The sequence below is a fragment of the Carex rostrata genome, chromosome 7, assembly GCF_964058835.1.
Source record: "Carex rostrata chromosome 7, lpCarRost1.2, whole genome shotgun sequence".
NCBI lineage: Eukaryota > Viridiplantae > Streptophyta > Magnoliopsida > Poales > Cyperaceae > Carex > Carex rostrata.
In genome coordinates, this window is record NC_135924.1 from 6,306,954 (window position 1) to 6,360,239 (window position 53,286).

Below are 53,286 nucleotides of genomic sequence, written 5' to 3' on the forward strand. Positions count from 1 at the left end.
TAACGGATCTGGATCCACGCGGACCCAATTTCGTCTGGGTGTAGAGAGCAGCAGGAGCAGAATCGACAGAAAAAGAGGAAGAGCCGCCGCTGAGTTGAGAGAGGAGAAGAGCCTCATGGCTAAGTAGCATGGCCTGTAGGTCGGCGAACCCTAAGTGCTCCTTGGCGTTAGCAGCAGCAACGATAGTATTGAAGTCGGAGCCTAGACCGGTGAGGATCTGAATCACCAACTCATCATCAAAAATAGGAAATCTGATGAAGGCTAGCTCGTCAGCGATGGCACGCATCCGTTGACAGAACTCCAAACAACTGGATCCACCCTTTGTGGTGGTTTGCAAAGCCCGACGAAGTTCAGTAAGACGGGCTCGAGAAGTAGCAGAGAAGGATTGCCGGAGAAGTGACCAGAGCTGAGCAGAGGTTGTGCAAGACACAGTTTGATTGAGAATCGTCTCAGTCAGAGAAGATCGGAGCCAGGTGAGAATGAGTTGATCCTGCTGATACCAATGGGAGGAAACAGGATTGCTCGATTGAACTCCATCAGTAGAGAGAAGCTGAGACGGAGGATCATCCGTGAGAAATTTGTACAAACCGTGGCCATGTAAAGCAGGTTCAATCTGACAACGCCAAGTCAAGAAATTGCCTCTGCTGAGCTTAACCGAGATAGGGATGTTGAGAACAATAAGCCGATCAGGTGCCGACATGGAAGAAGACGGAGATGCAGTAGGAGCAGAAGAAGGGTGGGAGGAGGGATTAATTTGAGAAGAGGAAGAAGGATCAGATGTCATTAGTGCTCTGATACCATGAAACTATAACTGAGAAGATAGTGAATGCAAGAATCTTTATTATTTCTTGATTAATTGTTTACAGTGGCTCTAATACTCCTTTTATAATGAGAGTAATACAACAACTACTGGCTAGATACAATGCATCTACATAGTTTGTTAGTCTAACTATTTTTCTTAACAAACTAATCTAACTAATCTCCTTGCTAACTAATTCGGTTGACTGAGGCTCAGCCTTTGACTTCTCTGGAGCTGTTGCTTGAGATAGTCTATTACAAAGGCAAAGAAGAGAGTTTCTCTTCCACGATCTCTTCCGTGTTTCTGAATTGAGCTGGTCAGCAGTAGACAAATCTAAATTCAGAGGTAGGCAGAGACCCCTCTTTCCACTGGGTTCCTATTAACTTTTTTTTTTCCAGGCGACTGTGTTTGATGCTAGCTTCACCTATGGCTATTTGAATTCTCATGAGTTGTTTGCTGTCTTGCGGAGGCCGCCTTAGCAGCCATCTCTTGATAGGGGCGAAATCATAGAATTAAGATTGAAGAAACTTGATTATATAGTATATAATAGTTTTCTTTTTATAATAATAGATGAAGAATATTAATTAATGCACTTGAAAATTACAAAGTTCCTGTAAATAATTTTCTTATCAATGAAAAAAAACGTAAAATGACACATTGCCATTTTACCCTAAAAAAAAGAAAATTACAAAGTTTAATAAATAATATTATATATTTACAATAGGTCATTATGTCCATAGAAGCCTTTGCCTATTTTTTGAGTGATGCTTCTATGGACATAAGTGTTAGTTTGTAATAATCTAGAAGTCAATAATACGATAAATTAATCATAAAACTTTGTTCATGAATTGAATGTTTATTTATATATCATTTTGTTGCCTTGAGTATTATTGAAATTATGGATCATTTCGAGTTCATGACTGAAATTGTGAAACTCCATAATATAGATAATATATACTCTTAAAAGTCACTGACCAAGGTAATTAGCAGGAACACTAATTACCGCGATAAGGTTAGCATGTGGATTAAAATATGGTTAAGTTTTACAAACCACCTGACACGAGATGTCATTTTAATCACATGGATACATGTTCTAGGAACATGGTATTTGACAGACCCCGAATGAAACATTAAATAGAATTGTGTTCGTGTCATTTATATTTTTATTCAGTGTCAAAGTTCTACAGTATGAGGTATTTATCGTTCCCACTAAGAAATATATATGAGTAAGTGTTATCTAACGCTGTCCGTAAAAAGCAGCCATAACGATAGCATTTCCATATATATAACTTAGCTGAGGAAGTGATAGTCTGCCAAGAATACTACTTGTCCCTCGTATCTCTATACGAGCTATAGCATCACTGGGCCCCTTGGTAGAGTTAGATTATCTGCATGCGGTATAATTACAAGAGTAATTATATTTGATAATCTACTCAAGATCAAGAAAAAGATACAGTTACCAAGGATGACACACATCTACCTTGAAACTGATCTGATAGCTATGAGACAGAAGAACTGACACAAGTAAATTGTTTACTGGATCGTGATATTGTACAGTACAACATCATCTGTGTAATTGGATGGTCATGATGTGTTTCCAGATGCCGCTCATGATTACAGAAGTTAAAACAGTTTTAACTATGTTTACCAACATAACACAGATCCTATTGGGTCACACCATATAGGAGCTACTCGGAGAATCTTATTGATTAATTATAAATTGATTATAATTAATATTAAGATGGTTATAATTAATTATACGTGATATAATTAAACTATAAATGTCATATAAAATTGACAAGCAGAAATAACGGTTAATTTATAAACGTACACGTTACGTTGTATAAAAGTTACCGAACAACAACCGAAACCGAACCGTGAGAAATATAATTGTTTAGAACAATTATATATATATTTGATTTAGATTTTAAATATTAATTATGGTTTTGAATTTTGAGCTAATAATCATTAGCAAAATTAAAACCTTAATTAAAAATTAAATCCAAAAATCAAAATATATATACAAATCAATATGCATGTCGGCCATTTATGAGAATCAAAATAATATACATATGCATGTCGGCCATGAGTTGGCAAAATCAAATATATATATATATATATATATATATATATATATAGAGAGAGAGATGGGCTATGGTGCATTGCAATGCATAGGTTATAGTGTGCATTGGACCATAAATCACCGATTCAAAGTCCAAATGACCAATCCAAACCGTTCATCTTGTTCTCCATATTAATATGTGCTTGGAGACCAAATTTTATATTTTTTGGAATTTTTTTACTATTTATTAAGCCACTTTGAAAATCGCTGATCCAACGGTGGCTTCTGATTTTACTGTTCCAAACAGTCACCGTTGGATCAGTAATTTTCAAAGTGGCTTAATAAATAGTAAAAAAATTCCAAAAAATATAAAATTTGGTCTCCAAGCACATATTAATATGGAGAACAAGATGAACGGTTTGGATTGGTCATTTGGACTTTGAATCGGTGATTTATGGTCCAATGCACACCATGGCCTATGCATTGCAATGCACCATAGCTCATCTCTCTCTCTATATATATATATATATATTCAAGATATATATGTTCAATGTCGGCCATGAGATGAAAATCAAGTTGATTTTCTCAATTGCCGAACCGCCATATAATGACATTTTGGTAATTTTGCCAACCGACTCTAATAGGTGTCATGCAAGGTGTTGAGGGCATTTTGGTAATTTCATGCATATTGATGCCTATAAATAGAAGGGTAGGGGTAGAGAGAAAATCACTAATTCACATATATCGTATCTGATCTGTCTGATCGATTCGAGTTTCTATTTTCTCTCTTTCTCGGTTTTGGTGAATAGTGTTTTTGCAGAATTCCGTGGTTTACGGTATTTCTAGCAGAAGAAATAAATCGCTCTCCGGTTAGTCCTGGTGGATAACCAATAGAGGTATCACACGTGTGATACTGCGAGTCGATTCCATCCCTGGTGAGGCTCTACTCGCTCGGTCTGCATTCCAACTGAGATTTGGAATCAAGGTATAAATTGTTATATTAATCTATTTAATTTGTAAATAGATTTAATGCTTTAGAAAATCAATTATGGAGTAGATCTGTAAATGAATTAAATGAGGTTTTGATGCCGAAGGAATACTGAAGGTGGACCGCCTTGGAAGGTTTCCTGACATACCTCGTTTAATTTTTAGCTTAACTTAACCGTAAAATTTTGTTTTACACACTTCTGCTGTTAAGCTAAACTAATGGGTTTGAACCGTTCCACAAAACCCAACAATAAGGACCTATTTGTAAAATGAACATATTTTTATTTTCAAAGTTCAAACAGTCGAACCGAACCGTTCATCTTGTTCTCCATATTAATATGTGCTTGGAGACCTAATTTTACATTTTTCTAAATTTTTTTACTATTTATTAAGATGGGTACAAAATTCAATGGTCTGAATTTGATATTTTTTGTACCCATCTTAATAAATAGTAAAAAAATTTAGAAAAATGTAAAATTTGGTCTCCAAGCACATATTAATATGGAGAACAAGATGAACAGTTCGGATCGACTGTTTGAACTTTGAAAATAAAAATATGTTCATTTTACAAATAGGTTCTTATGTCCATAGAAGCCTTTACCTATTTTTTTTAGTAAAATATGAGTCTAGTCCACATTCCATTAAAATGAAGTCAGTTACAAGATTGATAACTAACTCAAAATAAAAAAATAAAACACAAAGACTCAAAACATTTGAGCCAAATTAAAGTAAAAAGAGAAATAAAAACTGGTGTATAACTATACCATTAAAGTAAACAATAACGTAAAAAATAAGGGTGTTATACTAGTACCGGATCCCTTTGCTGACCGATATCAGTTTTGATATGTTTAGTTGTATCTTATTTGTTGTATAATTTCTTCAATTAGCTCCGCAGTGCTTTTTTCTGATTACGATTCTTTGAAGATTTGCCCGCACCTTTCTTGCCAAATGATGAATTGAGTCATCAGCATTACACTCCTGGTGTATCTTGTATGGTTGCGCAATATAATTTCTTCAGTTGGTACCAGCATTGTGTGAATTGCCGTACCAGTGGTATGTGCCACCTGACTGTAGACCCCTTTGGAGAATGAGCATTCATTGAAGAGATGTTTTGATGACTCTGAGTTTGCTTTGCACATGATGCACCAATTTACTATACACCATCCTCTTCTCATTAAGTTGTTGACCGTCAGAATTTTGTTGAGATGCATCATCCAACCGAAGACCTTGATCCGAGGTGCCACCTTGAGCTTCCACACTTCATGTACTGTTGCATTGGTTCTTGAACCTCTTTTCATCTCCACATATGCTGATTTCACCGTGAAGATTCCTTTGCTGTCCCATTTCCACTCGGCCTCATCCTTTTGATTTGTCAAAAGCATCGTAGCTGACAGCAAGCATTGCACCTGCTGTAGTTCTTCTTGGGTTGTTACTGTCATAGGTTGCATGAATATGGCTAGGGGTAATTCCGTCTCTTTTGCCCATTTGAGTGTTATTGCTGACTCTCTTTGTGTGCGAGCATAAGTAATTACATTATCTGTGTTTTAGTATTCCATGTCCCTAGTCTTGCTCCCAAAAAGTAATCGTAGACCCGTTACCCGGTATATGTAGAACCGAGTTTAAAATAATTTTTTTTTTAATTTGTTTGAACAAAGGTGAATTCGGTCATGGATAAATTGTAGCAGATGTTATGCTAAATATTGGTTTCCAAAATATATTTTCTGGTTTTGACCAATACCATGCCCATTTTTGAAGTAACGCTTGATTGAAGACTTTGAGATCCAGCACTCCAAATCCTTCCAGTTCCTTGGACTGACATACCAGCTGCCAATTCGCAAGATTCATTTTCCATTTTTCTTGCGTTACCCCGTCCCAAATGAATGTTCTCCTTGTTTTATCTATCTCCTTAATAACCCAATTCGGGAATTTGAGCACCGATATGTAAATTATCGGTATAGCTGTTAGAACCGCATTCAATAGGACTAGCCTACCTGCAATTGAGAGAAACTTGGCGCCCCACCACTCCAATCTAGCATTTTGTTTATGTATCAGTGGTATATAGGCAGATTTGGACAGTTTGCGGTTTGAAAGTGGCAACCCAAGTATTAAAATTATAATTTTCTAATTTATGTAGTTTCTAGGGTAAATTTCACTGGAGGTCACTAAACTTTGTTATTTGTCACGAATTGGTCACTCAACTTTGATTTGTCCCTTTTGAGTCACTCAACTTTGTTATTTGTTCCAATCAAGTCACTCAACGTTTTTCATTCAAATTTTTAACGGAATATGCTAATTCCGTTAGTTTTTTGGATGTAATATGCTAATTCCGTTAAAATTTTGGAAGGAATTGGTATATTCCGTTAATTTTTTAGACGGAATAGGAATATTCCGTTAAAAATTTGGATGGAAAACGTTGAGTGACTTGATTGGGACAAATAACAAAGTTGAGTGACTCAAAATGGACAAATCAAAGTTGAGTGACCAATTCGTGACAAATAATAAAGTTTAGTGACCTCCAGCGAAATTTACCCTAGTTTCTATTTTTCCTCACTTCTCTCCGTCCCCGACAGGTCACAGGTGTCGTTCCTGAGTTATCTACACTGTTATGAATAGCAGCCGTTTTTTTTTTAATGCTTAATTAGGACTCTCAGAAGTTGTATAAGGTAGCTATATGGATTTATCTACAATGTGTTCTCAAAATTGTTATCTTTGTTAAAAGGGTGGCTTCAGCATCCGAACGACAGAGGGTAATTGTAAAGTTTTATCAATTTAGCTGAAAAATTGAGAAAAGAGAACTAATTAAGATCTCCTAATTTGACTTCATCTATACAACACTTCTTGTTGTGCTGTCTTGCCTGGACTCCAATAAAAACACTGGGTTTAGAAATATATCATTTAAGGCTTGATTTTGTGTGGCTACAATTTTAAGGCCCTAATAAAACTACAAATTTTTTAGTGAATTAAAGGGCCTATTGGGCTCAGAATCACTTTATTCGAACTTTGAAAATTCAAAAAGAATAATAAAATTAAATTGAAAAAGAAAGAGACCTTTTGAGCAGCTTCCAGACTCTAGAGTAATTAGTTTGGGGAGACAGCGTCGGGACTCGGGAGTTCTCTAGCAGTTCCCACACTATTCTGGAACACTCCGGAGCCATGATTAACCCAAGCCATCATTTTCGTATAAATATGTACCAAATAAAAAAGCATCACCATCTATTCATAACAAAGCAAAGCGAAGCAAATCACACGAACTTCCAATCCAATCCAATCCAAGCCTACTTGGAGACTCTTCTTATACTAAAATGTCGATCATCAGGAGCAACATTTTCGATCCCTTCTCTCTCGACGTTTGGGATCCGTTCCAGGGTTTCCCTTTCAACAGCAACCGCTCTCTCACCTCTTTTGATAACGAGACCTCTGCCTTTGCCAATGCTCGCATTGACTGGAAGGAGACTCCGGAAGCGCATATTATCAAGGCCGACATTCCAGGAGTCAAGAAAGAGGAGGTGAAGGTGGAAGTGGAAGAAGGTAATGTGCTCAAAATAAGCGGAGAGCGTAATAAGGAGAAGGAAGAAAAGAAAGACACGTGGCACCGTGCGGAGCGCAGCAGCGGTAAGTTCATGAGAACGTTCAGGTTGCCGGAGAATGCAAAGGTTGATCAGGTCAAGGCGGCCATGGAGAACGGCGTGCTCACTGTGACTGTGCCAAAGGAGGAGGTGAAGAAGCCTGAGGTCAAAACCATCGAAATCTCTGGTTAATTTTTTCGATCGATCGATGATATGAGATGTGATCTGTGGTTCATCCGGTTGTTTCCGTTGTTGATCTCTACTGGCTAGTATGTTTTGTCTTTGAGATTCGTGCAAGTTTGATGATTACTTGTTTCTCTTGCTGGGGTGTACTATGATTATGAATATTATGTCATCTCTTTTTAGATAAGTAAAATTTGTTTTCTCTAATTTTCAGATTTACTTTTTTTTAATATGGATTGACAAAGTAGTCATAAAGCTATTATTTTTGTAATAAAAAAATGACACACATGAAATTTAATTCAAAATAACAATTGTCAAGCGATTCCTCTTCTTAATTGTTATAATTTAGTCATCATGAATTTCACATATTTGTAATCCTACTATAATTAATTATTTTGAAAATTTAAAAATATCGACTATTATTAATTATTTTACATCTTTACGAGGAAATTTAGTGGCATTTATTAATTATTTTATATCATGGCAAATTCCAATTAAATGACTAAATAAAAAAAAATAGATTGAATTATTGCACACCCCCAAAATTATCTCAATCTATCACTGATGACAATGCATAAAGAGCAGTTTCTCTAGAGCAATCAAAGACAACCTACAACATAGTCTCTACAAATAAAAATGTCGATCATCCCGAGCAAGATTTTACGATCCGTTTGAAATCAGGTTCAGATCAATTTCTGGTTGTCAAGATAATTGATTTTAGGGACCAGTTAATTTTTGGTTCTGCTGTTTTGATAAAAAATCTGGGATCTACTGTCATTGAAAAAGAAGCTATTTTATTATATAGAGAACTTAGTGTGCCGATTTTTTTTTTTTATCATCTCTGAAATTATGAGAATTTTCATATTTTACCAGGTTCACAAATTATGAAAATTTTGATATTTAATTAAATGGTAGCATGTTACCTTGATTGGGCTTAATTCGATGAACATGTAATTTTCTGGCTCAAGTGCATGTTTTAGCTCATACCAGAAACATTGCTTAAGTGCTTAATTAGCTCACAGACCCACAATTTTTATTTTTTTTTCTTCGAACCAGCATTCCAATCAACATTATGCACTAAAAATAATCTGTTAATTTTGAAAATAAAAACCAGTTTAATAATGTAGGTAACCGTTATTTTTTGTATTTGGACCAAGCTTTCTTTCTATATATTGATGAAAATTGTATATGCTGTTAATTGACTGTTGAAAATTTTGCACCGACCTCTGCCAAGTTATTTTCTTTTTAGTCTTAACTTGAATAAAATTAAGACAACCTTTCTCAATTTATGCTTAATGTATTTTCTTAATTTTTAATTAAGATTGGCTTGATTCAAAATCTCTTCTTCAATTATAAAACTTGCTTCCTTTGTAAAAGTTGTACGCAGTAAAATGATCAATTGAATTAAAAACTTGATCCAGTTAAACCAGGATTTATTTAAAAAAGTTTTCATTGTTATTTTTTATATAATAAAATGTTTAATTCTTTTTGTAAGTTAAAAAAAAGTTTTCATTGTGCTTTTTAATTTGTTAATAGTAGCGGACGGAATATTAAAAAAAAAAAACTAGTCACTATAAAACTAATTAAAGAAGAAATATGAACTCTTCAGTAAGAAAAAAAATTATTACTATGGTCCATTTATAGGTTAAGATCTTGTTTCTAAAATCAATGTATATCTCACAGAATATTTTTAAATCATATAAGATATTACTTTTCTTGTCTAACAAAGAAAGAAATATAATCACATATAAACAAAGAAAAACAACCATCTGCCAAAATTAATGGTTGTTTAATGTAGAAGAAAAACAACCATCTGTCAAAATTAATGGTTGTTTAATGTAGAAGACAATTGAATGACAGTTTCATATAATCTTCTATGTATGCATTTTTTATGAGGGTTCCAATGCCTCCATTTTTTGTACCTCTATCATGCCTCCATTTTTAAAAACTTTAATAACTCAAAATTTAAATCTTAAAATTCAAAATAAAACCGTTGAATATGAACTACATTATTTTATCTATGCATATGTAAAAAATTATGGCATTTCAACTTTGTTTTGGTTGTCATCTTGAGCTTGTAAAAATTTATACTAATGTGCATAATTTCTAGACGTTGATTTTTCAACTTATTGATTCATATAAAAACAAAATCAAAATGTGATAATTTTTTATGGACACATAGAGAAAATAACATAGATCACATCTAACGGTTTTATTTTAACGTTTAAGTTTTAAACTTTGAGTTATTTAAGTTTTTAAAAATGGAGACATGATGGATGCACAAAAAATGGAGGCATTTGAACTCTCCTCTTTTTTTATATTAAAAAATAATGTAAACTGATGTTCTCTTTTGCCCAATAGATTGTGACGTTTTTTTATAGGCCGAATATAATTGAAGCATAATACACGTACAAAAACCAGTGTAATAGAGCGAAATTAAGAGCGAAACCAAGGCGATTTTTGGGCCTAGCCCATTTGGAGGGTTACGAAATTGTCATAGCAGGCTCAGATACGCTCGTCGCATTTGAGTCAGCGATGCAACGGTTTACTGCTTTCGTGTAGCATCTCACGAAAGGGGATCACTATATCCTCCCTCACGCATCCTGGGTATGCTCAGGCGGATCTTATCCAAAAAAAGTATAACTTCCTTCTCCAGTCCAGTGTCATTCCACTATAGAACAGGAGTGGTTTGTCTGCTGCTTGCCCATTCTCTCACAGCCGTCTCCAGTAGCGCCTCAACTGAATCGTCTCGCGGAAGTACTGACGCAGAGTTGCCACCAACCATTACCCACGTTGAACCCTGCGCCTGTTCTCTCTGACAATGGGGTCAGTCTCGTGAGTCTCATCGTGGATGAGATTTTATCTATTTTTTTTTTAATAATATCATCTTCCTCAACTCGTACCTCATGCATGAGATTTTATCTAATATATTTTGTATAATTTAGTTCGACACAAATATTACCGATAGTCCAATATTGAAGACTATCGTATAATCAACTTCTCAATTTAACTATTATTAATAATTTATTATTTAAAATGTTATTACTTTGTTTTATGGTATTTTTATTATTTAATAATTTAATATAGAAATGTAAAAAACGACTCGTTTTGATTAAATATGTCATCGTACAATACTGAACTGTCATAGCACAATACAGCATGTTTATCATGATTCACGTGTCACGCACTGTGCTCATTCATATGTTATAATTATTCTATACAAATTAACATAACACAATACAACACATGAATCAGTTTCATCACGGTATGAAATAGTACGCACGGCATGTAGAATTTCATGTATACGCCTTAAAATCATTAAAATTGCATATTTCTTAAAAATTCATAATATTATATTTACTTTTCTAAATTTCAAAAACTCTCAAATTTACCCATTTTAATGAATATTCTACTAAAACGTGTTAAATTTATGAAATACTCATTTTATCATTTATTAACAAAAGAAAAAAATATATAAAATGTTTTAAAAAATATGTAATTTCTCTACTTGTGACATTAAGTATATATCTAGATTGTTACTATGTAAAAAATAAGACATAATTTTTAAAACAATAGCATATTGTCCTTGATTTTAATCGTTTCACCTTCTTTCTCTTAGACAAAATTGGTTGAATTTAAACGAACAGGCGCCTCAAAAAAAGTCTATGATTAAATTCCTTTCGATATTTTCCAATAAATAGAGGAGATAAACCGTCCTTAATTAAAATCCACTGTCTTATTCTTTATCATTTTCAAAGAGTAACAATATTCATTGTTAGCTCCATAACTCGCTTTATTGTATATTTCTTATTATTTTCATAACTCGCTTTATTATTTCTTATTTTCAAAGCGAGATAAACCGTCCTTAATTAAAATCCACTGTCTTTAACTCGCTTTATTGTATATTTCTTATTTTTGGTTTCTGACCTTGCTCAAGTAACAAATTTTTAACATAAACGGTATATATCGAATCCGGTTGTTTTCTCCAATAAAAAAACTGCCAATAAAGTTGGCTTTACTTTCCTTCACTAAAAACATTTCATTTTTTTTCAGACACCTTTGGTTTGGATAATGCAAGATAAATTAAGAACCATCACATAATTTTTTTGGGTCCCACCCATCAGCGTCACTTTCTATTTATGGAACTTTTAGGGGTAAGCACGCTAAATTTCTTTGCTTAATTGTTAACAGCAACGAGTCAAAAGTCAAAACCTACTCTCAAAATTTTTTCCTTAATTTGAACAGTGTTCAAATTTAATTCACAAAAATTAGAGAGCAGCTAAGGCATCTTGTTAATTATTAAAAAAAAAAAAAATGGGAGTACCGAGTAACAAGTTGAGAACGAATGAGAAAGCTATTTAATTTACGGAACTTGTGGGGTAAGCAAGCAAAATTTGCATTGCTCAATAGTTAAACACACAACAACAATGACTCTCAAGTCTCAAGTCTCAATAGTCAATCCAACCGTTGACAATTTTATCCTTAAATAAATATAATCTAGCATTCACTAAGTACCTACTTAGGCACTGTGATGTCATTAACTTGCTTCATTTTTTTATTAGAGATTAGCCAAGGAATGGTGTTAAAGAGATTCTCTTCTTCATTGCTTCTTTTGGTTTTCTCTTGTTTGATTTTATCTGATTTTGTTAAAGAGATTGAATGAATGAAGGCTGATGTGGTGTTGCGAGGCTATGCTGGATGGAATTCAAGGCAAGCGCTTCAGGTTCTTTCCACTGTCTTTCCCAAGGTAAAAAAAAAAAATGTGCTTCTAGGATTTAATTGATTCTTTTTATGTATAATTTTTCATGCATTGCTTTATTTTTGTTTTAGTGCTTCAATCTAAGTCTTATGGTATGTGGTTTTCTACTAAAATCAGGATTCACCGGTACAGCCTTCTCTAGTGATAGTTTATTTTGGTGGAAATGATTCATGTAGACAGCATCCCTACGGCCAGAGTCCACGTGTGCCTCTGTTAGAATACAAGGAGAACATGCGACAAATCGGGATTTACATCAGGGTACTTCTCATTTGGTCTATCTATTCTCAATTTTCATTCACTTGTTATCAAATTTTTAAATATCTTGTTTTTACATCTCAGGCATGGAAGGAAGAGGAAGAGTTTTATAAGCACATTTTTTTCTTGTTTCTCAAAATAGAATTTAAATTTTTTGTTATTGTCATTTTGATGACTTCTTTTAATGTATTAACTTTCTACCTAATCATGTCATTCCTTCTTAACCCCACTTTCTAGCAACTTTTGAAATACTATTTGTTATAAATTGTGATGAAATTGAAAGAAAGATTCCATTGATTAATGTTCATGATTTTACAATACATCTCTAAATTCTATTTATAATGCATACAAGACTAAGGAGCAGTTACTGTTTTTTCTTTCCGTATCTGGTAACCTTGCTTTTTTTTTCATTTTTGCTGATGCAGAAGAATAGGGTGAATTGGTAAAAGTTGCATTTAATAAGCTTTGATTTGGATTCTCCTAGTTCTAAGAAGTTTCGTACTATTTAAAGTTTGAGTGAGGCTGATCGTACTATGAATTAATATTTTTATTTTTAAAGTTATAATGGTCAACCTAACTCGGTCAATATGATCTCTATATGAAAATGTACTTGTTGATTAAATTTTATATTTTTTAAAATTTGTTTTACTATTTTTAAAAAATAGGTAAAAAATTATTGTTTTTGCATTATCTAGAATTTTAAGATCAGGTGATTTCTATCTAAAAATAGCTAAAAAAAAATCTAAAACTATAAAATTTAGTCTGCAAGTACTTTATATGATTTTCATATAAAGAATGTTACTACTGTCAATATGTGTGTTTACCATTATCCAAGATGTTTACCATAATTATTATGAGGAGGGATCGGATGACACCCTTTTTTGGTGACATCGAATAACATCGTGCATTTTCAAAGTTTTCAAACCGTTTAACATAATGGATATGTTAAAATGTACTTGCAGATCAAATTTTACATTTTTTGGAATTTTTTTACTATTTATTAAGTATTTAACAAAATCGCTATATTCAGATCGTTGAAATTTTGTACCCATCTTAATAAATAGTAAAAAAATTCAGAAAAATATAAAATTTGATCTGCAAGCACATTTTAACATATCCATCAAGTTCAACGGTTTGGATTGACTGTTTGGACTTTGAAAATACACGGTGTCATCCGATGTCACCAAAAAAGAGTGTCATCCGATCCGTCCTCAATTATTATACACACAAGGTCAGAGATGTCAATACTCAAGATAATGAGTCACTAAACAAAATTGTCTCGCTTTCGATATACTTTGCACATAATTCTTTCAAGATACAAAGACTGCAGAATTCTTTTAAGATATACATTGCAAAACTAGTTCGCTTAAATATTTTTTGTGCAAGCGCCAGTACTTTTATCAGATGTAGGAATTCTCAAATTGGCGAATAACGGGGGTGTTTTTGATTAAAAAAGGAATACCATAGAATTGGTAGCCTGGACTAATCTGTACTATGAATTCATAATTTTATTTTTTAAATTTATATAATCGATTCAAAGTTTCAAACCGTTAAATATGTTCTCATGAAAATGTACACAGACATTTTTTTTTTAAATATAAAAGAAGTTCCTCCACTTCTCCAAGTATATATTTGTATTAGTATATGTGAGCTAGAATTAACATATTAATCATGTTATGTACTTTTTCTATGCTACCCTATCTAAACTGAGGTCTAGTTTGCAAATATTCTAAGCAATCTGAAAAGAAAAAAAAATAGTACAACGAAGGGTAATACCGTGAATGTGAAGTGAACCGTGAACCAGCAGTCCATATGGCCCTTTGTGTGTTGATCTATGAATTGTCTGTACACGGATCTTACATGAAGAATATGCCGAGTCGAAATTACAACACATTTACATCCGCATTATATAGAACTACACAAAACTTGAAACGAATATAAAATAAGCACTACACCATTTATTACCGTGACTAATCTAAATGAATCAACATCCTTTTAGGTAATTCAAATTTTGAGGTTACATCTGAACCGGCCGATCAAATTTCAGATCAATCCGATTCAAGATAGAATATATGGCCCCTTCAACATTTGTGTCAAAACAAATTGGATGGTCCGATCTAAACTTAAAATTTGATTTACCTTAGGTAATATTAATTCAATCTAAATAGGATTTGATTTTAGAGTGAGTCTATGTGTTCGCACAGAATATATGCTACAAAGTTTCAGTATAGCAAGCTATACTTTTTAAACCTTTGTTATACTCTGTCAAATTAGATAGCAAGTGCACTATCCTATCGATGAGTATGCTCAGGTATCGATCCACAGGGACGGAAGAAAATGACCGGACTCGTCTTAAAATTACTTGAGATTCTAGAAGTGAGAGAAATTGGTTTGATTTGGTTCTAACAATTCTAATGATTTATGACAAGTTTAAAAGACAATAAAAGAAAATTAAAGTTGTTTTTAATTGATAGAAAGGCGTTTCCAGGGTTCAGACTTCATTTTTGTTCAGCCCCGAGGCATACGACCCGTACGGATTCCCGTATGGCCCGTAGGGGACCCCGAGTTAATGCTGCAGCTACTGTTTTCTGTGTTGATACTAATGTTTAGGGTTTCTATCGACCAGATCTAGATACCTAACCTCAACTTTCGCATTTTTGCCTAGTACCCGATTACCGGACTCAAATACTTCCCTCTTAGATGCGTTAAACCTCAACTTTCGCATTTTGGTCTAATTTATCTAAGTTACTTGTTGGTTTACTAAAAGTATCCAAGGACTTTCGCCTCAAGGAAAGTTTCACCTTTCGGGTACTCCTTGGTTTCACCCTACTTCATATACTTTATTCGGTTGGATTAAATATCATAGAGTTGGCTCCTAACACTTAGATGTGCGCATTCATCTAACGGGATGACTAATCAATTCAAGCAAGCACAAATAAAGCAATCAAAATACTACTCAACAAGGTAAAAACAAAGCATTCAACACAAAATCCAAGTAACATGCAAACAAAACCAAACTAGAAACTACATCTTAACCCTAGAAACAAAGTAAATTAGCTACTCATGTTCACAAGATAACACAAATAACAAGAGATGAAAGAGTTCATGACAAAACAGTGGAAAATCCGAAGATCCATTGCAAACTCGCGTTTTTTCACTTCTCTTCCTCTTCTCCTCCTCTTGTCTTTTGCTCCAAGAAAGAATGATTGAGTTCCAATCCAGAATCCCCTTTTTTTTGGTGTGGAATATCTCATTTAATGTCCCAGATCACGTCCCCAGAGGCTTCTTTTTCGGCCTCCTTAAATTATGCTCATTTCAGATTCCAGCTGGATTTTCCGAATTAGCGTCATACGGGCTGTAGGGGACCCCGTACGGGCCGTCAAAAGGAAAATCCAGCTTATGTGCAGTTGGGCAGATCCTGTACGGGCCGTACAAAATGTCATACGGGCCGTATGAAAAGTAGTCAGATCCAGTTTTTCGCCATTTTTCCTGCAAAATACCAAACAAAGCATAGCAGTACCACATTTCATCGAAATATAAGTAAAAAGTCCACATTTATAGGCTTTAAAGCACAGGTTTCAGTGTAAATCAGGGCCGTAATTTAGATATAATATGGAGATATCACTATGGTACTATGCATATTACGATTTGTTACCGTGCTACGGCTCTATATTAGAGTTTTCAAATCCTAATGGTCGATCCGAACCGTTCATCTTGTTCTCCATATTAATATGTGTTTGGAGACCAAATTTTACATTTTTTGAAAATTTTTTACTATTTTTTTAGATTTATTGAAAATCACTGTTTTTGGATGGTCCAGAATTTTCAGATCAAGTGATTTTCTAAATATCTAAAAAAATAGCAAACCATTTTCAAAAAATGTAAAATTTGGTCTCCAAACACATATTAATATGGAGAACAAAATGAACGGTTCAGATCGACCGTTAGGATTTGAAAACTCGAATATAAAGCCGTAGCACAGTAATAACCCGTGATATGCATATTACCATAGACTCACTCTTGATTTTATATAACATAGTTTTCACCGAAGTTCTTAGGACAGTTTTATTCTTCTGTCATCAAGTGAAAACCTAATCAAAGAGGAATATGTCACTGGAAATAACCACAGTAAAGGTTTATAGTCATTCATTAGAAATTTAAATAAAAAAAGGGAAAAGTTGAGCAATTTTAACATCACCTGTCCTTATTGATTATCTTTTAATATCCTCTAGTTAAGAACATTTGAGGTTAAATATTTTCCAATTTGTGATTTCATTTGCTTGATTTATTTATTTGACCAAATATAATTTAGATGCTAACATTCTATATACATATATCCACCGTGTTAACATCTATATGTGTGTTTCCACTAATGAACAAATTTAATTGTTTATGAATGAGCTCCTTACGTATGAATATCATGTCTATTATTATATTGTTTCGGATATATCTTTGAATCGCTTAATAATGAAAAATATTATAAAATAAACTAATAATATTTTAAATAATAATTAAATTATAACAATTAAATTGAGAAGTTGATTATACAATAAACATTCAATATTGGTAATATTTTTTCGAAACAAATAAGTTATGGACTAAAAAGAACATTACTTATCGGTAGCAAACGTTTGCTATAATGAAAATAAATATTTTAACATATATATATTTCTAGGTTCATATTCATATATTTGCTTGAAATATATCATTCTATTTAACCCGGGCACAAAAAATTGAGGTATGATAGGACCTTAATTTATGAGAAAATGCCTTTGTAGGATCAGAGTAATGTCCGTATTAAAAAATATCATACGAAATAGATAAAATCTCATTTATGAATGTCGGTAGGAATTAGGATGCTCATATATTTCATGTTTCATATCCGGTTAGAACCGAGTTTTACCTTACAAGTTACAACTAATATGTATTTTTTAATATATTTAAAGAATAAAAATATAAATATAAGGATCACTAAAATGTTTTAGAAAATAAAATAGAATAATACAATTAGTAAACTCAATTTTTGAGTTTAAATCCAGACCGTCCTGATCAGAAACAGGCTCAATCCGGTACAGCGCCCCTAGCTAAGGCTCAATCGACGGTCCGGATCTGAACTCAAAATTTTAGTCACCCATAGTTCTCTCAAGAGAAAACCTAATCTCGAAAAGCCCTAGCTAAGGGTTCTTCTTCCTCTCGACTCTCGATCCACTGCACGTTGGGCTTATTGCTCGGTGGTCAGGAGACATGTCAGGAGGTAAAGCTAAGTACAAGGGTGGGCCACCGAGGAAGCGGTGGAACTCTAGTTTCGACAGCAGCCCCAATTTCAGTTCAGCAAAGAGAAAAAAGCCAAATGAAGAGGAAGGTGACGAAGCGCCTATTGAAACCCTCTTCAGGATCCTATGTCCAATAAGAAAAATTGGTAGCGTTTTGGGTCGTGGGGGTGACATCATAAAGTCTCTCCGAGCTGAGACTAATGCAAAGATCCTGGTGGCTGATGCTGTGCCTGGGTCTGATGACAGGTACTTTGGTTGATTTCTCAAAATTGATGTCTGTTTTGTCATTTTTGCTTCTTTAATAATCATGCGTTTCTGCCCCTTTCCCTCAACAGGGTCATAGTTGTCTACAGCCATGTGAGCGACCGGTCTGAGGATGCCGAACAAGACCAAAACCCTGGGGTAAATGGGGACGGTTTGAAACCCCTCTGCCCGGCCCAAGACGCCCTATTGAAAGTGAACGACAGAATTGCGGCGGATGAAATATTGCATGGTGGTGGTGAAGAGCTGGAGGTAGCGGCCCGCATTCTGATACCACGCAACCAGGCAGGTTGTGTGATTGGCAAGGGAGGCACGATTATTCAACAGCTGAGAGCAGAGACTGGAGCTGGGATCCGTGTTCTGCCCCCCGATACTCTCCCTCCATGCGCTATGCGCTCTGATGAGCTGGTCCAGGTAAATTATGGTTTCTGGGAAATTCGGTTTGTACCTAGCATGCCTCAAATCGGAGTAAATGTCAGATTTAGCCTAACAAACAATAAAATATCTTCTGTAGTACTTCCTGTGTCTCTTATTGTAGAGGAAAATTGATTTTAGGTAATTTTGAGTTTGCATTGCTGAAGTTGTTTGTTTAAAAGATATGTTTGATGCTCGATGGCGCACGTTTGATATTGCGTTTTCCAATAAAAAAATAAAAGAAAAGAAAATAGTTTTTCCATAAGGGTGACTATTTATTTTTGTTATTTTAATTAATGAAAAAATCAACACTTTTAAAGTCACACATTATCAACTTATGTCCCTAATTTTGTTTTTGTTCAGATTTCTGGGATCCCTTCTCTGGTTAAAAAGGCTCTGTATCAGATCTCAACCTATCTGCATGTAAACCCACGCAAGGAGAACCTGCCCCTTAAAGAAATTATACATGCGAGTACATACGGAGGTTTCCATTCGCCACCGCCACCTTTCGAGAATCCAATGTGGGGCCCGCCTCGTGGTCCACCTGGACCTCCACCACCAGCGTGGGGATATGACCCCTACAGGAGTGACACATCTGGTTATGGGTATAATTCAGGGGGTTATAGCAAAGGTCGCTCTGACAAGTACGAGGAGTTTCTTTTAAGATTGTTGTGCCCTACTTGGAGGATCGGAGGGATAATTGGGAAACGTGGGAGCCACGTACGCCAGCTGGAGGAGGATACTGGCGCTCATCTTCAAGTTGAGGAAACCAGGGAGGCTGATGAGCGGGTCCTAGCAATTTCAGCAAATGAGGTAGTTTCTTCAATCCATTTACTGAAGTTAATTTTGTAGGTGGAAGCTTTTACTGATAAGGTTTTTTTTTAGTGATCTGCCTATATTTAACCACAAGTGATCACAGAATATAAATGTGTTTGTGTGTGTGTTAGGTTTAGTCCTTGTTCTAAGTGGTTTCTTGATTATTAATTAGTACCTCAAAGAGTGCATGAAACTGCTTAGTTTTGGTAAGGTGCAGCTTTTTTAATGAATACTCCTGCTTCATTGTCTGTTTCAGACCCTCGCAGAGCCTGTATCTCAGGTGATCAAGGCTCTGGTTCAGCTTCAAAGCCACACAACCCCTTCCGACGAGGGACCGGTTGTAACAAAGCTCATTGTTCCCTCTCAAAGGGTTGGTTGCATAATCGGAGAGGGAGGCACAGTAATTAGTGAAATGCGAAGACGTACTGGTGCTGGTATTAGGGTTTACACCAAAGAGATGAGGCCGAACTTCCTTTCCCCAGAAGACGAGCTTGTAGAGGTGAAGAATCTGTTTTATTGTTATTTTTTTCAGATTCTGTAATAATACAAATATATCGACAGAGTATTTCATATATATCTTTTAAGGGATATCCCGTATTTATAGCAGCATAGGTAATGCCCAGGTGGATGTAATAATACAAATAAAGCTGATTCTTTTTTATGTTTCTGGCCCCCAAATCCTATGTGCATATATTCATAATTTAACTGCAATTTCTTTGCTATATCCTTCACTGATACTATTACAACTTATTACAAGTGTTACTGCATCTTTCCAGATTAATGGGAACCCACATGCTGCAAGAGAGGCACTAATAGAAGTTTGCACCCGACTGAGAACAAGAACACTCCGCAGCGGAGACACAGTGCCAGCTGCTGCGTCGTCCTATGAGTACCCTCCGGCAGAGGGTGCTGCCTATCCACCACCCCCTGCTGGTCCCGGATACCCTCCACCGGGTCCTGGTTATCCACCTACAAACCAAGGATATCCTCCTCCAAATCCTGGGTACCCTCCACCTAGCGGCGCCTATCCACCGCCAGCTGGCAGTTACCCCCCTCCAGATGCTGGTGGTTACCCACCTCAGTCTGGTGGATACCCACCACCAAGCAGTGGTTACCCTCCTGCCCCTGCCAGTGGATACCCCCCTTCAGATGGTGGATATGGTGGGTACCCTCCTGCCCCTGCCAGTGTATATGCCCCTCCTGCTGAAGGTGGATACCCTGCCAGTTACCCTCCACCTGCTGCTAGTGGATATCCTCCTGCTACTGGTGGCTACTCCCAGCCTCCTGCTGCTGGGGGTTACTCTCAACTGCCTCCTGGATCTGAATATCCACCTGCTGGTAGCGGCTATCCACCCCCAACAGCTGGATATCCTCCAAGTGCAAGTGGATATGCTCCACCAGCGGCTGATGGAGGATACCCACAGGTTGCCCATGGTTACCATCCTCCAAGCGATGGTGGCTACCCACCAGCAGATAGCGGATACCTGCCTCCAGCAAGTCAAGGGCCTGGTAAAAGTCCTGTTGCTGGTAGTACTGTACCTCCCCCAAGCAGCTACCATGGGTATCTGCAACCAGCTGCCGGTTATGACAGCACTCAGGTATTATCTGGATTTGGTTGATATTTTTTTGTGAAAACTAGTCTTTGTTTGGGTCTTTGTTTGGATGTTTTACTTTTTGGCACTTGCTATTCATGAGTGGTTCTTGTGGTATTAATATGCCAGTTAGATGTGTTTTAGCTGTTCTATATTGATACCTATCCTTGCTGGGTCCCAGACCATTAAAGATTTTCATGGTTGGATCTTGGATGGACTCTTTTTTTAAGTTTTTCTGCAGGAATTATTCAACTTGGTGGGATTACCGTCAATATTTTTATCTTTTCCTATCGCGCTATAAAATGTTACTGACCCAACTGAGCACAACCCATTGGTCGAGCTAGACATGACAATTTGAAGGTTTTAAAAACCCATGGCCTAAAACTATTAGACTCTGCTAGGAGTTCGGTTTGACTGAGAGACACCATTCCTGTTTTAGGTTGTTGACCATGCTGATTATTCGTAATTGGTTACTATTCTAGGCCATTTTGTAATGTTTGATCAAATGTCTGGGTAAATTAACTTTCTAGGAGCATTACGTGCTTCAATATGTTGTCAAAACTTCTTGGTTTTTTTTTTGGTAATTTCTGCTCTGGCATTTGATTCTCGGAGTATATATGACCTATATTTATTTTTATCTATCTAGTTTTTTTTTTTAATATTAACTTAGTTTTATATCCGTAATAATTTACATATGATAATGTTTGATATATTTCTGTGCCATTATTGATTACCTCTGGTTCCAAGTGGGTAGAAAACAGGGTAGACCAAATCAAGGACCTCTTGTGATCATACAAAAGTGTTAATTGGGATTGACCATACCTTTTAAGGTAAATTGGATTACCTTTAGAAGGTTTGACCTTTTTCTTTTTTATAACCTATTGGTAATGGAAATGCCGATCTGGTTAAGTGTAATTGCTCCTATATACCACCAACCTTTGTCCAGGCCAACACTCGTTGTCCTGCCTTCCTCTCTCTCTCTCTCTCTCTCTCTCTCTCTCTACACACAGAGTAGGTAGAACAATTTTTTTTGTTGGCGGTTCATCTCAACCACTACTGGCGTCATCACCTATCACAGCAAGAACAAATCCTTCCGGCAAGAGTTTCGACTAGAATGAATGAATCCTTCGGGCGAGTTCCCAACTAGAATGAATGCAGGTTATTAACATTCCTTTCTTCTTAGAAGTTGTCACCAAACCTAGCTTGGTACCTGACAACTGAAGGTTGACCTGGCCATGCCAGCCCAGAAGCTGATCCACTTGTAAGGCGTGTTGTCCTGCAACCACCGGTAGAAATATTTTGGTACCAGAATTTTTCAGGTAATAGCCACTACAAATGGATGACAAAAACCCTACCTGATCTGACCCAAACCCAAACCCAAACCCAAACCCAAAGCCAATTTGAATTTTCGGGTAGTGACCCTGAAACCCAAAACCTTAATCCAACGACGACTGAAACTCGAGACAGCCGGGTCCAAACCCAGATGACCCGAGGCCCAAAATCATGCCAACCTTAATCCTATGTAAGCCCGAGGCAACTCAAACTCTGACGACCTGGGACAACTGAAACTTGAGACAGCCTAGTCCAAACTGAAATGACCTGAGACCCAAAATGACCTAAAATGACCCCTTCTATTCCTGATTGCCATCTTTAGGATTAGGTTTTCTAAGATATCAATTTATTGTGTTGTGTAATTTGTGTTCCATGATTTTGTAGGCAAGGTCCGTGTTATCAACCACTTTGGTATGAGGTTCTATACACTGCTTGTACCTTATACCTGTGGTTTTGTTTGACTGAGTTTTTGTAAGGTCTTGATAGAAGTAACAGCTTGTTACTGGGAGCAACTGTTTGTTACCCTTTCCTTTTAAGTTTATTCTCAATCACATGAAATATTACCTTTGATGAAGATTGTGTTATTAATTATATTAATTATTATAGAGTTGTGTATTGCAGATAATAGAGTTAATTTATTGGTTAACTTAATTCTATGTTATCTTTTGCCTTGTAGGTTGCCGGCCATGCACCTGAGTCTCAGGGTTATTCTGCTCAGCCGCCCCCCACAGGGTATGCTCTAATTAGTACTTTAAGACGTAATTAATGTTGTTTATCAGCTGAAATAGCACATGACACGTGAGAATAACAAAACATTACCTTGCTTATGAAATATCTTCACTTAGCAGGTACCACAATGCAAATGGTTCTTTTGAGATTAGAATTCCGACTACTTCTGTTGAATCTGTTATTGGAGCTGATGGCACTAATATATCTGAAATTCAGAAGGTACCATTCTGACTTGTGCTATATTGATACCCGTATTGGCATTGTTTCAAGAAACTAAATTAGCTTTATTGTAATGCCCCGTCTTATTTTTTAATCCTTTGTATTTGTTATAAATTTTTAGATTTCTGGGGCAAAGGTCAATGTGCATGATCCCCCACCTGGTGTGTCAGAGTGCGTGGTGGAGATTCAAGGATCGTCAGAGCAAATCCAAGCTGCACAGGGTCTTATCCATGCATACATGGCACAGCAGAATTTATGAAGCCCCTGGCCGATACCAGGCTCCTTCCACTTGGAGTTAAAACACTCTTTGTGATGTTTATAGTTGTAGGCTTCAATTAAACCGTGGTTTTTGTTATTTCTCAGGATTTAATTATGTTCAAGCCTAATTTTTCTGTGTTTAGTTTTTGCTATGTTGCATGTATTCTGGGGCATGTACTTGCATGCAACAATTATTAATAAATGGCTTAAATGAAAATTCTGTGTGAAATTCAAGCTTGAATTATTTGATAACAATGATTTCGCTTTTGATTATGTTAATATGCATTGTTGTGGTTCTGTATAGTTTAGAAACTGGAACAAAATATGAAATTAAGTCGTTCTAAAAACGTCTGCAGTGTTTCAATTGATTATTGCCTGTCCTTTTTTTTAATAGAAAATTATTCATAGATTATGTGAAATGTTGGCTCTATTTTGCATAAGAACCCAGCAACCGAAAACATAAGAAACATACAAGTGTAGTGACTGTAAATTAGAAATTAAGCAAATGAAAAATAGTTGTAAAAATAACAATGACAAAAGTAGTTGTTCTCATTAAAAATTTTAATACAAAACTTTCGAAATAGATTTTAGTCTGAAATTATGCTGAGCATTTTCTCTATATTTCCTTGAATGATTTTCTAGTATGATTAGAAAAGATTATATATCTGAATTATTTTGAGCATTTCATTTACATTTCCATGAAATAGATAATATTGAAAATAGAGGTGCTACTTTTACCCGATTACCCGGATCCGACCCGGATCCGATTAATTTGGATAGGGTATGGTTTAAAAAATATAACCGATTAAATTATGGGTATGGGTACAAAATTAATAATTTAATATCCGACCCGGATCCGAACCGGAACCGATACTGTAATGGGTAGGATATGGGTATCATTTAATTATCCGACCCATAACCGGAACCGACCCGATACCCGTATAAATACCCGATAAAATATATATTAATAACTCTGCATCAAGTTTTTGTGTTAGATAATATATTTCAGCTGAGCTATAATTTGATAAAACTTAACCAAATTTATACTACTGTTTTACACTACCCTTTAATTACATCCTTAACCAGCCCTTTAATTACGTCTTTTAATTTTTGTTCTATATTATACACATGTGACACATGACACATGACACATGATTGTCAAATTTATTCTTCCATAACCAGCTTATTTTATACCTTTTTTCTTCTATTACATTCATTTCATAGATTTTTTTTAATTATAGAAAAGGAAATCATCATCTCTAATATTTTACTTTCTAAAAATTATCTCTCCTCTATCCTCCTGAATTCAAAAGCTATTAACAAAAAATTAAATTCAATATTTTTTGTTACACCATGAGTACTCCAAACAACCAACAACCAACTAATAATTTAGAGTTATTATTTTTATTTTGCTATGTAGCATGATATATTTTATTATTTATAAACATGATTAATAGTATAATTTTTATTTTGCAGTAGTTTTTAATTTATATTGTAATGATTTATTATATGAGATGTTTAAGAAATTATAATTATATTTAAATGTAAATAATTTCTCGAATACTTTGGAGTTGTGACCTATACCCACTCTAGATCCGGAACCGCCCCGTATCCGAACCGGACCCGATAATCCACAAACAAGTTACGGGTATCTATCTACCCGGAACCGAAAGACTGGACCCGAAATATCTACGGGTAGATAGGTATCCGGATCCGGACCCGGCCCGATTTGAAACAAATAAGTATATGGATCGAAATTTGGACCCGAACACTTTTAGGGTCCGGGTCCAAATATAATAGTACCCGGACCCGACCCGACCCGATAGCACCTCTAATTGTAAACACATGTTATTTTAATGCAGTGTGATATTTGTATATTTTTTCAACTATGTGAGGGACACGTCGTCAAAGAGAGTGTACCTATTCTTATCTACTAATTCTATGCGATTCTCCGATATGCTGCCACCTGGAGTTAAAAAACGCTCCCAATCTACCATTGTGGCATTTAATTGTTGATTTATGTTATGTGTTATTTTCTCTAGTTTGTATATAGCAGACTTAAGAATTTCAAGGTTGAATTATTTGATAACAATGATTTCTCTTTTGATTATGTTAATATGCACTGTTGTGGTTCTGTATAGTTTACAAATTGGAACATGAAATGTGATCAAAATGTGCGGTACGCCTAGAATGAAATATGAAATTAAGTAATACCAAAAATGTCTGCAGTGTTTTAATTGATTATTGCCTGTTCTTTTTTGTTAATAGAAAATTATTCACAGATTATGTGAAATGTTGGCTCTAATTTGCATAATAACCCAGCAACCCAAAACATAAGAAAATGAGAGTTCAAAAAATTTACTTTAATTGCAGAGGATGAGAAAGAGTTTTAATTTTTAAAGCAACCATCAGGAGAGTTTTAAAGCCACCTCAAACTAATTGCAGATAGGTTGTGTATCAAATTAGAGTAAAATGTAAAGAGTAAGGCTTGGTGCTATGGATAGCATAAGGACTTTCGTACTATGGTCTCAAAAACCTATTGTATGAACTTCAAAGTTCAATTTAAATAGTTTAATAAATTGGTTATATAATAAGTTTGTAAGTTACTAATTTTTACTATTTTTTATGATTAATGAAAGATGGCCTAAAAATAAAAGAAAATTGTCAATATTTTAGGCTATTTTTTATCATCTTTCATAAATTATAAAAAATAGTAAAAAAATTTCAAAAATAGTAAAAATTAAAATTCTACATGTTTATTATATAACCAATTTATTGAACTACTTAAATCGAAGTATGAAGTTTATACTATAAGTTTTTGAGGCCATAGCATGGAATGATTTTATGATATCAATATCACCCAAGCCTTACTCAAATGTAGATATCTCAAATGTTGCATGCTGACAATAAATTATATGATTGTACCAGATGAGGCATTGATAGTAGTTTATAGACGGTGTGCTAATTTAATAGGGTGTGTATTGTCAATTTATTTGTTGAACATATATATGATAAGACTGCTTGTTGATTTTTATATTGGACGAATTTGGTTTGATACATTGTGATTGTTTCTGATTGCAAAAGATTTTGCTCTTTTTTTTTTTCTTTGGTCACATTTTTAATAAAGATTTTTGAGGTTATTTTCTCAACTGAACTTTTTTCAAAGAAATAATTAATTAAATTTTGTTTTAAAAGTGATATTGTACCTTTGTTATTATGATGTGGTTTCGAAGTAGATATAATATTTTACGTTAACAATTCACTTCTCTATTTAGATATAATATTTATTTCCATGGATGAAGTAGCGGTGTTTAGAGATACACATCATACAATATAAAAACACGACTCAAATTTGAAGCCTTGATTAGCCCATTTTTAAATGGGCCTAGATTTGGGCTTTATAAACTTTTACTATGCTTGGTATCAAATCTTGATCACTAGAGGGCCTGTGGATTGGAAAATGTCATTCCATATTCCAGGCCTTAATTAAACATTAAAATGTCAAAATTATCTCTAAACGATTTGTTAAACATGTAGATAAAGGCAGGTAATCAAGGTACTTTTACATTAGTCGCTTAGACATTCAGATTTTAACTAGGTAATGTGCTATGACATGTAGTCTGATTACTATGATATCAGCAAAGTTTCAATGAAGTACCATCGACTTTAAAACCTATTAAATTGATTTCAAATGATGAATTCAAATCAATCTACTTGATAATTGATAAATTTATATGCAAAATTTAATATTTGTTTTAAATCTATTTAATATTAAGTCAAATGATAAAAAGATAGAAAAAGATTAAATTAATTTTAATATATTTATTTTTTTACCATTTCATATTAGATCTAATACTAAATTTATATGTAAACACATCACTCTAGTGATGTTATCAAATTCATAATTAGAATAGTGTACATTTGTGATTTGAAATCTATCTCATGAATTATGAAGGATAACTTATGAGTTATGAAAGACAACGACAATTAAAATGAAGGGGAATTTCATGTATAACCCTCAAAAACTTCAAAATTACCATAAAATTCATAAGAGGAGGGTTCAAATGCCTCCATGTTTTTGTGCCTCCATCATGCCTCCATCTCTCTCCATCATTTTCAAAGTTCAAAGAGTCGATACGAACCGCTCAACCTAACCTCCATACTAAAATATCTTTGGAGACCAAATTTTATATTTTTTGGAATTTTTTTACTATTTTTTTAGATAGGTACAAAAATACTGTTTTTAGATGGTTCAGATTTACTGATTTTGTACCTATCTAAAAAAATAGTAAAAAAATTCCAAAAAATATAAAATTTGGTCTCCAAACATATTTTAGTATGGAGGTTAGGTTGAGCAGTTCGGATCGACTGTTTGAACTTTGAAAATGATAGAGAGAGATGGAGGCATAATGGAGGCACAAAAACATGGAGGCATTTGAACCCTCCTCAATTCATAATATTAATATATTATATGAGGAGGGTTCAAATGCCCCCATTTTTTGTGCCTCCATCATGCCTCCATTTTTAAAAACTTTAATAACTCAAAATTTAAATCTTAAAATTCAAAATAAAACCATTGGATATAAACTATATCATTTTATCTATACACATGTAAAAAATTATGGCATTTCAACTTTGTTTTGATTGTTATCTTGAGCTTGTAAAAATGTATACAAATGTGGATAATTTCTAGACGTTGATTTTTCAACTTATTGATTCATATAAAAGCAAAATCAAAATGTGATAATTTTTTATGGGCACATAGAGAAAATAACACAGATTACATCTAATGGTTTTATTTTGACGTTTAAGTTTTAAACTTTGAGTTATTTAAGTTTTAAAAAATGGAGGCATGATGGAGGCACAAAAAATGGAGGCATTTGAACCCTCCTCATATTATATTTACCCTTCTAAATTTCAGCGCAAATTTACTCAACTTATTGATTTTTCTATTACAACTAGAGGTGCAAACGGATCCGATATTATCCGTTCGGATCTGATTCCGTATCCGATTTTTTACGGATACGAATATAGTTTCAATTTTTAAAAATGGATACGAATACAAATATTGGATAATATCCATATCCGTAATTTTTAATTTAACGGATATCCGTGTACTGACCTGGTAAAAGTTTTTCCAAAATCAGACCTTTCTACTTCTATCAATTTAATCACTCCGCGAACCTTTTGACTTCTCTAAATTCAGATACGATAATATCTGTAACCTTTGGGCTTTCTTCTTTCATTGTGGCGGAGCGGAGGAGAATAAATTGCTGCTTTGTTTGATTGTTTCTCAAATTGCCGCAGAGGCAAAAAACTTTCACAAATAGATTATTTTGAAATTGCTGGTTTGTTTCACTGAATTTGGCAAGTTGCTTTTTCGACAGTTCGATTTCTATTCTCAATTTTCAGAACTAAGTACAAACAATAGTTTAATTTTGATTATTATTTTTAGATTATTGCTCATGTGACTCATGATGTCTCATTGAATTTTGACTGATGTTGGATTTTAGCTTTGACTAGCTTAATTTCTATTATTTTTGTTAGATCTTTTTATTTACGGTATTGTCTTTTAGTGAGATTTTAGGGACAGGAGTCATGGCCTGATGCAAACCATTTTTCAATACAAACCTGTTCATATGTCTGAAAATATTCAAATATTACATTTTTCTTTTTATTTAAAATACATTGCCAATTATATTTATATTTTACAAGCATCAATTTATTAATCAAACTAAAATTTAGTAAAATTAAAAAATTACCTAACCAGTATATTCCGGCTTGGAGTTATTTAGGTCCTTTTACGCTGACCAGTATATTTAGTTCCTTAGAATTATATATATTTAGAGAGAATATCTATTGTATTGGTATATTTTGATTTGAATTATAGTTATGTCGGTGAATTTTAGTTAATTGGATATGGTCGGTGAATTGATGAATTTTAATTATGGCTATATATATTTTGTAATGGTATAACATATGTATTTTGAATTAAGAATCCGAATTATATCCATATTTGTATTTGTATCCAAAAAATATTCGATCTGTATCCATTTAATATCCTATCCGTATCCGTATCTGTATTCGAAAAAAAATACGGATACATATATGGTTTTAGCACTATCCGATCCGTTTGCATCCCTAATTACAACTCATTTTCAATTTATAAAGAGGAGGGTTCAAATGCCTCCATTTTTTGTGCCTCCATCATGCCTCCATTTTTAAAAACTTAAATAACTCAAAGTTTTAAACTTAAATGTCAAAATAAAACCGTTAGATGCAATCTATGTTATTTTCTCTATATGCTCATAAAAAATTATCATATTTTAATTTTATTTTTATTTGAGTCAATAAGTTAAAAAATCAACATCTAGAAATTATCCACATTAGTATACATTTTTACAAGCTCAAGATGACAACCAAAACAAAGTTAAAATGCCATAATTTTTTACACATGCATAGATAAGATCCGTTTGCACCTCTAATTACAATCCATTTTAAATTTATAAATTATCCATTTTACCCTTATTAAAGGAACTATGCTTGCTGTAAATAATATTTTAGACAATCCAATCAAGGCCAAGCAATTAATATTTTTCTATTTTAAATTTGTAAATTTATAAAAAAAAAAAAATGCACATCCGCTTTATCTCGGCACCAAGCCGTATCCATGTTTGATTTGTACCAAGCGCACCAGTCTGAAATAGACAGGAACATTATTTATTTTTTCTATTTTACAACCTAAAGATTTATAAACAAGTAATTATGAATCTTTTTCGATGGATTTTTGGAAAACACTGTATACAACCCCATGTGTATATCGTGTAGCAATCGGTACATTCCGAAGGAAACATATGTATATAAGCCGCTACATGGATCTCAGAATACTAGAAGCTATGAATATGAAAGCTCGAGGGATTTCAGCACTATATCCCCCCATCTCCTCAGCCCTCAGCCCTCAGCCCTCAGCCATCAGGTCACACACACCCAATAGCAACCGCAAGCAACCAAATCCTAAACCCAAAACCCTTCTCCCCTCTCCTCCGCCAGTCCTCTCTGCTCCTCCTCCAAAACAAGGCTACACCCAAATGGACCTCTCCTTCCTTCTCCACCCTTCTTGTCTTTCCTTTTCCCTCCGTCTCCATTCGCTCCCCATCCCCCTAATGGATCTCACCCTTCGTCGCCACTTTGTCGCCTCCGCCTCTATCTCCACCGCAACCGACGCTCCGGTCTCCATTTTCGGACCCAAAAGAGAACACACTGGAGAACAGCCACTGATTGATGGGGTGTCCCCACCTGTCAGGATTAACCAGCACAAAGAATGCTGCCGCTGCGGTGCTTGGTGTGGCGGGTGGGCCTTGGTGTATAATATAAAAGGCTCGGCCCAGCCCAAAATTTGGCCCATCCCCAAACCGCCTCCGCGCAATTATTTAAACTCTATTCGTTAATGTCTATTGCTTCCTCTTCTATTCCTCTGTTTCTTGCTCCCTCCTCTCTCACCTTCCCTTCCTCTTGCACTAGCAAGGTCGAGCAAAGGCGCCTCTCTCCTCTTTTCTTCTCCAAGGTTTCTCTCTCTGCTCTACTCTACCTCGTTTTATTTGATATAGCGAATGGGAGTACATCAATTGATTTGATTGTGATTTCCACGGATAACCTATAGTGAGGTTGTTTTATTAGTTAGTCGATTTTGTATTTTAGATTTCTTGTTAAAATCTTGATTTTGTAATTGGATTCCTTTAAAAGTACTTTTAATTATCTCATGATCCATATTCATTTAAAAATAAGTCAATGTAGTAATCATCCGTTGCATTGATAAGTGATTTGATCCTGATTTGGTAGCCAATTAGGTTTCTTGACACATTCTTGATTTTGTAATTGGATTCCTTTAAAAGTAGTTTTATTATCTCCTTACTGATACTGATTTGGTACCAATTAGGTTAGTTTATTGATGCATTTATGGTTTTAATGAATCATCTGTTGCACCTATTCAAATTTCTTGGTTTCAAAGTATTGCTGGATTGTAATGCATATTCAATATCACATGAATTCCAAGAACTATTCTTTCCTTATTTCTATTCCTTTTTCTTAATTAGTTGCATAAAACTGAAATAAATAACACTTCTCATAATTCTTTCTCCCAGCAGTTGCATGTTTGAGAGGTTTATAATATATCCTTCTATTCACCTGGCTGTTGTTGTACTGTTCTAAAGATTTGTTCTTTAATTACTAGGTTTTGTTGTACAAGGTAGGAGGGCTTTGCTTAGGCGGTGATTTGCTAAGGGTGGAAGACATGCTAGGAGGTAAAGAAGCTAAGTGCAAGGGCGGGCCACTGGGGAAGCGGTGGAACCCTAATTTTGACAGCACCCCCAATATCAGTTCGGCAAAGAGGAAAAAGTCAAATGAAGATGAAGGCGAAGAAGCGCCTATTGAAACCCTCTTCAGGATCCTATGCCCAATAACAGAAATCACTAGCGTTTTGGGCCGTGGGGGTGACATCATTAAGTCTCTCCAAGCTGAGACTAATGCAAAGATCCTGGTGGCTGATGTTGTGCCTGGGTCTGATGACAGGTACTGAGTTTATTTAAATAAATTATTAGGGTAAAAGTTGATGAAAATCAGGAAGAACTTCACTCTTGGTTTTCATTCTGGCCATGCAGACAAAAGATGACATTTTTTTTGTCGTTCTTGCTTAGTTTGTGGTTCATTTCCTTTTTATGCATTGAATATTAACAAAATGGATATGCAGTAAAGATGTCATCTTTTGCCCTAGTTTGTGTTTTATTTATTATTCTTTCCTTAAATATTACAATCTGGTTTTGTAGAAATATTAGTTGCTGTAGTATTGGTTAATCTTGAGAGATCTATTAAATCTAACCAATTATTCAAAATTGATCTTTGGTTTGTCATTTTCTATTCTTTAACAATCACGTGTTTCTTCTTCTTTTTCCTCAACAGGGTCATAATTGTCTACAGCCATGTGAGCGACCAAGACCCTGCGGAAACCAGAAAATCCACCAAAACTGATGAGATAAATAAGTTGAGACGATTTATCGATTATGATTCTTTAATAAGTGGGGACGGTATGAAACCCCTCTGTCCGGCCCAAGACGCCCTATTGAAAGTGAATGACGTACTGCATGGTGGTGGTCATGAACTGGAGGTAGCGACCCGCATTCTGATACCACGCAACCAGGCTGGTTGTGTGATTGGCAACGAAGGAAGGATTCTTCAACAGCTGAGAACAGAGACTGGAACTGAGATCCAGATTTTGCCTCCTAACACTCTCCCTCCATGTGCTATGCGCTCTGACGAGCTGGTCCAGGTAAAATATGGTAATTTCTGTTTTGTAGCATGCCTGAAATTGGAGGAAATGCCAGATGTAGCCCAACAAACAATTAAATATATTCTGTAGTTTTTCTTGTCTCTTATTCTTTTGACGAAAAATGGTTTAGGTAATTTTGTGTTTGCTTTAATTGCTGAATTTGGTTGTTTAAACTTTAAAAGATATTTATGATGCTCGATGGCAAATGTTAGCTATTGTGATTTTTCATCAAATCTCGGTTTCTGATAAAAGAAAATATTTTTTTCCATAAGGGTGATTTGTATACTGCAAGCAAGTATTTTTGTACCCAATTTATTTTTGTTATTTTAATTATTGAAAAAAAATCATTACTTTTAAAGTCGTGCATTATTACTTGTATCCCTAATTTTGTTTATGTTCAGATTTCTGGGATCCCTTATCTGGTGAAAATGGCTCTGTATGTGATCTCAACCTATCTGCACTTAAACCCAGACAAGGAAAACCTGCGCCCTAAAGAAATTTTACATGCGAGTACATATGGAGGCTTCCAGTCGCTACCGTCACCTTACGAGAACCCAATGTGGGGCCCTCCTCGTGGTCCACATGGACCTTTGTCGCCAGCATTGGGATTTGCCCCACCTAGTGGTGCATACCCTCCTGCGAATTGTAGTTATCCTCCACCTGCTGCTACTGGGGGTTACTCTCAGCCACCTCCTGTATCTAAATATGCACCTCCAACTGCAAGCAGGTATCCTCAACCAGCTGCCGACTATGACAGCACTCAGGTACTATCTGGGTTTGGTTGATATTTTCTCCCGAGCTTTTTCTGTGATAACTGGTCTTTGTTTTGTCTCTTGATCAAGACCCAAGAGTCTTATATTTATATTTGGATGTGTTGCTTTTTTTTTTATTGCTATTCATGAGTGGTTCTGGTATTAATATGCCAGTTAGATGTGTTTTATCTGTTTTATATTGATACTTATCCTTGCTGGGTTCCAGACCATTGTAGATGGACCCTTTTTTTTTTAAACTTTTCTGCAGGAATTATTAAACTTGGTGGGATTGCCGTCAATATTATTCTCTTTTCCTATCACACCATACAGTGTCACTGACCCAACCTAGCTCAACCCATTGGTTGACCTAGACATGACAATTTGAAGGTTTAAGAAATCCATGGCTTAGAATTAATAGACTCTGCTAGGAGTTCAGTTTTGACTTAGAGACCCCACTCCTGTATTAGGTGGTTGACCATGCTGGATACTTTTCTAGGCCATTTGGTAATGTTTGATCAAATAATTTACATATATGTAGATTAGAAATCAATGTTCTGTGTTATTAAATCCCATTTGAAAAAAGAAACATAATATTTGTCTATGAAGAAGTATATATTGTCTAACAGTGAGATATGATGGTCTAGAAAACAACGTGGTTGTTTATTTTATTTTCAGAAGTGGGTTCTCATAACCACTCTTGACATATATGATTTATATTACTAACCCAGCTTTTGTAACAGTGTGAGCAACTTCACTTTGGTGCATGTGAATTTAGGCTCTTGAAAACTATATTGTTTTCTTTATAGGCAAATTTGTCAATCACACCTAACGAAACATATGATGTTACTTTTGTGCACTATCTGATTGATCATTCATTTGATAGAGTTGTTTAGACTTAATTATAACTACACCTCAACCATAGGTTGCTCATGGTTACCATCCTCCTAAAGATAGTGGCAAATACCGGCATCCAGCAAGTCAAGGCGCTGGTAAAAGTCCTCAAGCAGCTGGTAGCACTGCACCTCCCTCAACCTCAAGCAGCTTATACGGCTATCCTCGACCAGCTGCTGGCTATGACAACACTCAGGTACTATCTGTGCCTTCTGGATGTGGTTCTGCTCTGCCACCACCTGCGAAGAAGAAACAGAGGAGATCCCATCCTGGCCCGAAGACAGCTTCTAAAATGAAGGAATGGGAAGAAGCTGCCACTGCAGATAGTGCCAGACCAACTCTAAAGGCGCCACCTAAGGGATGCACGAAGGGGTCCATGCGGGGGAAAGGTGGCCCTGACAATGGAAACTGCAAATACAGGGGCGTCAGGCAGAGAGTGTGGGGCAAGTGGGTCGCCGAGATTCGTAGACCCAAAGGAACCCGCCAATGGCTGGGTACTTTTGCAACAGCTGAAGAAGCTGCACAAGCTTATGACAACGCTGCCAGAGTGCTGTATGGCCCGGTAGCACCTCTCAACTTCCCCGATGGGCCTTCCTCCACTAAAGAGAAAGAGCAGCTGCCATTGCTGGCAGAGGAGAATAATGCGTGGTGGGATGATACATTTGTAGTCGAATGGAAAATTGATGAGCTGGTGAATACAAATGGGCCTTCCACAACTAAGGAGGAGGTGTCTCTCAATCGTTCAAGTCTGCAGCCCGAGGACGAATGGTGGAATGAACCATTTGTAGTGGAATGGGACAGTGAGGAGTTGCTGAATTTGATGGAAGAGGATCCAGATAATGTAATCACTTCTATATACCACCGATCTTTCATTTTTGTCAGGGCCAACAATCGTTGTCCCGCCTTTCTCTCTCTCTCTCTCTCTCTAAATACAGAGAATAGATAGTAGAACAAATTCTATTGTTGGTGCTTCATCTCAACCACTACTACTGGTGTTTCATCTCAACCACTACTGGCGTCATCAGCTGTCACAGCAAGAAGAATGAATACAGGTTCTTAACATTCCCTTCTTTTTAGGAGTTATCACCAAACCTAGCTTGGTATCTGACAACTGCAGGTTGACCTGGCCTGGCTCTGCCCTGCCCTGAAGCTGGTCCACTTGTAAGATGTGTATTTTGCTAACAGAATTTTTCAGGTAATAAATAGCCACTACACATACAGAGACTGAACCCAGATCCCTACCTGATCAGAGACAGGAACCCAAAGCCAATTTGGATATCTGAGAAATGATCCTGAAACCCAAAACCTTGGCAACCTTAATCCCGGGTAAGCCTGAGGCAACTCAAAACTGTTGAACTTGGGACGACTGAAACTCGAGACAGCCGAGACCAAAACCAGATGATCTGAGGCCCAAAATGAACCAAAGCCTTGCCAACCTTAATCCAAAGATCTGGGGCGACTGAAACTCGAGACATCCTAGTCCAGATGATCTGAGGCAACTCAATCTCCGACGATTTGGGACAACTGAAACTTGTGACAGCCTTGTGACCCAAAGCCTTGCCATATTTAGGATTAGGTTTTAGAAACATAAATTTATTGTTCATTTGATTTTGTAGGCAAGGTCCGTGTCATCAACTACGGTATGAGCTTCTATATTCTTTGTACCTTGTGGTTTTGTTTGATTGAGTATTTTGTTTTACTTTGGGTAACTGCTCGTTACCCTTTGCTTTGATGTATATTGCAGACAATAGCGTTAATTTATTGGTAACTTATTCTATGTATCTTTTGCCTTGTAGGTTTCCGGCCATGCACAGCAGAACCCGCCCCCGTCTGAAGGCTAGTACCAGGCCCCTGCCACCTTAAGCCGGTTTGCTAGATGAAACGTCTGCAGTGTTTTAATTGATTATTGTCTGTTCTTTTTTGGGTAGTTTTAGGACTCTGAGCTTGTACTCAATTATGTTAGAGACAAATCATGTGTAAATATGTTAAATGAGTTTAGTAATAAAGTTTCCCTTTTCTTTAATTGTAAATATCTCAAATGCTACAGGTTGACAATAAATTATATGATTGTACCAGATAAGGCATTGGTACGTGAACTAGCTGAAAATAAATATATGATAGTATCAACTGTGAATCTGTGATAGTACTATAGTGTCAGTATAATACCAATATGTAATTTAAAAAATGCAGCAACTGGTCAAATTATATAAGAAATTTTAAAGATTATGTAATTCTACTATACTGATATTTTTGAATAAAATTTGCTACAAAATTGTTAAAAATATAACTTCACCCAAAGAAAAAATTAACAGAAACTTCATTTCAAATATAGTGCTTATTTACAGCCTACTAGATAGCACTTTTTGTATAACTTTTTTTTTTTAAGAAAGCATGATCATTAAAGTTCAGAATATAACAGCATTTTAATATGTGATGGAAAAATATATTAATGTCAGAGTATTTTATAGAAAAACATGATTCCATTTTCTTTATTTAAATATTTTTTAAATACTCAAATCAGAGAGATGTGCACATGGATTCTGCAACCTTCAATGCTTATTATCGTCTCAAGAAGAGTGATTAATTTCATGAAACTGCTCTTCAACTTTTGTATATTGTAACTAATTCCCAAGAACGTTATATATTACATTGATAGAATTAGATCATATAAACTTGTTCCCTAATTGTGGTACAAATTCAAACTTTTTAGTAGTTATAAAATAACAAAAAGGGATGTAATTACATTACAAAAATATCTGTTGTGAACTACTGCAGTCAAAAGATCAAACAAATCTTGTACCACACTGTGCCACTTATTCTTACTCATGGTAACCGTTTCAAGGAATTAGTAAACATTGATCAAGGCCAACCAGTAAGCCAACTGCATCTTTTTGTTGCTATACCATTCCTGCTTAGTTTCTATACCAGTATAAACTGTATCCGGCTCCTGTGCCAGTCTGGAAATAGTCAATGCACAAGGGGAGCTTTAACACAATGCAAAAGTCAAATTTAAAGAAAAAAAGAACTTTATTACTAAACTCATTAAAAATATTTAAACATAGTTTGATCCTTCATCACAATAACATAGGTAAACATTGATCAAGGCCAACCAGAAAGCCAACTGCATCTTTTGGTTGCTATACCATTCCTGCTTAGTTTCTTTACCAGTATAAACTGTATCTGGCTCCTGTAATCCTGTGTCAGTATGGAAATAGTCAATGCACAATAGGAGCTTTAACACAATAAAAAAGTTAAACTTAAAGAAAAGAAGAACTTTATTACTAAACTCATTAAAAACTCAGGAAATATAACTCATTTAATAATGTAGTTGTGTTGCAACATACTTAAATGTAGCTTTTTAATTTATTTTTTATTTTTTGGTTCTTACATGGCCCACAGGCCTACATCTCTTCCAAACTAAAGACAGGCGTACTACAACCACATCTATCCCAACCATAAACCCTTCCTTGATTTGCCAACCTATGCGCTATGAGAAGTCCCTCTTGAGCATAGTAGGAATTATCGGTATCGGGATTGGGATCGGTCCCAGCCGATACCGATACAGGATCAGTGTATCGGCCGGTATCGGCTGATTCGGATCAGAATATTGGACTTTTTTTTGTTAGAAACTTGTTTTACACTAAAAAAATAGAAAAAAATTGATAAAAAAATAATTTGTCAATAATTTATGTTTAGATAAATTATTACAATCAAATAATTCACTAATACAATATAATACAAGCATTAAAACTATAAACACTCTTTCACTGTCAAAAACTATGTCGTGTTGACTGGATCACTTCATTGTCGTCTATATTATGATAAAAATGAAGATATTATTGTCCGGAATCAAAAAAAGAAGACATTGTAGACTCAAATGAAGGATTGTTAACATCTTCATATCCATATGCATATGGTGACTGATTATACCCCCCGCTCTATTTAATTAATGAATGTGATGAGTTTTCAGCATGTGCTTCATCAATCACGGGTTCAAGTTTTCAGATGAATAATGACCAGAATCAGACCAAAATAGCAGAAATTGGACGAAAAACAGAAAATCCATGAGTATCGGTTCAGTATCGGATCGGTGTCGGCCGATACCGATACGTATCGGCCGATAATTCCTACTATGCTCTTGAGTCCTTTCAGAATACACAGCCGTGATTCTGGAGTTCGTTTGAGTTCGGGTTTTCCATGATTGCCATATTTGCAGAAAAGATGGCCAATCAGAAATGATGGTCAGCCTTGCTTCTATAGCTTGCACTATTTCCTTTGAGTCAGATTTAACTAAACCTTCCCCATTCACTCGTGGCTGCAACAATTCAGTACGGCCACCTTCCATCCCTTTGAGTAACTGGTACGCCTTCTTAATCGAGAAGTCCCCATTCTTATCATACATGAAGAACAGTGTGTCAGATGCGGTTGCAGTGCCGGTCTGATGGTGTTATCAGTTGCCACTAACAACGCCATTCTGTACCCCAGATACTGGTGTCATCATGTTTTAGATTCATTAAAATGTCTATGTTGATAAATATTATGCCTTACCAGTGTGAGTATCAGGTAGTAGTTTCCCCCCTTTTATTTTCCTCAATAGTGCATTAAGTTAACTATGTGTTGGATCCAATTGTACTAGGATCTGTTAAAGAAGATGCGGATCATGGAGCATCAGAGAAATATTTCTTCCATGTTTTCTAAATAAGAAAAGAATCAATATCCTTAAATCACTTGTACTGTCATATACTGAGTGTAAACCTGTGTTTTTTATATGTAACACAAGTTCTGAAATGTTTTTTCATGATTTTTTTTTTTGAAATATTAATTATATGAACTGTATTAATCATATTGTTACTTCATTTTAATATACTATAAGTGAGGCTGTGTTCTATCTGAAAGAAATGTAATTGCTTGCAGCGTCATTCCGTCCCAAAAAATTCACCGTATAATTAAATTTTAGATCGATGGAACGATTTTTCATAAATTATTCCTTTCATTTTATCGACCCAAATACTTTTTAAATCCCAAGCTGTATTCTAGACAAAATAATATCTATTCTACTAAAATATTCAGCATGTAAATCTTGCACTCTTTATTGCTTGAAATTAGATAGAATCCATGTACATGTCTGAAATTCAATTACAGATTTAGTTTTTGATTAGTTAATGAAGCCAATTGTGCACTCACAGAATGCTCAAAGCCTTGCAACTGTTGTTGCAATAGGCACTGCGGCCCCACCTGTTTGTGTTCCTCAATACAATTTACATACGCAGACTGTATTTTCGGATTACCAACAGTGAGCATCTTACTCAAAAAAAAGAGAAAAGAGAAAAGGTAACGTCCCCGGGCTACAATTCCCTGAAAATTCCGGCGTATAAAATCCTTCCCTTTTTAGCTTAGTCCCGACGTGCTTTCAAGTGCCATAATCGGCAACGACGTGCTTTCAACTGTCATAATTTCAAGTATAATATGTATGTTCACAGGATAATATTTGTATATTAATAGGATAATATGTGTATGTTCAAAGGATAGTATGTGTATGTTCACAGGATAATATTTGTATGTTCACAGGATAATATGTGTATGTTCACAGAAGGTGGTCCCGAGTTTAACTGCCGATTATATTTCAATTGTACTTTGTTTGTTGACCACGCGTTTTCAACAGCTTTCATGCATTTTTATCTGGGACCACGCGGTTTCATCTGCAGAACATCCATTGAATTTGTTTATAGTATTGTTTTCATAGTATTACCGGATCTAATGAACTTGTTTATAGAATTAGTGTAAAAAGTTCGAGAATTTTCGAGGAACTGAGGGTCGAAGACTGTTAGCTGCTTCCCAAAAAAAGGTCCTTAGTTCACCCTATTTGGCTATACCTATTATTCATTTTTTTTAAGAAAAAACGTAGAGGTCTAACCTCTATATTCCATTGAATACCCCATTATTTATTTATCACATAAGAAATAGAAGCATTAATTCAAGGTGTACAACACTATCATGTCCCCAATTTAATTCACACTTTGCTACTTAATCACCTTACTAATTTTTATTTACGAATTATAAACCAACACTGAATTATGCATCTAGCATGTTCCCGGCCAATCCCCGCAATCTTCCTTGACACATCATAAACCACATTTAGCTTTCTTTGTTGCACATTTTCTATAATTTTTGTAAATCGCTCGGGATTGATCCTGCGCAAGGATTTGTTCATGAGTCAGGTTTTCGTCGAGGTCAAGAGGAGTGCACGGGCCGTTTCGGTGCACAAGTTGCAGATTGAGATCGTCCGGTCTTGATGATTCTTTGATCTCTTAAATTATATATATTTTTTATTAAATCTTGAGAGGAGATATTTAATTATATGTCTTGTTCATGATTTCAAAAATATATATACTCCATTAATTCTTGATTCCGCATGTTAGTTACCTTCAAAGTTTATGAACATTTGGATACACTTTTCAAATTACAAATTTAAACTGGTGAAACTGTTATATTCACGAAATCACGAGTAATGTGTTTACATATCAAGTTTATAAGGTTATGAATTTATTTAATATAAAGTTAAGTGGTTAATTTTAATACATTCATTTTTCATTATTTTTGACGGTTTGACTTTATACTGCATAAATTTTTAAACTTACATAAATTTTATACCTGTGAAGTAGATCTGTTTTCACGATTTAGATTCGTCTTCTAAAAGTTATTGAAATAAATATTAACTCGTCTGTGTATTTTTCATCTGTTAATAGTAGCAGACATAATATTAACAAAAAAAAAAAAAACTAATCACTGTAAAATTAAAAGAAATCTCAACTCTTCAATAATAAAAAAAAAACTTTATTTATTGCTATGGTCCTTTAAAGGTTAGGATCCTATTTCTAAAATCAATCAATGTATATCTCACATAATATTATTTAATCATATAAAATATTACTTTTCTTAAAACTAAATTGCAATCTAATAAAGAAAGAAAAGTAATCACATATATATAAACAAAGCAGAACAACCATCTGGCAAATATTTTTTCTTTAATTTTTTTTTTAAATATTCATTTTCTTGATTATTGTTGATTTGAGAAATACTTTCAAAATTAATGGCTGTTTAATGTAGAAGACAATTGAATGGAAGTTTCATATAATCTTCTATGTATGCATTTTTTATATGAAAAGAATAGTGTAAAGTGATATTTTTTTTTTTGCCCAATATATTGAGACGTTCTTGTTTTTTGTTGCCAAATATATTTGAAGCACATGCAATTTTTCTTGCGCATTTGATTGGTTGCTAATATATCGCAAATATATTTCTTAACTGAAATAAAGAAAGTTTTGGCATTTTAAATACCATAATAGGAAATACGGTGATATTTGATGGCTTATTTTATAAATTACTAAAATTTATTAATTTTATATAAATTCTACATAGATTAGAATCTACTCTGCTCATTAGATTTAAATGTATCCCACGAGAAGCACCACTAAAAAAATGTCATCTTCTTTTTGGTTTTTGTTCATCTATTTGACATGAAATAATTTAGGTAAGAAGCACATTTATGGTGATAAAAGTTCACTATATATACACAGCTGAAAAATATTAACAAAATTGTCTACATATAGCTTGTTAAAATATTCTTGAAACCGCCCCTTTTTGGGGTTTATTAATACAAAAAACACAATAGTTAGTAGTTACATAAAACTAAACAAAATACTACAGTAAAAAATTTAACAAATTTTGCTGCTAACATATTGGAGGAAACCAAAAAACATCATTTATTATTGGTATACTTGTTACCCTTTGCTTTAAATTTATTTACAATTACAAAATATAATACCTTTCATGAAAATTGTGTTATTAATTTTATTGATTATCATAGAGTTGTATATTGCCGATAATAAAGTTTAACTTATTCTATGTATTTTTTTGCCTTGTAGGTTACCGGTCATGCAGCTGATTCTTAGGGTGGTTCTGCTCTACTTCTCCTACAGAGTATGCTCTTTCAATTCTCTCATAATTATTATATTGTTGACATTCTCATAATTTATTAATCAGTACTTGAAGACAGACCTGTAATTAATATTGTTGTTTATTAGTTGTACGAAGAAGAAACAGAGGAGATCCCGTCCTGGCCCGAGGACAGCTGCCGAAAAAGTGAAGGAATGGAAAGAAGCTGCAGATAGTGCCAGACTAACCCAAAAGGCACCCGCTAAGGAATGCAAGAAGGTGTCCATGAGGGGGAAAGGTGGCCCTAACAATGCAAATTGCAAATTAAGGGGCGTCAGTACACGAAGAGTATGGGGCAAATGGGTTGCCGAGATCTGGAGACCAAAGAAATGCGCCTGTTACCCTGTGCCTTTTAAGTTTATTCTCAATTGCATGAAATATTATCCTTTGCTATTAATTTTATTAATTATTATAGAGTTGTATATTGCAGCTAATAGAATAAATTTATTGCAAACGTTTGCTACCGATATTACTTATGTCTTTCAAGTCCATAATTTAATTGTTACAAAGAAATATTATCAATATTGAAGACTTTGTTGGATAATCACCTTCTCAATTTAATTGTTATAAATAATAAATAAAGAATATTATTACTTTTTTTTATGATATTTACTATTATTAAGCTTGGTTTATAGTCATGTAGAATTATAAAATATTACTACATGAACGATATTGCTTTATTATGGTTTTAGCAAACATACGCTTGGGTTGTCCATGTATTACTCGATTCATTTTGAAATGCATGTGTTTATCATCTATTTCTGAAAATTAGAAAGATGTTGATTCAAAGATATATCCGAAACAATGTTATATTTGCACGAATCTTGAAGAGGTTCAAACGATGATAACACATAATTCGTCGGATGGAGGTGGAAGGTTTAGCTCCTATACAATTGACGCGCATGCATGCTGATCCATTTAACAACTAATATATATTGAGCTATTCTAAGAAATGACATATAACGCAAAATAGTCAAACAGTTTTAATTTACTGCATACGCAAAGGTATACAACTCAATTTGTCAATGGAACACACACAAAGCTAGCATAAGCATATCAATCATCCAAAGAGACCAATCAACAACCAAAACCTACATCACATCATTATTTTTCAGCCTCATTTTCTTTGGCAAGAGGCTCCATCTCCTTCTCCGTTCCAGCCTCGCTTCCTTTAACACCCAGCCTCAGTAGAGCTCTCTCCCATCCTTTTGCAGGACCCTAATCACACAGGAAATGAAATGTAAACATGCAAATATAATATACAAGGTCGGCTTGCTCTTTTGGTTAATAAAATCCTAAGTAGGTTTCATGCCTACTTTAAAAAAATAAAAGAAAGAATATTAATCTAAAATGGTATATTACCTTCCATGAGAGGTCCTGAGACATGCAGTTCCAAATCATCTCTTTATGCAAAGCTGTGCCAACGACCTTAGTAGCACGCTTAAGAGTTGCGATAACTCTCAACACATCAGAAGGGTCTATCTCTTCATACTGGAACAAAAACAAGGCACTCATGTTAATTAATGACCTGTGCAGAGAATATTGATAGCATATATTGATATTGTGCATACCTTCGTACTAAACCGACCTATGTAGAAACCTGTTTCGGCATCAATGACTGTGTCCACAAGACCTCCAGTGCAGGATACTACTGGCAGCTGCATAAAAGAGTACATTTAAAAGGCATTTAAATCTGCTAGTTCCTGGATCATAAACCCAGTGCATGTTATATACATATCCATTGTATGTTATGTTTTAATGTTCATCTACATTGTCATATATTCTACCTTTCTGATATAATGTAACTTGTCTAAACTGTAACTAGGGATAATTTATGAGTGAAGTGCATACCGTTCCATATTGCATACCGAGCAGCTGAATGAACCCACCAGGTTCAAAGCGGTTAGGCAGTACTAAGAAATCAGCACCGGCTATGACACGGTGCAGCCACTGGTCAGTTAAGCTCGTCAAGATCCTGAGCTTTTCAGGATACTTGTTTTCTAGAGCTTCAAATTTAAGCTCGATTCTCTTTTTCCCAATTGCCTATATTTTTTTATAAGACAAACAAGAGAAGAAAGGAAGATTATGTTTGATACAGTAACCCAAGAAATAAATATCATCATTACAATCACACATTAGAAATTAATACAGTAACCCTAGCACTAAAACTTGTCAAAAAATATCACACATATCTGCAAGAGTGATAAGAAAGTAGAAATGTGAAAAGGTCCTAAGAAAGCACAAAGAAAACCCACCATATTTGTTCTCTTCTACATACTCCATAGAAGATACCTAAACTTTTAAATGCTTTCTGGCTCTCTCTTGGAAAAAGAGAGATAAAGGAAGGGTCCCTTTGAAGAAATTATCAGAATATGTATAGGTGTCAATTTTGCAAGGGTGTAATATATTTATGAGTGAGTCTCCATTACTCCTCTTATTACAGAACTAACAACAAAATTTCTTCAGGAGATTGTATTCTTACCAAAACAACGAACTGGACATTTTCGTCCATGAGTTCAGGTAATGCAGCAGCGAGAATGTCAGCGCCTTTCTGTTCTTCGAGATGGCTGATGAAGGCAATCAAGGGAATGTCACGGTTAACAAGGAGCCCCGTCGCAGCTTGCAAGGCCTCCTTGTTTAGAGGCTTCACTTCATTTGCCTATAATTTGAAAAGAAGAAATCACCAACCTTCCATCGTTATCATTAGCTCACCTGAATTTAATTTTATAGTATTGTGTCCTTGATTCTCTATGTTATTCTACTGCTCAAAAGAAAGGAACTAGCCATGTACTACGAATCTGAATTTTGAACAGGAATATACAGTGTGCATGACATATAGTAATTCAAATACACTGGACGCATAATTTAAATCTCAGAACAATTACTATGAACAGAATAGATAATAAAATTAGAGCTCAATTGTGGGAAGAAGTACTGCTTACTGTTGAGGCATCATAGTTAGCAACGATGAATCCGTCAACAACCGGGTTCCACTTGTTGACATCTATACCATTGGCAATTCCCTTTATGGCTGGTTGTTTTGATGTGATGAATTTACCTAATTGAAGACCACATTCAACAACTGAACGGAGCTCCTCAGCATGGTATGGGCTAACGGTTAATAACAGGTCGCACTCCCGAATTCCAGCCTTCATCCAGTTTATTTTCTTTCCCTTCCCCAGCTTCTCATACCTAAAAGAAGTCAATATCTTCATATTTTCAGTTCATTTAACGGTATTATATGAAATCGTGCAAAATCAGAAACTTCATACCCATCAGTGAATTCAAAGGATGGTCTGAAGCTATCAGGGAGGTTGAGAAGGGCAAAATCGTCAATAGCAAACCGGCCTTGTGATGTAATGTCATGAATGCAGAAAGCAACCTAAATAACAGAACAATATTTCCATAATTTAACCCGGAAGATAATCAAAGTTGATATTATAAAATCAGGTGCCAGAAAAGAAAATTACCTTGGCATTTGCGTAGATACCGTGGGGCTGATACAAGCTCTTGAGGTAGCATGGGAGAAGAGCAGTGTGCCAGTCATTGCACACAAACACAACATCCTCACCTGAATAGACAAATCAAAAGATATACAAATGTTTGTATAATAGCAGAGTAAATATTGTTGAATGAAAATTTGCACAAAATTAATTGCCGACCATATGGTCCAGGAAAGTGCTGGCTGCGAAACTTAAGTATCCTGGGTGCCTCAAGAGCAGCCTGAGACATCAAATAATATCAACATATATGAACTTTATTCAACATCACAAAAAAAATGTTTTAAACTTTCAGAACAAAATTGCAAACCAAGCACAACAAGCTGAAGCACAATTGGGTGTCATGATTGTCAGTGCAACCCGCCATCCCCCACACCTAAAAATTTATCAAATAAAAGCATAATTATTTTCAAAGTAAAAATCCTAATACAAGTTAAATAAAAAATGCACTGACATAACTAGAAAGAAAACCTTCTGAAGAAACAAAGAGTTGTCGACGAAGACACGATTAACACCGCTCTCATGGCGGTGAAAATAACGAACTGTTTCGTATTGGTCTCCGACGTCTATCTACACATAAAATCAAAATTCTCACATTAGAAACATGAGTTATAAAAAAGAAGAAAGAGAACAAAATTAACATGGAAATACAGAAACAAATTTAAATATTACCTCCGCCCAGAAACCAGTATCCCATGCATCACTATAATGACCATAAAATGGGGTAACAACCATGACTTTGTGTCCATTTGCCTTCAAATCAAGGTTCAAAGATAAAGCTTGATTAAAATAGCATATATTATTATTATTATTATTCTTACAACAGCTACTTTTATTGTGTACTCAAAGTTAATCACATTCTGAAAGCAAAAAATAAAAATTTGAAAGCCCCATCACATTTTTTTTTTAGAAAGCGGAAAAAACCCACTGGTTTCATTGAAACCAAATAGTTCGTAGTACCAATTATCGGACAACTGGTACCCTAACAAAAAAAGAGCCGCAACACTGTATGATTATTATTCTTTTGCAAAAAAAAAAAGAAAAAAAAAAAAAGATCTTTTTTTCTCGTTTTCTTTGTTCTCAATTTAATAAAACAAAATAAAGGAGAAGCTGTGAAAATTACCACCAAGGCTAGGGGGAGGCCATCAAGAACATTACCAAGACAACGAGTCTTGCTCCACATTGTAATGTCAGCACTGACAAACACAATTTTCATCCGCTGAAGCATATCTATGTTCTCAAAATTCTCATTGCTTGCACTCTGCTTGGAGTTGTTCAGAGCTGGATTGACAGCACAGGACCTTACTTGAAGCGATTTGAATGAGTTGCTTAGCCTGAGCCAGGGGCAAGCAACAATTTGTGCCTTGCCAAAAAATCTCAGCTCATACTTGGTCTTGGTATAGGTGCATGTGGGGAGTTGTGATGCAGTGAGAGTTGCCATGGTGGAGTTGAATTATTTCTGAAATTTTGGTTAAACAATTCACTTACAGCAATATTGTTAGAATTTCATGACTAAACTTGGTAAGAAAACTTAAAAGTGAGGGAAATTTCTTCCTCCTTATTTTAAATCAGACGAAAGCTAACATAAACCTTACTCCTTTAATTGAACTTTAGATTTTTTATTTTCAAATTCAAATCATCCAGTAGTTAAGAAAGAATCTAAATCAACAACATAACTAAATTTAAATTGCAACAATCAACGCTGCGTCATGCTTAACAAACACACAAATATGGAGAGGAACATGCAACAATTCAAATAAAACCCCTCCCGTTCTCAATCTTAAAAAAGGCTATCCACATTATACCTTAAAGAAGCTAAAATCTAACAAATTACCGAGTTACTGAATGCATATGTGATAGATGGGAATCTTTTAAGAATTTAAATGAGCAGATCCTTTGACTGCCTAAATCCCTAGAAATTATGGGAAAAAAAATACCTAAGAAGGAAAAATTATTAAAATCAAATTACCTTTCCTTTGCAAGATGTAGATTGAGATTCCTCTTCTCTCGATCTGTCTGCAAATTAAAGAAGAAATCGGGAGTGTACACGCAAAGTCTGGAAAAGTGAGAAGGGACGGGATAATGCCCTCACACCTCTGGCACATAAATCAGGCCGCCACGCTAATCGTAACCGTAAATTGCAGTAACCGCTGGATTGCCACGTGGCAACTTTCTCGTGATTGCTTGTCACACACATACTTTGGTTGATTACAGAGACACTCCACTTGGTTCTTGAATAAAGTAACACTATAATTATTTATTTTCCAAAATTAGAGACAATATAATGTCTTAAAAGTACTTATTGTAAATCCTGTGCATTTGAAGGATTTAGAACTAGTTACTCTTAGGTTCTCAAAAAAAAAAAGAAATTAATAATTTGAAAATGAAAGAGCAATATCTGACAACTCCATTCACCATTTAGATAGAATGTAAACAAAATTATAAACTTTTACCTAGATCTTGAGCAAGGTGTTAAAAATAAAATCATCCATTAATAGTCACTATGTTGTTCGTTAAATTTAATAGACCTAATTAAATATGCTGAATGTAGGCTCCTTTAATAACATTGAATTCATACTGGTAAAAGCAACCAGATAGAGGGATGAGCATTACGAAGCTTAAAATGATGGAAGAGAGTGTGCAGATGTCTTGTTTATATCAGGGGCATCAATTCTTGATCTAACCAGACCTGGCCCATTTAGAACTACAGTATGTGTTCTTGGTGCAGATGCAGGTTAAAGATTTCCTGACCAATGACAGGTGAGGTCAGGTAGGGTGAACGAGTTCTTCAGTTATATTTGCATATTCTTTTAAAAGTGAAGCTGGTTATTGAGAAAAAAAAATTATGAAAATAAGAATTGCCTAAGATGAAATTTGATTACATGCCCTTTTAAATTAAAGGTCATGCCCTAATGGTTTTATCAACTGTCCACTTTTGTGCTAGAAAATGTTTTTATCTCTTATGAGGGCGAGGTCATGTCGAGCCATGACCCTGATCCATGACAAGTCGGACCCTATAAGCATGCTACTAATTTATTTACTAACCTGACAGGTCAATCAGGGAAGACCGGTATAAGGATATTACCAAATTATTCTTGACCCAACCTGACCAGATTCATTGATACATCCACTATCATAACAGCAAAGTTCAAGGTGTAATTCATTTACAGTGCTCTTCCCTTTTTTTCACAAATTGTTAATTGATTCTGAATTTAACTGGTCTATTTTATCATCCAAATAGCCATCCTAACTTTCAATTAGAAGAACCACAATGCAAAATAGTGAACAGTTTAATAGAGAGGGAAACAGAAACTTTATATTCCAGCAAAGACAGTTCTTTTATTCTCAAGTCATACTATCATCATTCACTACGCACAAAAAGATATACTAATTAATTTGTCAAACCAAACACACATAGAGCTAGCATATAAAACACCTTAAGAGACATGTCAAAACCCAACGCCTACAGGTTATACTATCACATCATTGACTTTATCAAGGAGTCACCACATTTGCCATTGCAAGAGGGGCAATTTCCTCTCCTTCAATTCCAGGCTGACTTCCTTCAACACCCACGCTCAGTAGTACGTCCTCCCACTCTTTTGCAGGACCCTAATCTTACAAGAAATTAAAAATATAAATATTTTCCTCTTTTATCTTTTGTTATATTCCAAGATATATTAGCTTCCATGAGAGATCCCAAGCCATGAAATTCCGAATCATCTTTTTGTGCAAAGAAGTGCTGATAACATTCATGGCGCACTTCAGAGTTGATAAGACTTTAGTCAGAGATCATAACTAGCCAGGATACGGATCTACATGGAGTGAATTGGGTCACATGATACCCATTCATTTCAAAATTTATATATGTGCTTCCGTGATTTTCTATACAATTTAGAGTAAAATGCTATGGTACCGTAAAACTTAACCCTCGTACTCAGCATAAAAATTTTATATGATTGACCTCAATGTGTGTTTGACCATAGCTTGAAAGTATGGCTCGCCCCTGTAACCAGCCATATGAGAGCCAGACCAGCTACACACTGGTCAAGTGCCAATGGGAGGGAACCTAGTTATCACAATTTCTGGGGGGGGGGAGGGGGGGACTACTTTCGGCCCGGATCTGGAGAGTGTAGCTGAAAAAAAAAAAAATCTCATTTAATCATATTAATAAAGAAAAAAAATGAAAAGGACATGCTCCGGAGAGGCACTCTCTCAAAGAGATCGGACAGCTTCTCATGTGCGCGGGGTGCGGAGAGGGGCAGCAAGCACGCGAGAGAGCGAGAGAGATGGATTAGATCGTATCCTCCCAGGTACCTGACTCAACACACTTGAAACGGACGGCTCAGATTTACTCTCAGCCGGTGCTTGTTCGGGATGGTGCAGAGGCAGTATTATTTGTGCTTTGAGATTCGTGTCAAGTTAAAAACTAGTAATTTGTTATTGTGGTTGTTTCCGGTGATATGGGTCTCTAATTGTACTAACTTATTTTTTCTTGCTTCTTTTGAAGATTTAAAAGGCCCATGAATGATTTTTCCTTTTTCTGTTGTTCGGGTGGGTGGGGAACTGGGGATGGAAGCGGGGGTTGGTAGGGTACTATTACTTGTGATTTTGAGATTCTGCCAGGGTGTGCGTGAAAGATTCCAAATCCTTCGTGAGAAATGAGAATGCAACCTTTTGATGAATCATAGAATACGCATAATGAATTATAGAATCTTTTTGTGCTTGGTAGTTATTTGTAGCTTCTACCATGCCTTTCAAAAAAAAAAAAAAACCATGATCGAACAAATCTGTCTCAGGCTATGCGTCACACACATTGAAGCTGCATGGTTGCTTTTGCAAGTTATTGGTTCTTAATTTTCTAGAATCATCCTCCATTGTGCAACATTTCAAGTGGTGATAGCTGTTTTCTCTCTATAAATTTTGAGTATTCTTGTTAACATTTTTTGAACCATTTATCTTTTTCTTCGATTAATTTCAGGACCAACACAGGCTTTGCCTGTACAGGTCTCTACTTCTTCCTTTGAGAAGTACAATTTACATGGATAAGAAATCAAAGGAGGTAAACAACATTTTGTTTGCTGTTTTTTCTAGTATATATACTCTATGCACTGTCTCTTTTAAAAATCTTGTACATTGTGCAGGCTTCTGTTGCTGGATACATTATTAGAGAATCTCTCAAGCTGAAAGCTAGTGATGCTGATACAGTTCGTCTTTTTCCTTTTACAAAGAAACTTAGCCTTTCCAATTATGTACCAAAGCTGGTTTTCTTTTCTTTGCTAAACACAACATTTCTTCTGCGTAGGTAGTCAATTTACACAATGCATGCAAAACGTTTGTTGAATTATTTGTATTATTGGAATCTGATGAGATCCAAGAAAATATTAGAGCAGATTTAGAGGATGACTTTCTTGAGATACCTTGTACTTCAATATAGCGAGTTTTTGCGGGTTAGCTCTATATCTTCTTTATCGATTGATTCTCAGCAGTAGGGTTCTCAGTATTTGCTTAAACATTTGGTTTGAATTGCCAGGTCTATTGTTGCAACAAATAAAGGATTTTTGGCGGGTTGGCCTAATGACCCTGCATTCGATCCGACTAATGACAGTTCAGATAGAAGTGAGGGATTAAACAGAAGTAGGGAGATGTTTTTGAGAGCTGAGAGTGCCATAACTCAATTAGGTACTCACTCCTAGATGTTTCCTTGTGATAATTCCTGCAAAACTTGGGACTACCAATCTAATTTAGTTTTTATTTTATTTTTCCCTTGTGTAGGTCTTGATGATGTTTGGAAAAGAGATCATGGGAGTTTTGCAACTTAAATCAGGAGGCCCAACAATTGGGCAGTGGGTAAGACTAAGAGGAGCATTTAATTTCCTTCTTATTTCTCTATTTGAATCTTTCTAATCATTTGATATGAAAAGGTTCATTAAATGACCCCCTTTTTTTACTCTCCCTTAATTTATTTTTCAGCAACATAGGCTGATAAAATGGCAGCTTGCACATCCAAATGCAACAACAGAGGAATGTTTAGATTGAATTAAGCAATCTCAATCTCAATCTCAAGCACAGCACCAGAAGCTGGACATCAATGCTTAAAATGGTTCTGAATTTTGGTGGTATCCATCCCCCGTGTTTAAATATATATTTAAAATATACATGCTGATGGGAATCGTCTTTACCATGGTTTAGTCTTGTCTTCTCTTCTGTAATGGCGAGAGAATTAAGAATGGAGAAAGTGTTTATCTTGGTACCAATTATATCATGAGAAAGTCTTTTTTTTTCTAATCTATTGGCATAACTTAATTGTATGCTCAGGTAACTAAAGCGTAGCTATGGAGCCAAATTTTATTTTTCAAAATTAAAATTAGATAAGGCATTAGATATTGTAGATGTTATGATTTCCAAAGGGTATGACCCTGATGTCGTGACCTACAACACTCTTATAGATGGGCTTTGCAAGAACGGTGAAACTGAGCGGGCATTGAATTTTATAAACCAACATTCCAGTACAGGTGCAAGCACTTGTCACCTTGTTCATAAAACTACAAAATTGTGAAAAAGTAACCTGAGATTACATATTCTGGCGTGTTCAATTTTTTTTTTTTTAAAGTAGGCATGTTAAACCTTCTATTTAACTGCTTATATTTCTCACAAAAGAAACTTCGTTGCAGAAAATAGGTAAATCTAGTTGTTTGTAAAACTAATCTCCATGAAATTTTACAACCCGCAAGTAAAGTACCTGGGAATTGCCTTCAATTAAATATTTTTACCAGTCATGTACTTTATCCACTTGCAAAAGTCTTCTATAACTACCAATAAAAAAAACAAAACAAAGAAGAACATTTATGGAACATAAAAAAGACACTAAAAAGTGTTTGAGTGAAATAATTTAATTCTTAGTTGTAGACGATTGCTGCATATTGGAATTATTGTGTGACATTATTTGATCTGCACTTGGATCTCTGAAGGTAGACGTATCTAACAGTTTTTGGATTCGATTTAGGATTTAAATGGAACATGATTTCAGAAATTAACAAGTTTGGAACATGATATCAAGAACTAACAAGTCGAAAATTAACAAAAGTCGAACACAATTTAACTTGGTACAGTATACCCACAATATGTTAACATATAAAACCAATAGGTACAAATTTTTAAAAATTTAATGTGGGTTCAAGTGGTACGAAATGATGACAATTGGCCAATTGCTATCTAGTTAATTAGTTGCTTTTATTTACTATAACAAATCATATATGTGATATAAGCAAATCTTAATCCACACCCTGTAAAGATTTTAACAGAGCAGTTTTAACTTCAC

At 35.0% G+C, this 53,286-nt stretch overlaps 4 protein-coding genes across 6 annotated transcripts; 3 read left to right on the plus strand and 1 right to left on the minus strand.

The window, feature by feature from the left end:
• Positions 1-7,052: 7,052 nt before the first annotated feature.
• LOC144557636 (18.1 kDa class I heat shock protein-like) lies at positions 7,053-7,790 on the plus strand. The gene has a single exon (XM_078306236.1). The coding sequence runs from the start codon at positions 7,151-7,153 to the stop codon at positions 7,604-7,606; it is 456 nt and encodes a 151-aa protein (XP_078162362.1). The 5' UTR covers positions 7,053-7,150; the 3' UTR covers positions 7,607-7,790.
• Positions 7,791-17,788: 9,998 nt separating this feature from the next.
• Positions 17,789-23,742, plus strand: LOC144557454 (RNA-binding KH domain-containing protein RCF3-like). 2 transcript variants are annotated; one of them, XR_013512668.1, is made up of 8 exons: positions 17,789-18,130; positions 18,220-18,559; positions 18,923-19,372; positions 19,632-19,874; positions 20,152-20,973; positions 21,209-22,286; positions 22,976-23,031; positions 23,148-23,211. XR_013512668.1 is itself a non-coding variant. In XM_078306026.1 (8 exons), the coding sequence occupies exons 1-8, from the start codon at positions 17,856-17,858 to the stop codon at positions 23,504-23,506; spliced, it is 2,424 nt and encodes an 807-aa protein (XP_078162152.1). In that variant the 5' UTR covers positions 17,792-17,855; the 3' UTR covers positions 23,507-23,742. The 2 variants fall into 2 exon arrangements, 1 of the variants encoding a protein (XP_078162152.1); XM_078306026.1 differs by lacking the exon at positions 21,209-22,286 and adding an exon at positions 23,369-23,742 and having other exon boundaries at positions 17,792-18,130; positions 23,148-23,247.
• A 6,682-nt stretch (positions 23,743-30,424) lies between these two features.
• On the plus strand, positions 30,425-36,493 carry LOC144557455 (uncharacterized). Its single transcript, XM_078306027.1, has 5 exons — positions 30,425-31,069; positions 31,736-32,073; positions 32,461-32,827; positions 33,229-33,591; positions 34,502-36,493. The coding sequence occupies exons 1-5, from the start codon at positions 30,953-30,955 to the stop codon at positions 35,414-35,416; spliced, it is 2,100 nt and encodes a 699-aa protein (XP_078162153.1). The 5' UTR covers positions 30,425-30,952; the 3' UTR covers positions 35,417-36,493.
• A 6,924-nt stretch (positions 36,494-43,417) lies between these two features.
• LOC144557283 (granule-bound starch synthase 1b, chloroplastic/amyloplastic-like) lies at positions 43,418-50,236 on the minus strand. 2 transcript variants are annotated; one of them, XM_078305836.1, is made up of 17 exons: positions 49,930-50,236; positions 49,402-49,577; positions 48,544-48,669; positions 47,935-47,981; positions 47,089-47,424; positions 46,638-46,718; positions 46,437-46,535; positions 46,276-46,341; positions 46,128-46,188; positions 45,936-46,036; positions 45,738-45,847; positions 45,408-45,657; positions 44,948-45,124; positions 44,317-44,508; positions 44,037-44,123; positions 43,828-43,956; positions 43,418-43,683 (listed from the first exon to the last, which is right to left on the minus strand). In XM_078305836.1, exons 5-17 carry the CDS (start codon positions 47,404-47,406, stop codon positions 43,570-43,572), a joined length of 1,785 nt encoding a protein of 594 aa, XP_078161962.1. In that variant the 5' UTR covers positions 47,407-47,424; positions 47,935-47,981; positions 48,544-48,669; positions 49,402-49,577; positions 49,930-50,236; the 3' UTR covers positions 43,418-43,569. The 2 variants fall into 2 exon arrangements, with proteins under 2 accessions (XP_078161962.1, XP_078161963.1); XM_078305837.1 differs by lacking the exons at positions 48,544-48,669; positions 49,402-49,577; positions 49,930-50,236 and having other exon boundaries at positions 45,408-45,650; positions 45,731-45,847; positions 47,935-48,212.
• Between the last annotated feature and the right edge of the window lie 3,050 nt (positions 50,237-53,286).

What these genes read in the sequence shown, in the direction of transcription:
- LOC144557636 (XM_078306236.1), top strand. Translation starts at nt 7,151, where the DNA reads ATGTCGATCATCAGGAGCAACATTTTCGATCCCTTCTCTCTCGACGTT.
- LOC144557454 (XM_078306026.1), top strand. Translation starts at nt 17,856, where the DNA reads ATGTCAGGAGGTAAAGCTAAGTACAAGGGTGGGCCACCGAGGAAGCGG. An exon ending in TAGCAATTTCAGCAAATGAG is followed by an intron (nt 19,373 to 19,631) that starts GTAGTTTCTTCA and finishes TGTCTGTTTCAG; the next exon opens with ACCCTCGCAGAGCCTGTATC. An exon ending in ATATATCTGAAATTCAGAAG is followed by an intron (nt 23,248 to 23,368) that starts GTACCATTCTGA and finishes ATAAATTTTTAG; the next exon opens with ATTTCTGGGGCAAAGGTCAA.
- LOC144557455 (XM_078306027.1), top strand. Translation starts at nt 30,953, where the DNA reads ATGTCTATTGCTTCCTCTTCTATTCCTCTGTTTCTTGCTCCCTCCTCT. An exon ending in CTCCTCTTTTCTTCTCCAAG is followed by an intron (nt 31,070 to 31,735) that starts GTTTCTCTCTCT and finishes TTTAATTACTAG; the next exon opens with GTTTTGTTGTACAAGGTAGG. An exon ending in GTGCCTGGGTCTGATGACAG is followed by an intron (nt 32,074 to 32,460) that starts GTACTGAGTTTA and finishes TTTCCTCAACAG; the next exon opens with GGTCATAATTGTCTACAGCC.
- LOC144557283 (XM_078305836.1), bottom strand. Translation starts at nt 47,406, where the DNA reads ATGGCAACTCTCACTGCATCACAACTCCCCACATGCACCTATACCAAG. An exon ending in GCCTCCCCCTAGCCTTGGTG is followed by an intron (nt 46,719 to 47,088) that starts GTAATTTTCACA and finishes CTTGATTTGAAG; the next exon opens with GCAAATGGACACAAAGTCAT. An exon ending in CTCAGGACCTCTCATGGAAG is followed by an intron (nt 43,684 to 43,827) that starts GTAATATACCAT and finishes CTGTGTGATTAG; the next exon opens with GGTCCTGCAAAAGGATGGGA.